General features: G+C 38.3%; 1 protein-coding gene and 2 pseudogenes across 2 annotated transcripts; 1 reads left to right on the top strand and 2 right to left on the bottom strand.

Annotated features, from left to right (window-relative positions):
• Positions 1 to 14,981: 14,981 nt before the first annotated feature.
• On the top strand, positions 14,982 to 70,656 carry CFAP206 (cilia and flagella associated protein 206). Of its 2 annotated transcripts, none has more exons than XM_001089007.4 (13): positions 14,982 to 15,336; positions 17,041 to 17,149; positions 17,794 to 17,877; positions 21,016 to 21,106; positions 23,249 to 23,437; positions 24,235 to 24,393; positions 25,762 to 25,970; positions 33,713 to 33,832; positions 34,985 to 35,183; positions 37,389 to 37,529; positions 41,203 to 41,396; positions 67,197 to 67,340; positions 70,223 to 70,656. In XM_001089007.4, exons 1-13 carry the CDS (start codon positions 15,230 to 15,232, stop codon positions 70,451 to 70,453), a joined length of 1,977 nt encoding a protein of 658 aa, XP_001089007.2. In that variant the 5' UTR covers positions 14,982 to 15,229; the 3' UTR covers positions 70,454 to 70,656. The 2 variants fall into 2 exon arrangements, with proteins under 2 accessions (XP_001089007.2, XP_014992397.2); XM_015136911.2 differs by having other exon boundaries at positions 14,995 to 15,336; positions 17,037 to 17,149.
• Positions 47,711 to 48,760, bottom strand: LOC106998028 (S-adenosylmethionine decarboxylase proenzyme pseudogene; annotated as a pseudogene).
• Positions 51,014 to 51,879, bottom strand: LOC106998029 (hsc70-interacting protein pseudogene; annotated as a pseudogene).
• Positions 70,657 to 72,089: the final 1,433 nt, after the last annotated feature.

Below are 72,089 nucleotides of genomic sequence, written 5' to 3'. Positions count from 1 at the left end.
AACTACTACAAAATTATGCTACAATTTTAGTAATGGCATGGATAACCCGCCAGGAACCTTTTCATTTTACCATTCCTTGATACTTAGACTCCATAGACGTCAGCTTCATTTCATATCAGAAATAAGTAGTAGCACCAGTTAGTCTCTTTCTTTTCATCAAGTGGACCTGTTGAAATTTTATAGCTGGTAATCTCAGTTCCATTCTGGCCAGTTGGACCCGTTGTCCCATACTGTTTCTCCTTATCGATCTGAGGTTTGCTAGAATCCTCTGTTCTGGGGTACTGTTGGAGAAAGTCCACAAATGGAGCAAATCTGGGCCACTGCAGATTTCAATCGTACGTGACTAAATTATGATCAGATCATAAGAATTAGTCTGCAACACTTACATTGATTAAAAAGTTTATAAGTATCAATAAACTATGCTCTCATTTTTGGTATTTCAAGTCATTTTTATTACTAAGTTGCTGACAGGGATAACCTATTTTTTTAAATGCCTAATGCACACATGTATCATTGTCCATCAGAATCAAAGATAGAATGTGTATCTAATATTGAAAAATGGAAAAGTGCTTGCTGCACATGGCATTTTAGATTAGCTACTTTTGCAAAGTGTGGACCCCTGGACCATCTGCACTAGAATAACCTGGAATGCTTGTTAAAATGAAAATTTTTGGCTGGGCATGGTAGCTCATGCCTGTAATCCCAGCACTTTGGGAGGCTGAGGTGGGCAGATCACGCGGTCAGGAGATGAGACCATCCTGGCTAACACGATGAAACCCCGTCTCTACTAAAAATACAAAAAATTAGCCAGGTGTGGTTGCACATGCCTACAGTCCCAGCTACTTGGGAGGCTGATCCCTTGAACCCAGGAGGCGGAGGTTGTAGTGAGCCAAGATCGTGCCACTGCACTCCAGCCTGGCAACAAAGCGAGATTCTGTCTCAAAGAAAAAAAATAAAAAGAAAGAGAAAAGAAAAAAAAGAAAGAGCAAGGGATGTCCTTAACCAGAAATATGATATTTATTTTTTCTTTTTCAGCAAACATCATACTTAAAGGGGTAATGCAAGCATTTATTTTAAGCTAGTGGAACTCATACATACTATTGCTACTATTCAAAATTGAACTGGAAGTTTTAATTAGAACAGTAAGACAGGGAAAAGACATGAAAAGTAAATGTACCGACTGATACTACCTGACTTCAAGGCTTACTAAAAAGCTACAAGACAGTGTGGTATAAGCCAAAGAATAAATAAATAAATCAGTGGAACAGAATAAGGAGTCCAGAAATAGACCCACACAGACATAGTCAATTCTTTTGAAAAAGGTGCAAAGGCAATCCAAAGGAGAAACGATAATATTTTCAATAATAGGGGGTGGCACAGCAGGACATCCAGAAGCAAAGAAAAAAAAAAGAAAAAAAATGTAGACACAAACTCTATACCCTTCACAAAATTAACTCAAATTGATAACAGACCTAAATGTAAAACACAAAATTATAAAACCTATAGGATATAACAGAAAAAAAAAAACAAATGACCTTGAATTTGATGGTGACTTTTTAATAGAATACCAAAAGCATCATCCATAAAATAAAAAAATGGATAGGATGAGCTTCATGAAAATTGGAAACTTCTGCACTGCAAAATACCTCATTAAGAGAATGAAAACACAAGCCACAGACTTGGATAACATTTTTGCAAAATACGTATATGATAAAGGACTGTTACCCAAATCATACAAAGAACCCTTAAAACTGAACAATATGAAACAAACAACCCAACTTTTAAAATGAGCAAAAAATGTCAACAGATATCTCACTAAAGGAGATATATAGATGGCAATTAAGCATATGAAAAAAGGTGTTCAACATCATATGTCATTAGGGAATTGCAAATTAAAATAACAATAAAATACTACTACACACCTATTAGGATGGCCAAAACAATACACTGACAACAACAAATGCTGCCAAGGATGTGGAGAAACTGGAATTCTTTTTCTCTGCTGCCACGTGGGAATGCAGAATGGTACAGCCACTTTGGGAAGCAGTTTGGCAGTTTCTTACAAAACTATACATAGTCTTACCATGTGGTTCAACAATTTTACTCCAGTAAAAAGATCAGTGATTGCCAGGGGTTAGGGGGAAGGGAGGGATGATAGAGCACAGAGGATTTTGATAGCAGTAAAACTATTCTGTATAACACTGCAATGGTGGATACCTGTCATTATACGTTTGTCCCAACCCATAAATTCCACAGCCCCAAGAGTGAATCCTAAACTATGGACTAGGTGATAATGATGGGTTCATCAATTATAACATATGTGCCACTGTGGTGCAGGATGTCGATAGCCAGGGAGGTTATGTGTGTGGGGATAGGGATAGATGGGAACTTTGTACTTTCTACTTAGTTCTGCTGTGAACCTAAAATTGCTCTAAAAATTAAAATTTATTAATTTTTTTAAAAGTGGGGACAAAGTCTTCCCTGGAACCTATCACAAGACATGCCTATGACATGCTTTTGATGTCTACATATCAAGCCAGCTTTTTTCCACTTAATTAACATCTCATATTCATTCAACAATTATTAATAAAATACCTACCATGTGATAGGCATTGTTCTAGGTACTAGGAATAAAGTAGTAAGTGAAGCAGATATTTAAAAACTCAGCTATTTCACATCTGGGAATCTGAATAAATTACATGCAATACAAAAAATTCTTATACTGAAATAATTCCAGTGTTATGTATAATAGTGAAAACTTGAAAATATGCTACATAATAGTGGGAATACTTCAGTAAATCATGACACATGAACTCAATTGCATATTATACAGCTATTAAAAATACAGTCAATAAGAAGATATAAAAATGTCTGCGTTGTAATGTTAAGCGTAAAAGAGTAACAGAAGATATGGTAAGAATGTAGATAAGGTACAATAGAATGAGTCATTACATGAATATGTTAACAATATTAATCCTTTGTTAATGAAACTATTGGTGGGGGATTTGTACTCCCAAATTTTCATAAAGAGCGTGTGTTATTTTTATAATGGAAAGTGTCCCAATAAATTATTTTTAAGCCTAGACACTTAATATTTGAATTGACTAGCCAAATCTTCATGCTTTTAATATCACAGGTATGTATCTAATAATTGCTGAAGCCAGAATTTCCTTCGTGTGCAGTCAGCCACACCTCGCTATACCTGTCAAACCACCTCAATTATCCACTCCAATTGTCATGCCTCTCGTGGGTTAGCTGTAAATGGAACACAACTCTAGCATGAGATTGCGATTTAAAAGAGCATATCCAGTATTTTGTTGATTTGACTGAAAATATTCAAGGTTTTTACCTGTCAGTGAGGCATTTGAATTGGGACATTCTCTTGTTTCTGAAATCTGATAAAATTTTGACCTTAGAATATTTATTGGTAATATTTATTCATTCCCAAAAATAGTTCTTAGCATATCCTATATGTCAGGCATTACTATAGAGCTGGGGCTAGAAAAATGAATAAGATTGGGTTCCTGCCCCCAGCCCAGGCTTATACTGTAGTAAAGGGAAACAGACATCAACACTAGATGACATGGAGTGTTAGGGGCGCTCTGGTAGAAGTCTGCAGAGAGTACAATGGGCGTCCAAATGAGGAAGTGATCACTTGCACAAGAATAGGAGGCCTGGTTGGAAAGGTTTCTCTGAATAGGATGACATTTGATCTGTGTTTTGAAGGGTATAATTGGCAAGGTAAGTAATCCAATTAAAGGAGGTTGCCTCAGCTAAAGCACCATATGCTCAGAGGTGTGGGTCATTTGAAAGTTTGAGTTCAGATGCAGTAGGGGTAAGGTAAGTATCCAACAGAACTTTCTACAATGATGGTAATGTTCTATATCGTCACGGTCCAATACGGTAGCCACTAGCCACATTTGGCTAGTACAATTGAAGAAGTGAATCTTAACTTTCATTTAATTCTAGCTAATTTAAATTTAAATAGCTTCAACAGTTAGTGGCTACCATATTGAACAGTGCAGGTTTAGAGATAAATAGAGGCCAGTTGCAGGAGGGTCTTGCAATGCATTGAGGAGGACTGAATTTTCTTCTGCAGGGCCTTCTGTGGCCTGCAGAAAGGGCTGTACACAGGCAGTACTATTATCAGCTTTACCTGTGGGAGTGCCCCAGCCTGGAAGCAGATAATACAGTTAGGAGATTCCCATAACCTGCCTGAGTGAGAGCATTAGTAATTAAGGTAGGAAATGGATGTGAGGCTTGCTGAGAAGGGCTGGGCAGGCTTGTGACAGGTCTGAGTGTGAGGGGAGAGGGAGTGGGGGAAATGGGATCAGGTTTGAGCCAGCTATTAAATCAATGCCAATTCATCCCATAAAGAATGCAGAGAGTGGGACAGGTTTGGAGAGTGTAAGGAACATGGTTGTGCTGTCACCAAGCACGCATAGAGAAGCAGGTACAGGCCGAGGTAAACAGCCTCGATGATTCAGCGGGATTGGGGTGCAAGTACACAGCCCCATGTCTTATACAATCATAGCCATGTAGACACAACATAGAGAAGCTCCCCACCTGGCTCTCAGCCACTAATGTTTGTGTAGTGTATAAATGTAACACGGACCCTGTGAAGGGGCTGCTGAACAAAGCCATGTCTCATTTACCTGCTGTCTCTTGAGTGTTCTTCCAGTTTCCTGCCCCACATCCACCCACTGTCCTCAGACCTCAGCTGGGGCTGGACCCCAACCCTAAGTATGACAGAGGGAAGATGAGCGTTAGAGATCATGATCCTGAAGTGCCGACGAGAAATTCAGGTGAGTTATTACTATCTTTTTTTCTTTCTTTCTTTCTTTTTCTTTTTTTGAGATGGAGTCTCCCGCTCTGTCTCCCAGGCTGGAGTGCAGTGGCGTGATCTTGGCTCACCCCAACCTCCGTCTCCCAGGTTCAAGTGATTCTCCTTCTTCAGCTTCCTGAGTAGCTGGGATTACAGGCACACACCATCACACCTGGCTAATTTTTGTATTTTTAGTAGAGATGGGGTTTCTGTATGTTGGCCAGGGTGATCTCGAACTCCTAGCCTCAGGTGATCCACCCACCTAGGCTTCCCAAAGTGCTGGGATTATAGGCATGATCCACTGCACCAGACCACTTATCACTATCTTTCTACTTGCATTGTGCCAAGAGGAAACAGAGTTTTGCCCTCCTCAACTGAGAGACAATTGAATTAAAATAATCTGATGGCATCTCTGGCATTTATTCAGCCATAAGAAAACAGCTGCTAAAAGTGGAATGCAGCTTTTTTAGAATTTCAGCAAAGGTGGAAGGAGATCCAAAAAATTCCTTCTTAGCTGGGTGCGGTGGCTCACGCCTGTAATGTCAGTGCTTTGGGAGGGCGAGGTGGCAGATCACTTGAGGCCAGGAGTTTGAGACCAGCCTGGGCAATATGGTGAAGTCCTGTCTCTACTGATAATACAAATATTAGCCGGGCATGGTGGCCTGTGTCTGTAATCCCAGCTACTTGGGAGGCTGAGACACGAGAATCGCTGGAACCTGGGAGGTGGAGGTTGCAGTGAGATTGTACCACTCCACTCCAGCCTGGGCAACAGAGTGAGACTCTCTCAAAAAAAAAAAAATTAAAAAAAATTAAAAATAAATAAATAAATAAATAAATAATAAAAAATAAATTCCTCCTCACAAAATTGAGGACTTATGGACTATAGAGAAAGGCAGTTTTCTTGATGATTGAGAAACTAGTATGATTTTAATAAGGTTTTAGACGGTCCCAAATTAAAATTTGTCCTTGGGATTCATGCCGTAATGCTCCCCATAGTGAGAGGGAATCAAAAAGATGAAATTCAAACTGGAGCCCAGTCACCACCCCCCATACCCACCTCCACTACCTGCTCTCCCAAGAAGCCTGCAAGCCTAGAGGTGAGCTCAGTGGCCACCTTCTGAAGCCCAGGGCACCACTGGAAGCTGCCTAGTTTGAGGCACAGAGGGAAGAGGAAGAGACTGAGAACAACACCCCTCTTCCTGAGGAATGCATATAAGGGTGCTTGGGGGCAGATTGGGGATACTAAGGCAGGAGAGCCAAAGCTGGAGTCAAAGGAAGCTCTTCTTCTGAAACCTGTAATTTCAATGTCTTTTCCTTTCCCTTCAAAATTATAATTTCCCTCTGAAATCATTCTAACCTTTTAGTAAACACATTTAAAGATGTTTAAAGTTTCTCCCCCCGACCCCTTTTTTAACCCACTCACTTCTGTACTCACCTCTTTAACACTAATGGTCAACTGTGACTATTACATCCCAGGCTCTCTTCTTAGGTGTGGGGAACCCAACAAGGTATGTTCCCTGTTTTCAAAGAGCTATGGTCTAGTGGGAGAGACAGACAAGAAAATAGACTTCCATAGAGTATTGAGAGCTTTGTCAGGTGTAAGTAGTGGGGGAATGGAGAAATGGGGAGTTACTGCTTAATAAGTATGAAGTTTCTTTTTGGGGTGGTGAAAATGTTTTAGAACTAGTTAGAGGTAAAAATTTAGGACCCTAAACCCAATATTGCAGGTCAGAGACAGTTTCATAGGAGAGATGGCTTCTGAAGACATGGAGGAATTAATCAGATGAAGAGGAAAGGGGACATTCAGAGATAGATGGAGTAACCTCTAGGCAAAGGTCTGGAGGCCAGATAAAACTGGAAGTTAATTCAACACGGCCAGAGAATGGCAACAGTGTGGTCTGCTGGGAGAGGAGAGGCAGTTGTGAGAGCTGAGGTTGACATAAAGGGCTTTGTATACCATGCCAAGGAGTCTGGACTTACCCAGAGACCACTGAGAAACCTTTACGAGGTGTCGAGCAGGGAATGACATGATCAGATTTCTATTTCAGATTTCTATATCAGATTTCTATTGAAAGATGAGTATAGGCAAATAATTGGGGGAGTACAACACTGGAGGCAGGGAGCTCAATTAGTTGTTTATTGCAGTCATCTAAGCAAGAAAAGACAGTTGCTTTAATGAATGTGGAAGAAGTGGGAATGGAGAAAGCAAGTTGGTTCAAGAGAAGTTAATAAAGACTTAGTCCTATTAGTTAAGGATTGGTAGATGGTGGGTAAGCAAAAGACAGGGAGATATTCACCTTTAAGAAAAGCTACACAGTGACATTTTCCACATATACAAAATAGATCAGTAGCACATTATCAGAGTTGCTCATGGTGGGCTGCCAATGCATTGCTGATATGCTGTCCTTCACTCTCTAGAGTTGAGAATCATTGCCACACATGCTACAGTAGCGAAGATGTTGATGCTTTCAATCCTGTTTTCCTAATTAGAACCATGTGGTATGCATATGAAGTTGCACCTGGTTTATAATTCTAAGAAAGAAGAACCACTATTGCCCCCACTTTTTATAGAAGCTTGATGATTATAGTAGAAATCACTGATTCTTTTTTTTTCATTTTTGTGCTCTTATAATTTTGATTTCTTTTGTAATTTATAAAAAATCCCTATGCTTGTTTATCTTCCTTAAATGCCTCAATTACCCTCCCTGATTTAGGTTGTGAAAATCTGATGCTAAGGTCCCTTATTTCTCCACTGACTGATTCATGCAATGGATAAAGAGACGGAAAATGAAGAATTAAGGCTTTCTTTCATCATTCATCTTACCTTTACAGATTCTTGGCCAGGTGCTGTGGCTCGGCCTATAATCCCCAGCATTTTGGGAGGCCAAGGTGGGAGGATCATTTGAGCTGACGAGTTGGAGATCAGCCTGAGCAATGTAGCAAGACTTTGCCTCTACAAAAAAATTTAAAAATTCACCAGGTGTGGTGGTGCATACCTGTAGTCCCAGCTACTCAGGAGGCTGAGGCAGGCGGATCCTTTCAGCCCAGGAGTTCAAGGCTGCAGTGAGCTATGATTCACACCACTGCACTCTAGCCTAGGCAACAAAGAAAGAATCTGTCTCTTAAAAAAGAGAAGAAAAAAGAAAAAGATTCTTGATAATTACAAAGAAAAGTAGATTTTTAAGGGTCAGACAGGACCCTTCAACTCAGGAAGCTATGCTATGTTTGTATCAGGAAACGAAACTATCTTCTTTTTTTTCTGCCTTTTTGTATCTGTGCCCATGTAAGTAACATCTGAAAAAGAATCTGCATGGAGAAGATGGTTAAGGAATAATCTTGGGATCCTCCTGACTAAAAGGATATGGGAAAGTACATGAAAATAGCTCATGCTTATCCTAAGAGAAACGGAAATAAGGGTGACTTGCATTGTCTTGCTTGTTCCAAAATTTCTTTCTCATTATTGACCTGAAAACTCAACTTCCCTCTCCATTATCAAGCCTTTTTGTGGAGAAGGAAAGATAAACTGGAAAAGGAGATTGTCAGCTAATTCTAGGACTCAGACTTTCACAGTTTCAAAATCAATGCACTACATATAATATATAGGTTGTGTTTTTTTTACAATAGGAGAACTGTTGTGAAGCATATGGATAATAATGGAGAAGGACAAGGAAAACAAAGTGAATAACAGTATTTTTTTAACTTTTCAGGATTTTTTTAGAAATACAGCTCTATTTTAATGCTTAACATCCACAAAGCACAACTAAAAGTAGAGAAGTTCTACATTATTGAGCCTTTATTTTTTATGATAAAACATATACATCGACAAGTCAATGTAACACATATGTATTATATATGTGTATGTATATATACATATGTGTATGTATATATACATATGTGTGTGTATATGTGCATATGTGTGTATATATGCATATGTGTGTATATATGTATATATGCATGTGTGTATATATGTATATATGTATATGTATATATGCATGTGTATGTGTATATACATGCGTGTATATGTATATATGCATATGTATATGTATATATACATGTGTGTATATGCATATGTATATGTATATATACATGTGTGTATATGCATATGTATATGTATATATACATGTGTGTATATGCATATGTATATGTATATATACATGTGTGTATATGCATATGTATATGTATATATACATGTGTGTATATGCATATGTATGTGTATATATACATGTGTGTATATGCATATGTATATGTATATATACATGTGTGTATATGTATATATGCCTATGTGTATATGTATATATGCCTATGTGTATATGTATATATGCATGTGTGTATATGTATATATGCATATGTGTGTATATGTATATATGCATATGTGTGTATGTATATATACATATGTGTGTATGTGTATATATGTATATCTATACAGTTGAAAAAAATTATAAAGTGAATACCCATATAACTACTGTCTAGATGCAAGTTAAAAACTAGAAATTTTTTCTTTTTTTTCCCACCCTGTCTTACAGTGCTGAAAAAATTAGAAATTTTAAACCAAGAGTACACTGCCACTTGCATGAACTTCAGGGAATCTGTGAATTATCTGAAATTATATATAAAATTAGAGGCTTTATGAATTTTTTGGGAAAAAGAGTCTAGAACTTTTCAGAAGCTTAAAAGAGTTCCCCTCATTTTAAGTACTTATTAGAGCAATAAGACTTAAGACGGCTCCGTGACTTAGTAGCTTTGCAGTCTTAGACTAGCCTCTTGCTCGCTGAATATTGATTTCTATATCTGTAAAATGAAATAATGATGTTGACTCTCATGAGGCTGTTTTAAGGAACAGATGAGTTTATCTATCTGTGAAATAGCTTTGTAAGCTCCAAAGTACTCTTTCAAATGTTAATTATCTATCTTTGTTAGCAATTGAAAAATTTAGCGTAGGTCTTTTCAATATCTAAAGAACTTCTGGCTGGGCCCAGTGGCTCATGCCTGTAATCCCAGCACTTTGGGAGGCCAAGGTGGGTGGATCACTTGAGGTTAGGAGTTCAAGACCAGCCTGGCCAACATGGTGAAACCCTGTCTCCACTAAAAATACAAAAATTAGCTGGGCGTGGTGGCACATGCCTGTAGTCCCAGCTACTCGGGAGGCTGAGGCAAGAGAATCACTTGAACCTACGAGGCGGAGGTTGCAGTGAGCTGAGATTGTGCCACTGCACGCTAACCTGGGTGACAGAGTGAGACTCCATCTCAAAACAAACAAAAAAACAAAAAACAACTGGTAAATTGCTTTTGTTGCTCTACATTGGTTTAAATGTATGGTCTAGCATGATAATGCTAGTCTGGCAACACACTAGTTCCTGGCCAAGCCAACCATTTATTCTTCAAGATCATGCTTGCTCCTGAGCTGCTGAATAATTTCCAAAGAAAATCACTTAACATGGCAAAATGCTTTCACTTTAAATTCAAGATCCTGACACTCAGATACACATTCATTACTTCTCAGTAATTACTGAAAGTTACTGAAATTTTCTAGTAAGCCCACTCTTCTACCCTCCTAGATGAGTATTTCCTATTAGGCTCTCTCCAAGGTTACCCAACGTTCCACTTCTGACCATGATGGAATAACAAGGACTGGACTTAACTTCCTGCCACAAACAACTAGAAAACTGGGCAAAATATATAAAACAACTGTTTGCTATTATTGCCCCCAAATTTCTGCCTGGAGACAGTTTCCAGATCCTGGGCATAGAAAGGTAAACCCAGTGTCTAGGAACTTTATTGAGTTGAGGAGACAGAGATCAGAGTTCACAGATGTGGAAATTGAAGGGCAGAGTTTTGGAAAGGATGAAGCTATACAAAAAATAAATAAATAAAATTTAAAAACTGGTAAGTCTGAGATTTTGCTAAGTACTTGGTTGTCCATACAGCCAAGCTGTCAATCCATACAGCCAAGCACAGAATGACCAGGGAGTATAAGCTAAATAATTCTTAGAGCTCACAGAGGATGAGAAGACATTTGAGCTCTGACCAGCCAGAGTGAAAAGTTCTCAGTGAAAAACAAGGAATCCATTGAAGACCTCTGAGCAGTTATTAATTAGTAGTAGGGCCAAATTATTCCTGGAATGAAGACTACTCTAGATCTACCCTAATAAAGCTTAAAAACAGTCCTCAAATGAATCAAACTCATCCACAAATAACTGGCTGAAAAAAAGGCACAACCTTCCTAAAGGGGGACAATAAAATTCAGACACTCAACAAGGATGCAATTCACAATGTCCAGTATTCAATAAAAAAATGATTATTTGTTGTTGTTGTTGTTGCTGCTTGTTTTTGAGACGGAGTCTTGGTTTGTCGCCCAGGCTGGAGTGCAGTGGCGCAATCTCGGCTCACTGCCTCCCAGGTTCAAGCAATTCTCCTGCCTCAGCCTCCTGAGCAGCTGGGATTACAGGCACCCGCCACCATGCCCAGCTAATTTTTTGTATTTTTAGTAGAGACAGCATTTTACTATGTTGGCCAGGCTGGTCTCAAACTCCTGACCTCAGGCGATCCACCTGCCTCAGCCTCCCAAAGTGCTGGGATTACAGGCCTCAGCCACCGCGTCCGACTCAATAAAAAATTATTAAACATGCTAAGAAGCTCAGTTCATCTGAGCTTAAAACTTCTTAAAGTCTTAGGAAAAGGAAAAATATGTAACTCTCTCTTTAAAAGTTGAATAGTTTGTGACATACTAAAATCACTTAATCAGAAGAAATTAATTCTACAATGTTCTTAAAGGCAATCTTTCAGCTTTTAGATAAAAAACATTTGATAAAATGGGGTTCACTTCTTCTAGAAAGACTTCTATCACAATTGTACTTTAAGACTGTTTTATGTAGATTTGTAATCTGGTGTTCTGAAACAACATAAAGCTTGGTTTCTCTTTTAACAAAACTGAGACAAGTTCTCATGCCTTCTTTTTCTCAAGGTAAATATATCCAATTCTATCTTATTCTGACAACATTTTTCTTATCATTCTCTGGATGCACTCTGGTTCTTCCATGTTTTTTAATTAAATGCCGTTGCTGCCATGTTAAAACTAGGAATAATTAGTTCTACAAAGACTAGAAGTCCAATAAACCATGGGAGTATAAAATACATTGTCATAGTTGATGTTGTCAATAATAACCATGATAAAGGTCACAAAATACTAGTATGTAAAGTTTATGAATCCTTTTATCTATGTCAGATGCTGTGCTAAGTGCTTCATGAGGGCTATCTCATTTTACTCTCACAACTCTGTGAGATAGATGCCATTGTTTTCTCTGTTTCATAAATGAGAAATTTAGATCACCGAAAGGTTTATAAATGAACTCTTTCCACAATTATACTGTATAATAAGCCACTCCAAAACTCAGTGGTTTAAAACAATACTCATTCATTATCACACATCTACAGGTTGACTGGAGTTTGGCGGGTCTAGGCCTGGGCCCCAGTTGGGCATCTCTGCATCTTACTAAAAGATCGGTTCAGGCAATTCTGTGCCATATGCATGTCATTCTGGGACCAAAGAGCTTGCTAGGGTATGTACTTCTCATGGCAATGACACAGGCACAAGAGAGAAAGCAGAAATATGGGGTCTCTTAAGGCCTTGGATCTGATTTGGCACACTGTTACTTCACCACAACCCATTGGTCAAAGCAAGTCACACAGCTAAATTCAAAATCAAGGATTGGGGAAGTATACCCCACCAAAGTCCATGGCAAGGGTGTGGATGCTAAGAGGCATGAAGGATTAGGTAGAATAATTCAATGTAGCACAAAACGCTCAATAATACTTCCAAAGTCATACCCATTGTGGCAGTCAGGGATTCAGTTTGGCTGAATGTAGCAGAAAACCCAAATAACAGTAGCTTAATAAAATAGGGGTTTATCTTCTCTCATGCAAAGTCTGGAGATAGCCAGTCAAGAAGCTGATAGGGCTGTTCCATGACATTACCAGGAACTCAGGTTCCTTTTTCGTTTCTGTTCCACCATCCTTAAGATGTGACCCTCATGTTTATGTTCACAACAAGGCTGCTGGAGCTTCAGCCCCATATTCTCATTTCAAGTAGAAAGAAAAGGAAAGGCAACAGACATAAAATGGAAGTACACCTCATCCAGAGATTATACTTATATCTCATTGGCCAGACCATGTCACAGGCCACGCTCACTGAGAAAGAGGTTGAGAGATTTTTTTTTTTTTTTTTAAGAGAACACTGTCATTCCCAACACAGGGTTAAATTAGTAATAAAAAGAGAAGAAAACATTGACATTAAGTAGGAATTAACAGTATCAAACATAGGGAGTATTTGTGCCAGAATTTGCCCATTAGTTTAAAACTATACTTAAGATGATATGATTCTTACCATCTTAAAAAATATTTAATATTCTGGCCGGGCGCGGTGGCTCAAGCCTGTAATCCCAGCACTTTGGGAGGCCGAGACGGGCGAATCACGAGGTCAGGAGATCGAGACCATCCTGGTTAATACGGTGAAACCCCGTCTCTACTGAAAAGTACAAAAAACTAGCCGGGCGAGGTGGCGGCGCCTGTAGTCCCAGCTACTTGGGAGGCTGAGGCAGGAGAATGGCGTGAACCCGGGAGGCGGAGCTTGCAGTGAGCTGAGATCTGGCCACTGCACTCCGGCCTGGGCGACAGAGCGAGACTCCGTCTCAAAAAAATAAAAAAAAAAAAAAACAAAAAAAAAACAAAAAAAAATATTTAATATTCTAATATATAATATATGCTCATGGAAGACATTTTGGTAGCTATCTTAAAGTACAAAGAAGACAAATCAGCCATAAGCCATTACAAAGATACAACCACTGTTAAAATTTTGCTATCTCACCTTCCTTTGGTTGCTTTACCTTGTATACTTACAGTATATTTGTATATGTAAATTGGGCTCATTCTCTACAAATAGCCAGTCTCATCTCCCTAGTATTTTAAAATTTTGTTTTATAGATCATAAGACAATATATACTCATTATGGAAAAATCTAGAAAAAACAGAAAAGTATAAAGAAATAAAAATACTTTACCTATAATTCCATCCTTAGATCTAATTCCTTGCTGTGATTTTGAAAAAATGACTTATACACTTTTTGTGCATTATATGTACGTCAATATAGTTTAAGTCATATTATATATAAATTTTGCATTTGGCTTTTAAAAAGTATAAGACAAACACAAGGTTTTTATTAACATAATTTTAAATACCTGCCCGACGTTTTACTTAAATATCGTGTTTAGATTTCCAAGGTTGTGGTATTATAAATCATGTTACTCTGAACATCTATTTTTACACAAGCTTCATCCACATTCCGGGAACATTTTCTAGAAGGTGGAAATAAAATTGTGTTATATTATGATGTGTATTCTTGAGTTTTTGTGTTTATTCATTTCCTAGTAATCAGGGAATGTCCTTAAGCAAAGCATATTCTGCATGTTTGTTTGCAGTTTGAGAAAAGTTACTGTTTAAAAATAAAACCTTGTTGTTTGATGCTCTCCTTCTAATGCGTATTTAATCCTTTTTCACACTTTCAGGTCTGAAGGTGGGCCTAACGACATTATCGTTAAGGGATAAAACTTCATTATTTTGACTCGGACACTAATGTGTTCTTATCATGTGCTTCTTGAATGAGTTTTCTCTTCGGGCATTTTGGAGCGTTCTGTTGCAGACTTCCTTTGAACAACGGGACATGAAATAAAACCTCGATACTTTTTACTTTTGTTTTTTAAATCTAGATACTTTTACAAGAACTCTATTTGGCCGGGCGCGGTGGCTCAAGCCTGTAATCCCAGCACTTTGGGAGGCCGAGACGGGCGGATCACGAGGTCAGGAGATCGAGACCATCCTGGCTAACACGGTGAAACCCCATCTCTACCAAAAAATACAAAAAACTAGCCGGGCGAAGTGGCGGGCGCCTGTGGTCCCAGCTACTCGGGAGGCTGAGGCAGGAGAATGGCGTAAACCCGGGAGGCGGAGCTTGCAGTGAGCTGAGATCCGGCCACTGCACTCCAGCCTGGGCGACAGAGCCAGACTCAGTCTCAAAAAAAAAAAAAAAAAAAAAAAAAAAAAAAAAAAAAAAAAAGAACTCTATTTGTCCAGGATACAGCCCTTCCGTTTTCCCAGCCTCTCCAACTGGCTCCTCCCTCTCCCCGACCCCGCTTTCAAAGCCGCCCCATCGTTCCCACGCTAGCGAGTTAATGTCCTTATTTACGAGAACTTGTGTTTCACAGTCTTAACCACGGAGGTTAAGATGTCTCTGCCTGGAATTTCTTTGTTTTTAAAGTTTTTCCAGCCCATCTTTCGCGGAAAAGACCCTCAAAGTGGGACCCAGCCCCGCCCCCACCTGGCCCCACCCCATCTGGTCCGGAGCCTTCCATCTCCATGGTTACGCGGCGGTTGCTGCGAGAGCCCAACTGCCCCGACGGTCGCGGTGAGGGCCCCAGGACAGAAGCAGACAGACACGGCTCCTGCTGTCGATTCCGATCCAGGTCAGCCTACTCGGGGCTCCGCGCCCTTGACCCGGAGGTGTGTCCCGCCAGGCGGCGAGCGTGGGGCAGCTGGCGGAGCCCGGGCGGCTGGAGGACCGCGTCCTGCCTAGTCGAGACTTAGCTCTCAGTCTCGATCCTTTAGGCTGCGCCGCCGCTGAGCTGGAACAGCGGTCCATTCCCGCCGGAGGCGCCCAGGGCTGCAGGGCGACCCTCTAGCCACTGCGCGGGCGCCTGAGGCCTTCCGCCTCTGTTCCACTCCACTGGCTACCCTAGAAGCCTGACCTCGGGAGACTTAGTAATTGGTGGGTGGATGCGGGGAAGGTGCTGAGCCGCGTCCCTAGCGACCCGGCACCGTTGCGCATGCGCACACAGACCCGGAGCAGGATAGACTCTCCCACAGACTGACACTCGCGCATGCGCTGCTTGCGATCCTGGAGTACTGATTCAAAGCTGTTTTAAGCGATTCCCTTATGCCGCAAACTGTTGTAACCACACAACATATAGGACTAATTTAGTCCTCACGCCTCTGGAAAGAAGTGAAACAAGTGCCCAAGATCTCACAGCTAGACAGTGGTCGGGTCACGATGGAATCCAAGCAATCTGGTTTCACTGGACAAAATGCCTCGTGCTTCCGTACCCATCCATCGGAAAGCTAATAATGCTGAGGAGTTGGCTTTATCTACCTGATATTGCCTTTGTTATACTCTACATGCCAAGTTCCATTGTGCTCAGTTACTAATATTCAGGAAAATCAGAAAACTTGGTCAAAACCTGCCACTTTTTCCTTAGAGTAAATGGAATTAATAACCAGGAGTTCATTTTTTTCCATGATGCATAACTCTTACGTTTTGGTTTTTGCTTTTGTGTTTTTTATCGAGAGTCTGAACTCCATTTTAGATGTGCGGAAAAGATTATTTTAATGATCTGAGCAAGAATTGTTTTCCAAGATTCTAGTACCATTACGAAAGATTATTTAGTGAATGTGGTTGAATAAGCATTTCCTCTTTCAAGCTGTACTCTTGGGTTTCTCATTAATTTTACCTTCTTCCCCTACAAATGCTGCTTACCTTTTTTTTTTTTTTTTTTTTTTTTTTTTTGAGACGCAGTTTCGCTCTTGTTGCCCAGGCTGGAGTGCAATGGCGTGATCTCGGCTCACCGCAACCTCCGCCTCCCGGGTTCAAGCGATTCTCCTGCCTCAGCCTCCGGAGTAGCTGGGACTACAGGCGCCCGCCACCACGCCCGGCTAATTTTGTATTTTTAGTAGAGACGGGGTTTCTCCGTGTTGGTCAGGCTGGTCTCGAACTCCCGACCTCAGCTGATCCGCCTGCCTCGGCCTCCCAAAATGCTGGGATTACAGGCGTGAGCCATACGCGCCCAGCCTGCTTAGCCTTTTTTTTTTTTTTTTTTTTTAATTAAGAATATCATGATAGGAATATATGTTTAGTGACCATAATTTAAATAATTGAAAATGTTAATTATCAGATGTTTCAATTATTTGAAATCCCAATCATTGTCTGTCTTCAATAAAGTCCTTCATTTTTAAAAATAATGAAAAACAGGAGAGGCCTAGATACTAATAAAAATACTAATAAGCTAATAGATGATATTATGACTCTTTACAAATACAGTATTGGAGAAATCGGAAGAGAAAAAAATTTGCATAAACTCACGTTTTTAAAAAAAATTGTTGTTTTATTTAGCCAGAATGCCTCCAACTCAGGCCGAAAGTGTTATAAGGAGTATTATACGAGAAATAGGACAAGAATGTGCAGCCCATGGAGAGATTGTTTCTGAAACTCTGATTGCTTTTATGGTAAGAAGAAATCTTTTTGTGATTACTACTTTATTAAGAGCTTTTTTAAGATGTGATGTCCATTTTCCCCTTTAAATTCTGTGAAGCTTTCATAGATGTTTTTCAGCTTAAACATAATGAGATCATCGGACAAGTTAGTGAAAACATTTTAAAAACGTTTATAGAGCATGTGAGTTGTAGATTTATAGAGACTGATTTAGAAGACCTTGATGAGTTTGGAAAACATAAATAATGTTCTCCTGTGTGGAAATTTTTTGGTGTGTATTTTTGTTTGCCGTTGTTAAAAATTACTCATTGCTATGGTTTCTCTGTTCTTGCTTTTGGTTAAGATAACAATACACAATAAAAATACAATAAAATATACCATAGTTTCCCAACTGAAAACCTAGCCATTGCTTTCAACTTATTTCCCCATATAACTTTTCTAGCACCCCATTCAAATTTGATGTTTGTTGCTCCTTTTCTTCAGCCTCTAACAAGGGTACTGATGAGTTCAGTAGTAAGAAAAATAGTTGAAAAACCAACCCCACTGTAATCAGGAGGTAGTTGTTTAAAAAATGGAAACACATTAAACTAATAATATGAAATAAAATTGCTTAATGGATTCTTTCCTACTTAATGGGCTTGTTCCTACTTTTTTCCAGGTGAAAGCTGTTGTCCTGGATCCAAGTAATGGCTTTAACATGGATAGAACCCTCATGAAAAGTGATGTGCAGAATCTTGTTAAGGTGATTACCCAACAGTCCTCAAATTTGCAATTACTTATTCTCAGTTGTAAACACAGTATTTGTGTTAGTCATTATTGCCTTCAGCTAAATGAAACAAAAGCCCACAAAATAGTACTACACATGAGGTATTTTTCTCATAACACAAAGTGTGGAGAGACATAGACCCTTCTTCCTGGCTTCCTGGGGCATGCCATCCTTGCAATATGGTCATCTGATGGTCAAAAGATAGCTACCCTACCTCTAGGTAGAAAGAAGGGGGGAAGGCAAAGGGCAAAATACGTGTGCCAGTTAGGTCTATCACCTTCTCTCCGGAAAATAATAATTTTCCCAGAATCCCTTCCATCTACTTACATTTATTGACCAGAATGATACTGTAAGTGACCTAGGGACATTCACTTCTTTTTTATTTTTTAGATGAATAAATCCCTGCCCCAACCCAAATTGAGGCTCTGTTAGTAAGGAAGGAAGGGCAGGGAAATTGGGCAGGTAGCAGCATCTGTTACAATATTTTAGTGAAACCTTGTTATTAATCTCTTACATTGCAAATATTAACTGGTTTGTCATGCACTGTGAAGTTAAATAGAACTAAATTAATTTGCATTTCTCTAATGCTGAGTGATGTTGAGCATTTTTTTCATGCTTGTTGGCCATTTGTATGTCTTCTTTTGAAAAATGTCTATTCATGGCCTTTGCCCACTTTATAATGGGGTTATTTGTTGTTGTCGAGTTGTTTGAGTTCCTCGTAGATCCTGAATATTAGTCCTTTGTCAGATGCATAGTTTGTACATATTTTCTCCCATTCTGCAGGTTTTCTTTTCACTCTGTTGATTATTCATTTTGATGTGTAGAAGCTTTTTAGTTTATTTAAATCCAATTTGTCTATTTCTGTTGCATTTGCTTTTAAGTAATGAATTCTTTGCATAGGCCAATGTCCAGCCCTAGGTTTTTTTCTGGTATTTTTATAGTTTCAGGTCTTACATTTAAGTCTTTAATCAATCTTGAGTTGTTAATTTTTGTATATGGTGAGACATTGGGATCGGTTTCATTCTTCTACATATGGTAATCCAATTTTCCCAGCACCATTTATTGAATAGGATGTCATTTCTCCAGTGTATGTTTCTGTTGACTTTGTCAAAGATCACCTGACTGCAGATATGTGGCTTTATGTCTGGATTTTCTACTCTGACAATGAGATACAATCTTATACCAGTTAGAATGTCTTTAAAAAGTCAAAACGTAACAGATAATTGGGGAGGATGCAGAGAAAAGATGGTATAAAACTTGTTCTTAGCAATAAGGGAAGTGATTATGACAGTCAGAAATGTTATTGGAAAGCTGTGGAAGAGAATCAAGGAAGGGCAGAAAATAAGTTGTTCTCCTTGTCAGGACCCAGGAAGACTTCTCCATTCCCCTCAAGCTCCAACTCAACTACGTTGGAAAGAATCAAGCCAATATACTTTTAATATGACAGGTACATAAACTAACAACGTATAATTCAAGTGACAATATTTTTCTCAACTAAAAATCATGTGGATGAGCTATTTTTTTAAAGTGTGCATTTTAAAACAGTACTTCTCTATGTGGAAGGATCCAGGTGCACAGGCTTCTGCAAAGACACAGTGTCCAGTCCTCAGTCTTGCATTCTCCCCTCCCTCCTCCCAGGAAAGCAGGGCTGGTGCTCAGGGAGACAGGTTGAGAGTGAGCTGCCAAGTGCCTGCCAGCTGCAGTATATTCAGCCTACAGGGTGAGCAGTGAAGGAAGTGGGGGAGGGAGGTGATGAGTAGAGATGAGAGAAGGAAAGAAAAACTGAGGTTGATATTCAATCTAAAGAGGCAAGGCAGAGAAGGGAAATGAGCCATCCATGTGGGGGCTCATGGGAGAAAACAGACCAGGAGAAGAAATAGCAAGGGTAGAACTAGAGAAATTTTGTGAAGAGAGGGGTGGTAGTTACAGCAGCTTTTAAATTTAAATTTAATTTAATTTAATTTAATTTATTGAGATGGAGTCTCACTCTGTCTCCCAAGCTGGAGTGCAGTGGCACGATCTCGCCTCATTGCCATGTCCACCTCCCAGGTTCTCAGGCAATTCTCCTGTCTCAGCCTCCCGAGTAGCTGGGACTACAGGTGTGCGCCACCACGCCCAGCTAATTTTTGTATTTTTAGTAGAGACGGGGTTTCATCATGTTAACCAGGCTGGTCTCCAACTCCCGACCTCAGGTGATCTGCCCACCTCAGCCTCCCAAAGTGCTGGGATTACAGGTGTGAGCCACCGTGCTGGCTGCAGCAGCTTTTTATAAAATAAACTTAGCAGTGTTGTTCAAGGCACAAATAAATAGTAACGAGGAAATCTAGAAGAGTTTTAGACTGGAATATAAGCTTTGTGGAACATTTACCCACATTTAGACTGCCCAAACTAACCAAAACATCAGGTTTCTTGCCTTCAACTAGACTACTAGCCACCTGGGCATGATAATTATTGGTTAACTCAAGGGAAATGACTTATTGCTTAACAAATGTTATTGGTAGTAAAGATATGGAATCAACCTAAGTGTCCATCAACAGATGATTGGATAAAGAAAATGTATATACACATACACACAATGGAATACTATGAGCCATAAAAAATGATGAAATCATGTCTTGTGGCAACATGGATGGAACTGGAGGCTACTATCTTAAGTGAAATAACTTAGAAACAGAAAGTAAAATACCACATGTCCTCACTTACAAGTGGGAGCTAAATAATACGTACACAGGGACATAGAGAGTGAAGCAGTAGACATTGGAGACTTGGGAGGGTGAGAGGGGAGTGAGGGATGAGAAATCACTTAATGGGTACAATGTCCACTATTCAGGTGTTAGCTACCCTAAAAGCCCAGGCTTCACCACTACACACAATATATCCATGTAACAAAATGACACTTGTACCCCCTAAATCTATAAAAATAAAAAAAGTTATTGGTTAAATAAACTATAAAGCCTGAAGTCTTCAAGGAGAAAAAATAATAATAAAAGGGGTTATTGGTGAATAAATATCAGGAACCACTGCTTTTCCCTTTATTTTTGAAAATAACTTTAGGAAATACTTACTTGTCTCAGAAACTATAACTAGAAGTATTCATGGGCTATTCTTTTCTAGCTTTGTATGACTCGGCTATTGGATACTAAAAATCCATCCCTGGACACTATTAAGATGCAAGTCTACTTTGATATGAATTATACAAATCGAGGTAACATATACTACCTATTTTTATACTTAAATTTCATATTGTATTTCAGCTAAGAAGGGCTTCATTTGGCTGACAATGAATTTAATTGTTTAATCAATTTAACAATTTAATTTTTGGCAATCTTTTGAAATGTTTTTCAACTTTGAGGACTATAACAATGTTAGAAACGCTAAATGAAAAAAAAACCGTTGGCCTTTGTGAGGGTTAAAAGCGAATTCCAATTATTATGCTCATAATTATTGTTTCCAAGTCTGTTGTCGTTTAACCTTTATGGCACTAATACATAATAATTAGGAATTCAAACAACCAGCCCATTGAAGTTAAAAGTTTTTAATTTGTAAATTTCCCTGTTCCTGGTTTATGTTACTTTTTCATAATAATTACCTAAATTATATAACTATTCAAAAATGAAATGAATGATGGGGAGTTTAGAAAGCTTTTCAATATGTAACTTTTTTTTCTTTTCAGACAGAGTCTTGCTCTGTCACCCAGGCGGGAGTGTAGTGGCACGATCCACAGATCACTACAACCTCTGACTCCCGGGTTGAAGCAATTCTCCCACCTCAGCCTCCCGAGTAGCTGGGACTATAGGCGTGTGCCACCTTGCCCAGCTAATTTTTGTATTCTTAGTAGAGACGGGATTTTGCCATGCTGCCCAGGCTGGTGTTGAACTCCAGGCCTAAGCCTGGATTTCTGTCCGCACCTTGGACTCCCAAAGTGCTGGGATTATGAGTGTGAGCCACCACGCCCGGCTCATTATGTAAATAATTTAATGCATACATCAAACACAAGTTGGAAACAAAAGAAAAAGGAAAATGTAATTCTCTATGGACCGCCTCTGCCCCTGCTGTATAAAACAAATCTATTTCTCTATGGACTACCTCTACCTCTACTATATAGTACAATCATTATTAACAATTTGATGATTTTTCTCTTTATTAGTTTCAGTTATGCTACCTATGTAAAAGTATGTATCTTGTATTTTTGCTTAATAGGGAAATTTTAAAGCAATAAAATAGTCATAGAATTGATAAAATTTAACCTATACATTTTTACATTTGTTATTTAAACATATTTTTAATTTGCAAAGTTCTCAGTTGGTTTTGTGGCAAGAGTATAGGTATAAACTGTGTGTGGTGGATATGTTAATTATTGCCCTTGTAATAGTAATATGGGTTGTCTTACAGAGTCATTGCAAGAACTGTACTTGCAACAACTCAGTGAACAGAGTCCTGTCAAAGTTAAGCCTATCCCTCAGCATATCACAGGACGAATGAGGAGGGATACAGTTCTCGATGCAACATCGTATTATCAATAATGCTTTTCAGAGGAAATTTATCTAGAACTGAAATAAAAATACACGTAACCGAAAGGAACATATATACTACATATATATTTCTGCTACTATATATGCTTATGTATAGTATACGACATGTGCTTACATATAGCATAAATATATAATATGTATATATTTATATTTTCATATAGTATTATATATATGTTGTAGAAATGGCCTTCTTTATTTTCTGCTTAATTGGGAGGTTTTAGCCTTTTCTGAAATTTACTGTTTAGTTTGGCTGTTTTGTTTTTGTTTTTTTTTTTTTTTGAGACGGAGTCTCGCTCTGTCGCCCAGGCTGGAGTGCAGTGGCCGGATCTCAGCTCACTGCAAGCTCCGCCTCCCGGGTTCACGCCATTCTCCTGCCTCAGCCTCCAGAGTAGGTGGGACTACAGGCGCCCGCCACCTCGCCCGGCTAGTTTTTTGTATTTTTTAGTAGAGACGGGGTTTCACCGTGTTAGCCAGGATGGTCTCGATCTCCTGACCTTGTGATCCGCCCGTCTCGGCCTCCCAAAGTGCTGGGATTACAGGCTTGAGCCACCGCGCCCGGCCTAGTTTGGCTGTTTAAAGTCTTAGGTGTTTTGACAAAGTATTCCATTTAAGTCACTGTCATAAATCTTTCCTACTGGATTTTTGTCTTGAGGCTACTTGCTGGCCACTGTTTTTTATTTCATTACTACAGCTTAAGAAATTGCTTGTTTTCCTGAAGTAGAATTGCCATATCCAATCCCAGTTTTTCTCTAGTTCTTATGTAAGAAGAATTCTAAAAATCAAATATATAGAACATTGTTATTTGGCAATTTTAGTGGAATTTCTCGAAGAACATCACCGGGTCCTAGAGTCTAGATTAGGCTCTGTTACCAGAGAAATTACAGATAACAGAGCATGTGCTAAAGAAGAATTGGAAAGCCTGTACCGGAAGATTATCAGCTATGTGTTACTCCGCTCTGGCCTTGGATCCCCTACAGACATCAAGACTGTCAGAGAGGTAACAGGTAAAAAGTATAACCAATTTCCATTTCATAAGTAAAATATATGATCATTGTATTTTATAAAATATGTTAAATTAGAAGTGTTAAAAATTGAAGTTTCCTTTGTATCTGAAAAAAAAAACATCAGCACGAATGAGTTAAAATGTACCCAGTCTCCTTTTACACTGTGTGTCCGTTCTGAAACTCAAGTAGCACCTCTAGAAAGTGAAATATTGCTAATTTTCCTAGAGCTGCACATATCTAGGGACCTATTACACCTCATTAGAGAGACATTGATAATAGGATTGAGGGTACCAGGCTGATTGAGTAAATGGAAAAGCTGGAAAGGGATATTTCATATTGATGAAAAGAACTGAGTCTGTCATTTAAAATGGATGATGGAAAGGGGCACTATTTTATCCTTAGGAAATCTTTGCCCTCTTTCATCCTTTAAAATGAGGAACAGGAAAAATGTCTAGCTCTCCTATGGCCTTCCTGCATAATTATTTTAAAGCATCCATTTTTTGGCTCAGATTCCTAATTAGAAAGCTCGTTTTCATGCCCATTGCCAAAAAGTTACTGCTGGATGCGCTTAATTATTAAAAATGGACATGAGGCAATGGCATAACTTTCAGTAATCCAGCTTTGATGTGTGCTACATTTTATTATGTATTCTGTAACCAGGTATCAGTAATTTAAAGAATCATGTAAGTAACTCAGACTCTTAACTTGCTACTAAAGAAAAAACCTTATTTAACTTCTGATATCTTTATTCTATCATTTTGTTTTCCTTTTTTTTTTTTTTTTCTGGTTTATTTTAGCTGCTCTACAGAGCATTTTTCCTCAGGCTGAGCTTGGGACGTTTCTAACTCTGTCTAAGAAGGACAAAGAACGCCAGCTGAAAGAACTCACCATGATTGTTACTGGAATTCGTTTATTTAACAGAGACTGTGGAAAAGGCGGAGAAGGCATTGATGATTGTAGGTATATCATTAGGTTAATGCTAAAGGTTATGTATGTTTAAAATTTAAGTTGCACAGTGAGGAAAATAATAAACAACACACCAGTGGCATTCTTAAATTTAAGATTTGCATTTTTTACTGTTTCCTGAAGAATAACTACTGTTTATAATGTATAGTGATTTTTACTTTTGCTGGGGCAAGACTTTACATTTTATGTACCATGAAGCTAGTAGGAGAAAGTGAATCAGTGAAAGCGACGAAGGGCCCTGCTCAAAGCTAACCTCCCTGTTCAGCGGGGCTTTGTGTTCATTACTGCAAGTCAGTAACCAAAAGGGAGTACAATTTAGTTATTTAAAAAATAAAAATCTTCCTGAAAACAGTTCCTGGTGCAGTTAATGGAATGAAAGATCCACAAAGAGATATTTAAAATCTCTAAATTCGGGGGCATCTGCTTTGTGGTTATATACTTAATGCATTCTTTATAAGTTTGAAAGTACTTATGAAATATTTAATGAAGTATCTACCAGTAGAAGTAACTTCCTTATGAAATTTGGTACTCCTGTATGTCCACCGATAAGGTGTTAGTGTCTTTCACCAAATCACTAATCTAGAATAAAAGGGTAATTTTTTTCTAGTTTAAAACCTGTTCTAAAAAGTCAAATTTCCATTTTCATAAATGACCCTCCCTTGCTAGACTATTCTGTCATTTTTCACCATCCAGATGAGTTTCTTAACAAACATTCCTTTTTTTTTTAAATAACTAGAAGATATACAACAGGAAGGGTCAGTGGCTCTTCTGGAAGCACATGGTTAACAACACATAATAGCAAACTCTGCCTATTCTCTAAACTCTTCTATATTTAGTGGCAAAAGCTGACCTACTATAACTGGGTTATTCTGATAATATCTTTTGTTTGAACTTGTTTGTTTTAGGTTTTTTTTTTTTTTTGAGATGGAGTTTCGCTCTTGTGTTCCAGATTGGAGTGCAATGGCGCGATCTCGGCTCACTGCAAATTCCCCCTCCCGGGTTCAAGTGATTCTCCTGTGCTGAGATTACAGGCGCGCGGCACCACACCCGGTTAATTTTTGTATTTTTAGTAGACACGGGGTTTCACCATGTTGGCCAGGATGGTCTCAATCTCTTGACCTCATGATCCGCCCGCCTCAGCCTCCCAAGGTGCTGGGATTACAGGCGTGAGCCACCGCCCCCAGCCTAGATTCTTTTCTTTATGTGGTGGGACCCATGAAACACATGCCTCATTATTACTAATTTGATTGGGGAAAAAACCCTAACTTAATGCTTAAAATGTGACTACTTTCTAGGCTTCTTCTCCTTAATTGTTTTTAGTCTCCTTTATGACTGCCTTTTTATACTCTTACAAACAGTGCCAGCTGTTCTCCATGTAGCAATCCCAGCCACCATGCAGCATATTGATTACCAGCTTGAGACTGCCCGGAGCCAGGTATACCGCTACACAGCCATCCTTGAGAAGGCAGCCAACGACCCACACATGAGAGCTGAACTTCAGCCATATATGTTAAAAGAAGCGCTCTATAATATACGACAATATGAGGTCTTCCTTCAGATCATTTTGGTGAGTTAAGTTCATAAGATATAGGTATCTTTTTCCGTATAACGCAATCTCTTTATATAAGGCCACATCAGGTAGAACCAGGTCACTAATTAAGGAGACAACCTCAATAACTGCTCGGTTTATATTGCTTTGGTAGGGTTAGGAATCAAAATAGAAATAGAAGAGTTGGGTTTTGATTTTAATGAAAATCTTTTGGTAGAAATTGAATTTGTATTTTTTCATTGGTACTTGATAATATGATTGTTAGCATACTGTAGTTAAACAATGGTGTGTAAGTAAGTAATACTATGTTTATTTTAGTTCAGAGCAAGTAGCTAACATTGTTTGGCAGGTGGTTGCCTTTCAAATAATGTTTGTGTAATTATTCGTTCTCACTGTAACTGGTAGAAAGGATTTTTTTTAAAGGTTTTTTGTAGGCCAGGCACAGTGGCTCATGTCTGCAATCTTGGCACTTTGGGAGGCAAAGGTGGGCAGATCGCTTGAGCCCAAGAGTTCAAAACCAGCCCGGCCAACATGGCAAAACGCTGTCTCTACAAAAAGTACGAAAATTAGCCGGGCACCGTGACATGTGCCTGTATTCTCAGCTGCTGAAGAGGCTGAGGTGGGAGGATCACTTGAGCCGGGGGGGCAGAGGTTGCAGTGAGGCCAAGATCACACCACTGCACTCTGGCATGGGTGACAGAGGGAGACCCTGACCCTGACTCAAAAAAACTTAAAAAAAAAAAAAGAGTGGGGTCTTGCTATGTTGCCCAGGCTAGTCTCGAACATCTGGCCTCAAGCAATCCTCCTGCCTCGGCTTCCCAAAGTGCTGGGGTAACAGGCATAAGCCACCACACCTAGCCAGATAAGATTTTTATATCTGGTGTTTCTAGATCTAATGAACAAGCCACACAGTATCCCTAGAGAGTTGGAAAATATGGTAAAGTGGTGGTTATAACCTTTTTAAAAAGTAGCAGTGCCCTTTCTGTCAGATAGAAACTTACTCAGAATCTTACAAATATAAAACAGGTATCTACATAAAGGGATTGGAGGACCTTTTCACTAAGGGATATCCCCATGACACTCTAGGGTTGTAAGGAAGACTGTTAATTACTGCATGATGCCAAGTTATGTTCCCACTCATCACCATTTACTTTTACACAACCTCTGTTTTCCAGTAACTATGAGATTCTCGGTTAATGGAACTGTCTTTTGTATGAGTGAATGCTAATTTCTTGAGGGGTAGAATAGGATGTATTCTGACCACCTCTTCTTTTTAACTTGTATTTTAATGACTTGGTACTACTATTGGATGCACTTGGTCTGTCCTCTCTCCTTACCTAGCTGTCCGGATGACATGACTTCATTCAGACTAGGGGTTGTCCTCACAACTAGCCTATCTAATTGTCTTCAGAAGGAGGATCCTAGCTGGGAGGCTGAGGTTAGAGAACTGCTTGAGGCCAGGAATTCAAGACCAGCCTGGGCAACATTACGAGACCCTGTCTCTACAAAAAATAAAATTAGCCAAGCGTAGTACTAATGGTACTAATTTATAATCCCAGCTACTCAGGAGGCTGAAGTAGGAAAATTGCTTGAGCCTAGGAGTTTGAGGATACAGTAAGCTTTGGCTATGCCACTGTGCTCCAGCTTGGGTAGCCAAGGAAGACCCCATCTCTAAAAAGAATAAATATATAAATAATAATAAAAACCAAGTCACTCTCTTGGGGTAGATATTTCCCTTTACATTACCTTGTGGCTATCAGCCTTATGTTAACTAGTCAGCTACTAAAGGGATTTTGTAATCAATTTATTTTGAAGTGCATGTGAGTCCACGGGAGTAGAACTTCGCATTCACATTTGTCACCTGCATTCAAAGGCGATACTATAAGAAAGAACCTTGGGAAACTGTCACACAACTGTAAGGATGTTGCAGAAGATGTCATTCATTATATAGAATCTTCTCATAGCTTTCAATCATGAATCCACCAACTGTCTTAAATTCTCATTGGCGTTCTACTTCTCACAGCTAGAGAGGGACAGTGAGTAAAGTGTAGAAGTGATGAGTGTGGGCTTTGCAACCAGACTACATGCATTCTAATCATGACTTTGCCAATTACTAAATCTGTGTCCCTAAGGAAGCTGCTTAACTTCCCTGTGCCTTGGTTTCCATATATGTAAAATGGGGTTATTCATAGTCTTCACCATGTAAATAAGGCAGCATAGCGCCTGGTGCAAAGGCTCAATAAAGTGATGATGGTGTTGTTTATGATTATCATCATCATCGTTAGGGTGTTAGCTGAACAGCTGTAATTTCATTTGTCTAGTGGAACAGCTGAAGAGCTTTTATTTTTCCATACAGTATCTCATTTCCAAGCTCCTTGCTGCTCATGTTGGTGAAAAAGTTAATTTTCTTATCCAAGCGCTCTTTATGGCCATTTTGTGCTGACTTTAGTCAGGATCAGGATGAGTTTTCTTAACTTTCTGATTCTTTGCTCAAAGAGTCTTTTTTGTTTTGTTTTTAAACTATTCAATCCTTCCCTATCAGTCTTAGTGACAATTAAGGTTGATTATTATGAAATGGATATTGGTTTAATCAGTATTATCTCTAGATTATAAACTGCATCAATTTAAAATTAGCCAAGATTTTTCCTATATTAAAATCTATGAATATTCTTTTTAAAGTCACATTATTTGAACAGATACTACTTAAAAATTTTAAAGTAGCAATATTGATTTTTAAAAATTCTCTCCTCAAAGTTTCAGTTTATGTGAACATTTAAAAAATCCAATATGGGCCGAGTGCGGTGGCTCATGCCTGTAATCCCAGCACTTTGGGAGGCTGAGGCAGGCGGATCATCTGAGGTCAGAAGTTCGAGACCAGCCTGGCCAACATGGTGAAACCCCATATCTACTAAAAATAAAAAAATTAGCTGGGCATGTTTGTGGGTGCCTGTAATCCCAGCTACTCAGGAGGCTGAGGCAGGAGAATCGCTTGAACCCAGGAGACAGAGGTTGCAGTGAGCCAAGATTGTGCCACTGCATTCCAGTCTGGGTGACAGAGTGAGACTCTGTCTCAAAAAAAAAAAAAAAAAAAAAAAAAAAAATATATATATATATATATATATATATATATATAGCCTGTGTAAGATAGTGAATTATTTTGTTTTGATCAGGCCTTTATCTGCTGCAGTGAACACACGGAAATATTCTAGAAAAGAAAAGGAAGTGATGATCATAGTTTTGCTGACTCTTAACTGAGAGAATAAAATTCCATCCTCTATGGGCTTTTAAAGGGCAAGGCAGACACCAAAGAGAGAAAGCTGCATGATATTGTGCAAGTAAGAGTTGCATTTGACAGCACATTTGTTAAAACCTGTAAGTCAAGATTTTTGTAGAGTTCTTTCCCCGCAAGCTATTTTTGCAGGGCCCATCCACAGACACACAACACAGGGCTTCTTGATTGTCCTTGATAAAGCAAGTAAAAAAATCAGGTGGAATTTGTGCTTGTTTTATTATATTTTATTTCTGTTGTAATAAGAACATTAAACATCAGAAATTCCATTCTAATTTCTGCTTCTATAAGTTTGACTAGACTTGTTGAAAATTGTCCGTGGAAGAAAGTATGAGGAACATATAAAAACTGTTTAAAAGGTAGGGGGAAGTGGAAGAAGACAAAGAAACATGCTGGGATCACATGCTTTTGCCAAACATTTGAATGTTATGATGTTTTTTTTTAAGTGATAGCATTTTTAGAGGACTAATATTATAATTAAAAACTCTAGATGGGCTGGGTGTGGTGGCTCGCAGGAGGCCGAGGCGGGTGGATCACCTGAGGTCGGGAGTTCGAGACCAGCCTGGCTAACATGGTGAAACCCCATTTCTACTAAAAATACAAAAAATTAGCCAGGCATGGTGGTGGGAACCTGTAATCCTAGCTACTCGGGAGGCTGAGGCAGGAGAATCGCTTGAATCGGGGAGGCAGAGGTTGCAGTAAGCCAGATCGCACCATTGCACTCCAGGTTGGACAACAAGAGTGAAACTCCATCTCAAAAAAAAAAGGTCCGGGTGCAGTGGCTCACGCCTGTAATCCCAGCACTTTGGGAGGCTGAGGCGGGTTGATCACGAGGTCAGGAGTTCAAGAGCAGCCCGGTCAAGATGGTGAAACCCCATCTCTACTAAAAATACAAAAAATTAGCCAGGTGCGGTGGCAGGCGCCTGTAATCCCAGCTACTTGGGAGCCTGAGGCAGGAGAATCGCTTGAACTCGGAGAGCGAAGGCTGCAGTGAGCCGAGATTGTGCCACTGCACTTCAGCCTGGGCGAGAGAGTGAGACTCTGTCTCAAAAACAAAAAACAAAACAAAACAAAAAAAACAAACCTCTGGATGATTGTGAATAAATTCTTTTTAGTAAAATGTAAATTATTTCTAGGATATTATTAGAAAAAAGCAAGAAGCTCTGTGTGCCTACTCTGAATGAATCCTGCAAATACAGCTTGGGGGAGGGGTCTACAGTATTTTTTTTTTCTTTTTGAGGCACCCAGGCTGGAGTGCAATGGCGCGATCTCCGCTCACTGCAAGCTCCGCCTCCCGGGTTCACGCCATTCTCCTGCCTCAGCCTCCAGAGTAGCTGGGATTACAGGCGCCTGCCACCACGCCTGGCTAATTTTTTGTATTTTTAGTAGAGATGGGGTTTCACCGTGTTAGCCAGGAAGGTCTCTTATCTCTTGACCTCGTGCCCCCCTTGGCCTCCCAAAGTTCTGGGATTACAGGCGTGAGCCACCGCCCCCCGCCCAGCCGTAGAATCTTTTCAATTGTAGGTTTTAATAAGTATAGCATGTCAAATGCCACTTTTACTTTGGAGAACGTATGCAAATGCATTCCTGTTTCTTGTTGCTGTTGCACAAATCTTAAAAGACTTTAAAGACTGCATTTTCATATTGATTCCTAAAACAAAACTTAACAAGCAAGGGGAAAAAAACTCTATGAGGGTAGACAAGAGACCTATTCAATGTGTATGGAAGAATAAAGCAGGAGGAGGAGTAATGCTTAAACAGCAGTATGGGTAAAATTAAAACAGGATACATATTACATTTATGAATAAAAATTTGTTAGTTGTAATACAATGATAATAGCTGATGTTACTCATGAAGTAATTATTTTTGTCATTTAAAAGAGTCTAGAAAGCATTTAATTAGGTTACATATAGATGTCTAAGAATGCAAATGTACTTTTTTCTCTTCAAATAGATGTCATTCTTTTATGTTATACTGATAAACCCACACCACAACCATTTCTGGTGACATCTGGGGCAACACGGTATAATGGTTAAGAGCTGGGCTGTGGGCTCAGATGGTTTGGGATCCACCATGATGCTACCCCTTATTAGCTGCATCTACCTAGACAATTTACTTACCTTACTATTCTTTGATTTTCTCACTTGTATTTATCCTTTTTCGTATTTGTAAGTATTTAATGTGGTGCTTAGCACATAGTAAGAATAAATATAATTCTTTCTTTCTTTTTTTTTGGGGGGGGGGACGCAGTCTCGCTCTGTTGCCCAGGCTGGAGTACAGTGGCTCAATCTTGGCTCACTGCAACTTCTGCCTCCTAAGTTCAAGCTCTTCTCCCGCCTCAGCCTCCCGAGTAGCTGGGACTATAGGCACGTGCCACTACGCCCAGCTAATTTTTTGTATTTTTGGTAGAGATGGGGTTTCACCGTGTTAGCCAGGATGGTCTCGATCTCCTGACCTCATAATACACCCGCCTCAGCCTCCCAAAGTGCTGGGATTACAGGCGTGAGCCACCATGCCCGGCCAAATATAATTATTTCAAATTCAGCATTTAGCAACTTATTTTCAGACCATGATTGTTGTATCAAATATATTGTTTTTCTTTCAATGTGGTAACTTTTAAGATTTTCTGCAGTCTTCAATGTGATTTTTTTCATTTAACTTTTCATACTTTATTCCTTGTGTCAATAGATTAAGAAAGTAAACGTTTCCCAAGTGTTGATTTATAATGTTTGTGTCACACAAAAAGTTCAGTTTCACAAAGAGTAACATTCAGTGATCTATTTGAATGTAATTTTAATCCTTATTTTAAACTAAGGGCTTTACAATAAGCTAAATACACACAAACCTGTATATCCTGAACTGCAAAAGCAGTTTCCATAGCCATATATATTTTAATCAAGTACCCATTTCCACAATGAACAAGTACTTACAAATATGTTAATATAATACTATCTCAAATGCTTATCCTGTCATCAACTTTTAAAACTATTCTTGCTACTGAAAGCATTTATTCTGAGAAGATTTAATCTGATGTGGGAACATGAGTTCTCCTAAAACTTAACAGACAGTATTTTATAAGCCTCAGAAGGTTTTAAATAAAAAATGCCTTCCAACAAGCATTCACATGAAACTTTTAGTTTCTTGAAAAATAATCACTCTTGTTATATGAAGAAAAGAATATTAAGACAAATTATCGTTTAAGACAGATAAAAATTCTTACAAAGAACCGTATTTTTCTATATCATATCCTTAGAAGGATCACAAGCCAGTTCACTACCTTTAATAAGCTTTCAGTTTACTGTTGTCTAAAAACTTAAGGATATATGAAGCATTTCTTAGTTATCATAAAGTCAAAGATGTCTTTTAGATCTTGCATAATAAATAGCTACAGTATAGCTTACAATGGCACAAATATAGCTAACATATAAATACTACTTCATCCTTTAGATAGTCAAAAGTCAGAAAGAAATAAATGGTTTACAAGGTACTTTAACTTATTATGTGTGATCATTGAAACCCAACAAGTATTTCAAGTATGCTTATTATATAAAGACAGGTGATTAAAGGCTCAAAGATCACCCTAAAATTGAAGGCATGAAAATAAAAGCTAAAAACTTTGTGTTTTTCCATCTTTCATTTACATGGCTTGATATCTATCAGGACCTTACTATAGAAAATATACAGTTAATGTATGTACTTCCCCCAGATGATAATGAAGTTTCAGAAAGTACAAAAGGTGTCAAGATCCATAGTTTGCTTCATCAAATGGTTTTCAGTTCATTTCAGGTCTGCATTCATAGTAATCAAGTCTTTAACCCTAGCAAACTTCCTTGGGTCCCTTCAAATCGAGAAAACAATATTGTAAACTTGTACTCAACCTTGTCTTCCAATTCACAGTGCCTTGTGAGTCATTTCAATGATGAACTCTATGACAGGGTCTTCAAGAATATCCCCTGACTCAGTACAAGGATTCTGGTCATCCCCTAAACCATATGTCATACATCACGGGTGAGATCTCTCTAGCTTGCCAATCTGCAGTGCCCTGCTGGCTCACTCCTAACAGGTTTTTCTCAATGTGATTTTATTAAATCTTGTTATCAACATAATTTTCAGAGGAACCCCTAATTAGTTTTATCATTGAGGAATAGGAAAATAACAGCTATACAAAAACGGATACTTGAGGATCCATTTCTCAAGAATGCAATTATACTTAAATCTAAGAATACCTGGATACATTTAAGAAAAATTATATCCATTGTATTTCAAAAGATTCATCCAACTCACAAATATCTTGGAAGCCCCATACATATGCTGATACTGTTCTAGGTGTTGAGGATCTCACGGAGAAGAGACTTCCTGCTGTCATTCAGCCTACTTTCAGAAGATGTGGGGAGCAGGTATGGTCTGAGACACATATGATTTTTATGCTAGAATTATAAAAATATTAATGCAAATTATATTGTTTTCACAGTCAGATATAATTACTGGTGCTCAAGAAGTGGAAATGATGACAAAACAGTTAGGAGCCCATCTGGAACAACTAAAAATGACCATAAAATCAAAGACAGCAGTCCCAACATCACAAGTCTTTGTAAGTATTTGTCATAAACTTTGACCTTAAGGTGAATTTCCTTTTGAGCCCTATAATATTGGATCACAAGTCATTATAATTATAATTATATTTAATTTCTAAAAATATAATGTTTTATATAAGTTGATCCTGTTCTTTATGGTTACTTTGCCATAATAGTAAATTATAAGTTGGATGAGAGAATTCCCCTACATAAGCAACTGCTACTAAAGGAACTGCAACTGTATAGTATGATAACCATATCAGTATTGGCTGTGACAACAGAAATAATCATAGTACTGTGGTTGAAAATGTATTCATAGTAGCTGGTCAGAAATTGCCTCCAGTACAGACATGATGTAACTCGTGACCTTTCTGAAAAGACAGATAATAATCACTTTGTTTACCAGGCCTGCACTTAAATATTGATTTTCTGATTATCTGCACCATTTTATGGACAAACCTGGCAAACCTTATCTGGATAAGGAGGTATAAAATGTATGTGCAGTATTTTATTTATTTATTTATTTATTTATTTATTTATTTATTTATTTATTTGAGACAGAGTCTCGCTTTGTCGCCCAGGCTGGAGTGCAGTGGCATGATCTTGGCTCACTGCAAGCTCCGCCTCCCGGGTTCACGCCATTCTCCTGCCTCAGCCTCCCAAGTAGCTGGGGTTACAGGTGCCCACCACCATGCCCGGCTAATTTTTGTATTTTTAGTAGAGACGGGGTTTTGCCATGTTGGCCAGGCTGGTTTGAACGCCTGACCTCAGGTGATCTGCCCACCTTGGCCTCCCAAAATGCTGGGATTACAGGCGTGAGCTACTGTGCGTGGCCCTCTTTTTTTTTCTTAAGACATTTTTCCCTTGGTTTTTTGAGATGAAGAGTCCATAAATCTTTCTTAGGTGATCACATATGTTTGGCTTTTTAAAGTAAACTAACTTTATAATAATCATACTAAAATAAAATGCTTTGAAATAAAATGCAAATTTATTTTCTCATAATTTATGAGTTAAATTTCTATCTAAAGTCTACTGTCTAAGTTCGTAAGACTTTTGCTTAGGGAGAATTAACTTCTTTACAAATGACAATTGTATTTATCTTAAAGAGTACAGTGATTTATAATTTTATTACACAGTTGCATTTTGAATTTTTTTTTTCTCTGCCTCAGCCTATCTTCATTGCACTTTCTACTCTGTGGACCAGCTTGCAAGATGAAACTATTGTGGTTGGTGTACTCAGTAATTTATTCACTCACATTCAGCCGTTCCTGGGTGCTCACGAACTTTACTTTCCTGAGAGAGCAATGCAACGTCATCTTAATGGAGCGACTGTGAAAACTGATGTGTGTAGAATGAAAGAGCACATGGGTAATGAAAATCATCCATTATTTCCTCTTCTTTTTAAAATTACCTCTAGAATAAAGTCACTCTTTTGTTCTAAAAATTTCATACCTTTCTGATAAAGCATTAAACATTTTTCTTGATTATAAAGTACTAATGAGGGCCGGGTGTGGTGGCTCATGCCTGTAATCCCAGCACTTTGGGGGGCTGAGGCGGGTGGATCACCTGAGGCCAGGAGTTCGAAACCAACCTGGCCAACATGGCAAAACTCCATCTCTATTAAAAATACAAAAATTAGCCGGGCATGGTGGCGGGCGCTTGTAATCCCAGCTACCCGGGAGGCTGAGGCACAAGAATCGCTTGAACCCAGTGGGGCAGAGGTTGCAGTGAGCCAAGATTGTGCCATTGCACTCCAGCCTGGGTAACAGAGTGAGGCTCCATCTCAGGAAAAAAAAAAAAAAAAAAAGCACTCATGTTCATGAGAGGAAGTGTGGAAAACAGAAAAAATGTAAACTGAATAACTTACTATCCAGCAATAACCATTCCTAGTGTTATCGTTCATGTTTTGGTTAACAATCATTTTTTGTGCAGATGTGTTTCTATTGCAGTCCTAGTAATTTTATTATTGATTTGTTGGAGAAAAGAATATTAATCCTTGCTATTTTGTTGCAAATAAAGCTCCATTTCTTTAGAATGTTATTTGTTACATATCTACCTCAGATTCAAGTTGAGAATTTACAAACCAATAAATGTTATCCCTGTAAAATTAATTGAGCTTATTTAGGTCCTTTAGAAGATGCATTGATTCTTACAGAAAAACAATCTTTATCAATAAACTTTTAACCATTTTAGACCCTTCTATCTTAGCTAAAGACAAGTTAACATTTATGAGGAATGCCAAAAAAGAGCCTGGGACTTGAGATGCTGATGTTGCATAAAAAGAGAGTTTTTTCAGAAAATAAAATTAATAATTTACGAATTTTCTTTTCAAATTCTACTTTTTAAAGATGAAAAATAAAAATATAGCAGTGATTTCTTAAACTATTAGAATGCATAAAAACTGAAAACTAAATCAGAAACTAAAAAATATCCTTTCAGTTCAAGTTTTTTATTACTCATTTCATTTCATTAAAGCAGCATATCTAAGCAAATATTAAATGAAATTGAAAAGTTAAAGTAGCTTCAACAGTGGATATTAAGCTAACCATATTGGCAAGACTGTTTACCTGCAGCTTCTTAGATTTAGATGTGTCATTTTCTACCATACGTCAGAACTTTTTATTCACTACAACACTATTAAATTACTGCTCCAGTGAATTGGTCAAGCCAGTGTTCTAAAAGAATTTCATTTACACCTTCCACATACTGTCATTGTTAGAGGCTTTCAGGCATATCAGGAAAAAAGAGAGAGGATTTATTTTCTATAAATTATGCATTTACTTTTAGTGGTAGCCACAAGATCATTTGTGGTGCCTGCTTTTTGGGTTTAGAACCAGGCATAGAAGTGTACATGGGATTGTGAAAGCTAAGAAACTTCGGAACAATGTTTTATAAATACGTGGTATTATTTGTGTAAAAATTTATTCAGTTTGCTTATCAAATGTAAATAGGTAAGCTAACCAACAGTAGGAAGAATTTTTAAAACTACAAAGAACAAAAATTACACACCTTGTTATCAAAATCAGTTAACATTTTCTTGACTGTCTTTGCTCAGAACCTTCTCTGTTGTTTCAAGAAGCAACAGTCCTAGTTTATAAGCATCATATTAAACATATGTTGCCACCTAGCATGTTATTAAGAACAACGCTATATTGAATGAGGTCAGTGTATCTCTGGGTCACATAGCAGCCAGTCTATTCTGCTCAACTCCTTGGGTTATTTACTCTGCAGCAGCAGGAAGCACCACACACTTTCGGAAGTGCCCCAGTCAGCTTTTTTCTCAGCAGCAGAGCATGCTTGTCAGAAATGGCCTCTCCTTTCTGTTCTTCATTCTGGAGCAAAGTCCTACCTCCAGGTTTGCCCCAGAAACTTTACATGTCACTGAGGTCATTTGTACTTCTTTGCTTCAATAGACTTCCTCATAAATCTGGTTTTGTGAATATCAAGTTTTTGCCCATCGGGAAAAGTACAAAGCAATAAAAAGGTAATGTTTAGAATGAGCTCCTGCTGATTTATTTTGGAAATTTAACCTTCTCACTGAATTAAAACTTTTCTTGTTCTCCTTCATTTCAGAAGATAGAGTAAATGTGGCAGATTTCAGAAAACTAGAATGGCTTTTCCCAGAAACAACAGCAAATTTTGATAAACTATTAATTCAATATCGGGGATTTTGTGCTTACACGTTTGCTGCAACAGATGGTCTTCTCCTTCCAGGTATATCATTGGAAATGAGACTGCTCTCCTTTCCCCAATTTTTTCTTTATATGGAGTTCTGTCATTGTCACTTGAATATTCACTTTAAAAACTTTATGGACTCTAATGGTCAACTAACGAAGGATCTACAAAGATGATCCAGACAAAGTCTTCATTTTGGAGGTGCTCTGGTAGACTGACATAAGTAAGAAATTATAAGTGATTAGTAATAGAAAGTGTATATGTGTTATGAAATATGGATGCTGTAGTACCATTGAAAGGGGATGACTCATACGGCCAATGAAGAATTCTAGAAATGTTACACGACATTGACTGGATGCAGTGGCTCATGCCTGTAATCCCAGCACTTTGGGAGGCCAAGGCGGGTGGATCACTTGAGGTCAGGGGTTGGAGACCAGCCTGGCCAACATGGTGAAACCCTGTCTTTACTAAAAATGCAAAAATTAGCCAGGCATGGTGGTACATGCCTGTAGTCCCAGCTACTCGGGAGGCTGAGGCAGGAGAGTCACTTGAACTCGGGAGGCAGAGATTGCAGTGAGCAGAGATCACTCCACTGCACTTCAGCTGGGCAACAAAGTGAGACTTCCTTTCAAAAACAAAACAAAACAAAAGAAATGTTACACAACATTACTAAAAATACATCATCTTCCAAAGTAATCACTGAAAGAGCAACACTTATTTGACTGACATGTTTGTTTAAAAATATTCTTTGTTACTTTACAGTTATATTTCACTGGCATAGATCAGGATTTCTCTGTTAGACCCCATAAGGAAATGGCTAATATCAAGTAAAATTTCTCTATGATGTATATATTATTAGAGCTTCTCCAAAATAAAGAATAAATCAGAGATAGAGATGAAATAAATTACTATCCAAAAAGTGCTGTGTGAATTGTGAATAAGAAAAAGCCTGCCAGGGCTAGAATGAAAACTGTGACAAGATTGTGTCTTAATTTACTTTACACCATTAACCTTATTTTTCTTCTTTCTCCTTTTTTTTTTCTTTATTTCTTTTGTTACATTTCAAAATTGGGTATTTTTTCGTTAAAAATAACTATTGGGATTGTGTGTATACAGGCTAGAGAGAGCACACAATTGGCTCATTTAAAAAATGTTATTACATTTTTGATAATGGGAATAACAAAATATTTACTGTGGGAAATTGAGAGTAATATTCTGAGGCCCAATGAGGGTCACTGGTACTGGGGAGAAAACAATCAAGAGCCTTGCAGAGGTAAAATGCAATGGAATGTAGATAGTTTCCTTTTCTTTCTCCTCCCTCCCTCTCTCCCTCCCCCACCTCCCTCCTCCTCTCCATTCCTTCCTTCCTTCCCTGTTTCACACAAATAAGAAAGGAAAGGAGAAACATGGATGTGGCATGATGGCAGAGGAAGCATGATGTGGTTGGAAAAGCTATGGGCTAGGGTTCAGAAGAGCCTGGTCTGTGTCCTTAGTGAACTAGGTAACATTTATGAAATCTCACACCTTCTGTGAACTTCAGTTTCCCCTCAGGAAAATGAAAAGGATCAACCAGGAGGTCTGTATGGTCCCTTCCAGGGTCTCCCAGCTATAAGTCTAAGAAGAAAGAGGGCAAAGTAGAGAAGTAGAAGAGCTTGTGGGGCCATGAGTTTCAGATTCCTCTCTGAATAAGTGAATTCTGACTATTTCTGCTTGCTACATTATTTCTACTTCATTATTTTCTGGGCAGCAGCAACCTGCATTACCTCAGATGAATTCTGTAGAACTTCCCTTCTTCCATTCAGGAGTGGAGACCACATGACTTAAATCCCAGGGTAACACTGGTGCTTAGCAGTCAGGGTCCTTTTCTGATGACTTCATTGCCTACCACACCTTCTCTCGTTTGCTCCATTCCAGTGGCTCTGGCTTTCTTGCTGCTATTGAACAGTCGAAGCCCACTTTCACCTCAGAGCCTTTGCACTCTACTTGGAAAGCTCTGCCTTCCAGGTTGCTACTTGCCTTGCTGCCTCATTTTATTCAGTCTTCCCTAATCACTCAATTTAAAATATCACTTGCACACTTCTTCCTTTTACTATGTGTTTAACCTCCTTTATTACTTTTTTCATGTAGCACTTGTCACTCTGTGGCCTATGATATATTTGTGATTTTTTGAGAGCAGGGAATCTGTTATCTTCTACAGGCTTGGCACCAGGAACATGGTCAATAACTATTTGCTGGATAAATGAAAGAATAAATGAATAAGACAGTTACTCTTTCTAATACAACTTCCACAAACTATGTGGATATTTAATTATCTATAGTTTATGTAGTATCTTTTTACAGTGAAAAATATTTGCTAATATGCAAATTTGCATTTTGGAAAAGATGTCCCATGTTTGTAGTTCTTACTGGGTTATTTTAAACATAGACCTTGCAGTAGTTAGTTGAAGTAGCTTTGAAAAATCTGCCAGATGAGTAAGTGGCTTTTCATAAAAGATTTTTAAAATTATTATATCTGAATAGTGGAAAGTATTTTTACATAAAATACAGTTTAAAATCGTACTTTAACATAAAAATATAATTAGTATGGATTTCACGTATCATTTAAAAATGTATAAATTAAAATGCTAATTATAACATCTTAGCAAAAAAAGCATAAGTGATATGTTAAAAATGGAGTGGAAGGGGCTGAGCGTGGTGGCTCATGCCTGTAATCTCAGCACTTTGGGAGGCTGAGGCAGGTGGATCACCTGAGGTCAGGAGTTCAAGACCAGCCTGACCAATTTGTTGAAACCCCATCTCTATTAAAAATACAAAAATTAGCCGGGTATGGTGGTGCACACCTGTAATCCCAGCTACTCAAGAAGCTGAGACAGGAGAATTGCTTGAACCCGGGAGGCAGAGGTTGCAGTGAGCTGAGATCATGCCACTGGACTCTGGCCTGGGTGACAGAGCAAGACTTTGTTTCAAAAAAAAAAAAAAAAAAAGTGGAAGGGCCAGGAGTGGTGGCTCATGTCAGTAATCCCAGCACTTTGGTAGGCCAAGGGGAGCAGATCGCTTGAGTCTAGGAGTTTGAGACCAGCCTGGGTGACGTGGTGAAACCCCATCTCTCCAAAAACGGGTTAGCTAGGTGGGGTGGCAAATGTCTGTAGTCCCAGCTACCTGGGAGGGTAAGGCAGGAGGATCCCTCGAGCCTGGGATGTTGATGCTGTAGTGAGCTAAGATTGTGCCACTGCACTCCAGCCAGGATGATAAGAGTGGGACACAGTGTAAAAAAAAAAAAAAAAAAAAAAAAAAAGGAGTGGAGGAATGGCTGTATGGTATATTACAAACACAGAGTAACAATATTTCTTTTCTTTTTTCTTTTTCTTGAGACAGAGTCTCGCTCTGTCACTCAGGCTGGAGTGCAATGGCATGATCTCAGCTCACTGCAACCTCCGCCTCTCAGGTTCAAGCTATTCTCCTGCCTCAGCCTCCTGAGTAGCTGGGATTACAGGCGCACACCACCACGCCCATCTAATTTTTGTATTTTTAGTAGAGATGGGGTTTCACCTTGTTGGTCAGGCTGGTCTTGAACTCCTGACCTCAGGTCGTCTGCCTGCTTTGGCCTCCCAAAGTGCTGGAATTACAGGTGTGAGCCACCGTGCCTGGCCAGAATAACAATATTTCATAAGTGATCAAGACATTTCATGTTTAATTCTTTTTTTATTTTCAGGAAATCCAGCAATTGGAATTTTAAAATATAAAGAAAAATATTACACATTCAATAGTAAAGATGCTGCATATTCATTTGCAGAAAATCCTGAACATTATATTGATATAGTTAGAGAAAAGGCCAAAAAAAATACAGAGTTAATTCAGCTATTGGAACTTCATCAACAGTTTGAAACACTGATTCCATATTCTCAGGTAAGCAGGGTCAATATTTTATGAATTTATGACATTTAAAAATATAGTTAATTAAAAAGTTGTATTTTATTGTAGAATGTTTCCCAAGTCCAGGCAGAGAGAGAGAGAGTCAGCTGAGGGTCTTTACAGGTTGTCTGAAGATGAAAACTAATGGAATAAATAAAGAATAATGAAAACAGGATATGGAGTCAAATTGATGAATTAGGAAATGGGGAAATCTGAATGCAAAGGACTTCATTGACTTGTAAATAATTGAAGCTGCAGTATATTTCTGTATCTAACATTGGAGGCGCTCAACACAGATAACATGGATAGTAACTTATACTCAGAGCTGCAAAACAATTTAACAGGTTTAAACTGTAGTAGTCTGAAAGGCCACAAAATGGATCTCGCGGTGGGTTTCTTGTATGTCTGTGTCTATTGATTAATTCATTCATCTTATTTAGTAAGCCACTTATTGTGTGTTGGTAATTATTCTTGGCATAAGGGATTTCATTAAACAAAACAGATAAAAATCTCTACCAGTTTGGAACTCACATTTGAATGCTATATATTCTCACATTCTTCCTCTTTGTCTCTCATTTTCATTGTTCATCTCTTTTTATGTTCTTTTTAGAGACAAGGTCTCACTCTGTCACCCAGGATGGAGAGCAGTGGCACAATCATAGCTCACTGTAGCCTTCAACTCCTGGGTTCAAGGGATCCTCTTGCCTCAGTCTCCCAAGAAGTGGGACTACAGGCAAGTGCCACCATGCCTGGCTAATTTTTTTAAAAAACTTTTTTTGTAGAGATAGGGTCTTGCCATGTTGCCCAGGCTGGTCTCAAACTTGTGGCTTCAAGTTATCCTCCTGCCTTGGCAACCCAAAGTATTGGGATTATAGGCATGAGCCACCATGCCCAGCCTGTTGTTCATCTCTTAAGTGGTCTTTCTGTCTCTCCTCTCTCTTGTTGAGTTCCTCTCTTTTAAACTCACTAAAATGAAAACATTTTGAAACACATGGTTTAAAATGTCTATTGTTTGCTTTTTTTTTTTTTGACCAAGTCTTGCTCTGTTGCCCAGGCTGGAGTGCAGTGGCGTGATCTTGGCTCACTGCAACTTCCACCTCCCAGATTCAAGCAATTCTCCTGTCTTAACCTTCCGAGTATCTGGGACTACAGGCGGACGGCACCACGCCTGGCTAATTTTTTGTATTTTTAGTAGAGATGGAGTTTCACCATGTTGGCCAGGCTGGTCTCGAACTCCTGATCTCAGGTGATCCACCCACCTTGGCCTCCCAAAAAGTGCTGGGATTACAGGTGTGAGCCACCACGCCCGGACTCGTTTGCTATTTTTTGTCAACATTTTAACTATGAAGCAGGTGGGCTTTGTGCCACTGACCTGGCCAGCAGAGATCCAAGCAGTAATTTGGGAGAGGACTGTTGGGCTGGTGACAGTGGAGCACAGAGGATGGTCTGAACACTTGGGCAGGAAGATCAGAAACAAGCTAAGGACTTTGAGGCGGGTGGGGGGAAGTATGGCAGTCAGGACCATGGACAGCTCAGTTGGTGCTGTTATTCTGACATCGTGATGTGCTGTGTTCTGACATTGGGTTATTCTGACATTGTGATGACATCGTTGATGTAGCACTCCAGCTCCCCTTTCCAATGAAGCTATTCTGCAGAGCCTTCTAAGTTCCTCCTGTTGTGATGAGAAATTGGTCTTGTCTACAGTGTCTTTCTGTATGTGAGCCAAATAGTAGGTAGGCCTACAATTTTTATTTCCACTAAAAGGTTAGTTACTCTGAAAATGTACCAATTTAACTTCATTATAAGGCTTGTCAGTTACCCATAATCCTGCGAGGACTTGTTAATACCTCAGTTTGTAATATTTGCCAATTTGATGAATTTAAAATGGTACTTATTATTGTTTCTTTTTTTTTTTTTTTCCTGAGATGGACTCTTGCTCTGTTGCCCAGGCTGGAGTGCAGTGGTGCGATATCAGCTCACTGCAAGCTCTGCCTCCCTGGTTCAAGCAATTCTCTGCCTCAGCCTCCTGAGTAGTTGGGATTACAGGCGTCCACCACCACGCCTGGCTAATTTTTGTATTTTTAGCAGAGACGGGGTTTCACCATCTTGGCCCGGCTAGTCTTGAACTCCTGACCTCATGATCCACCCACCTCGGCCTCCCAAAGTGCTGGGATTACAGGCATGAACCACCGCGCTCGGCCCTTATTACTATTTTATTGTGCATTTTTCTAATAGTGAAGTTTAGCATTTCTTCTTATTTATCTGTTCAGGTTTCCCCTTCTGTGCATTGCCTATTTATAACTTTTGCCAGTTTTTTTTTTTTTCCATTCGCTCTTTCTGTTTTTAAGTTGTTGATTGGCAGTTCCTTTCTATTCTAAATATTAATCTTTTCTAAGTTATAGAAGTTGCAAATGTCTTTCCCAGCCTGACACCTCTCTGTTAACTTTGTAAGTCAAATCCTTCATTGAAGACACATCTTTAATTTTAATGTAGTCATATCTAATAATTTTTTCCTTTAAAGATTGTACTTTTTTAAAATCTTATTTTAGAAATTCTTCTCTGTCCTAAGATTATTCTTTTACATTTTATTTTTATTTTATTTTTATTTTTTTGAGACAGAGGCTCACTCTGTAGCCCAGGCTGGAGTGCAGTGGCATGAACATAGCTCACTACAGCGTTGACCTTCTGGGTTCAAGCAATCCTCTTGCCTTGGGCTTTTGTGTAGCTGAGACCACAGGCATGCACCACCATGCCTGGATAATTTTTTTTTTTTTTTTTTTTTTTTTAGTTTTTCTAGAGACGGTGCCTCACTTTGTTGCTCAGGCTGGTCTTGAACTCCTAGGCTCAAGCAATCCTCTTGCCTCAGCCTCCCAAAGTGCTGGGATTACACGCGTGAGCCACCACATCCAGCCCATTTTCTTCTTTTTAAATTGTTAATCTAAATAACAGATACTCTCTAAAAGAAAATGATATTTGTTCAGGACAAGGCACTGCAATGGGAATACACTTACCATAGTAAACTATGTGTGTATTCAGAGAGGTAAAGAAAGACAAAGTCTCTTAAGGGAAAAGTTAGGAGGATTACATAATTGTTGAAGATAATTATCCTGGCCAGGCGTGGTGGCTTACGCCTGTAATCCCAGCACTTTGGGAGGCTGAGGTGGGTGGATTATAAGGTCAGGAGTTCGAGACCATCCTGGTCAACATGGTGAAACCCCGTCTCTACTAAAAATATGAAAATTAGCTGGGCGTCGTGGCGCGTGCCTGTGTTCCCAGCTACTTGGGAGACTGAGGCAGGAGAATTGCTTGAACCAGAGAGTCGGAGGTTGCAGCGAGCCGAGATCGCACCACTCCACTCCAGCCTGGCAACAGAGCGAGACTCTGTCTCACAAAAAAAAAATAATAATTATCCTTGGCTTGGTTGGACAGGCAGTTGCTGGGCAGATGTCATCACAGAAATATTTTTTCTGTGTAAGGTTGTGGTGACCTTTGTGCTGGATTGTGTTTTTTGGAGAGTCTTTTTGATAATTTTAAAAAGGGATTTGCCATGGGAGCCCTTCCTTCCTGGCCGTCCCTGGCTCTGTTTGTCAGAGTTTTTAACACAAGTGACACCATTTTGATTCTGACAACTTTCACACAATTTATTTTTTACATTGAGATCTTTAGTCTATTTGGAGATAATAAAGGATTCTAATGTTATTTTTCTTCATGTAGTAAGCCAGTTTTCCTAATACGATTTACTAAATAATGTAAGTGTATTTCCCACAAAATATGATGCACCTCTATTGCATTAACAACTTTCATATGAAATAGGTTTATTTCTAGGCTTTCTATTCCATTGCATTGGTCTATTTATCTCTATCCTAATGCCACACTGCTTTAATTACTGTTGCTTTGTAACATATTTTATTATCTGATAAGGAAGCTCTCTTCTTTGCCTTTTAGTTTTCAAAATTTTCCATGTAAGTTTCTTAATGAATTTGCTAAGTTTCCCCAAAAAATCTTACTGGAATTTTAACTGGAATTGCATTAAACTAATGAAATAATTTGTGGGGGAATTTATATATTTATTGTACTGAATTGTCCCCTCAATAAAAATACCATTTTCATAGTGTTTTTTTCCTATAGTAGTTTCATTAATTATGCCTTCATAAAACTTGATGGATTTAGTTATATTTTATTCTCTACTTATTTCTAAAATAGTAGTTGAATTTTTGCCATTCATGTATGTATTCCTAAATAATATATATATGTGAAACGACTTCATTTTGCCCAATTTTCTGTTAGTTGATTTCTCTTTATTTTAGTGATTTGCAGGAAGTGTTTTTTTCAAAATTATATTTTGGATATGAATTCTTTGTTAAATATATGTTTTGAAGATATGTTTTCTCAGTTTGTGGCTTATGTTTTCATTCTTTTTGTGGTATCTCTTGATGAACAAGTCTTCCATTTTAATGTGTAATGTGTCATTTTTTCTTCATGTCTTGTTTAAGAAGTTCTTATGTATTCTGAGATCACAAAAATATTCTTACCTTTTTTTTTAAAAAAGAAATGTATTTTGTCTATTATGTAGAGCCTTTAGTTCACTTGGATTTTATTTTTGTTTGTGGTGGGAGGTAAAGAACCAATTTTATTTTTTTCCCATTTGTAGTGAAATTGTCGTAGACCATTTGTTTAATAGTCTCTCCTTTCCTCACTCATCTACAGTGTCTTATCAATAACCACAGGCTTATTTTTGCACTCTCTATTATGTTCAGTTACTCAATATTTTAAAAATTCCTGTATTGATGTCTTCAATAGCTTTGTAAGTCTTGATATCCGGTAGAGTAAATTTTCACATTCTTTCTTCTCTGAAAAGTCTTGTCTGTACTAGACTTTTTACTTTTATAAATTTGAGAAGTACATAATGAAATTCCGTTAAAAACCCTTGAAGGAATTCTGATTGAAATTGCCTTGTATATGTAGGTTAGTAAGAGAAGAATGGACATTTTTACAACATTGAGTCTCCCTGTCCAAAGCATCAATGTAGTTTTGTAATATTTCCTATCAAAGAATTGCACATTTTTTGGTTAGATTTATTTGTAGGGACTTCATATTTTTTGTTGCTATTTTAAATGCTGTTGATGCTTAGGATTGAATTTTAGTTCATTATTGCTTATATTATGGAAATACAGTTTATTTCTGCATATTGATTTTATATTCAGCAACCTTAATAAACTCCCTTACTAATTCTAATAATTGATATTTGACAGTCTATTGATATTTAGAGTCTGTTAGTTGTTTTTTTTTTTTAATGTGGGCCATCACAATATATGCAAATGATAATTCTTTCCCCTAGACTTTGTATTTTTTTAACGCTATATTGCTTTATTACAGGAGGTGAGTGTTGTTGTGGGGAGTGGGGGGCATCCTGGTGAGGAAATAAATCAGAGGACTGCAAATGCAGGGAGCGATAATGTTAAAATCGTAATATGCAAAATGAATAATTGCAATCATTTTCTTAAGACTCAACTCATAGATGGAAAATTTTAATTGCTATTGCAGAAAGCATCTGTATGAAGTAGAAAGTGGTTTTGATAACATAAGTAGAGAGAAAATAGAGGTAAATTGGATGTAAAATTCTGGCAGCAATGTAATGTCCCCAGTGGTAAGGCTGAGGCCAGCGCCTAATGAGGATGACAGTTCTGTGGGGAATTTTGGGTGGTACTTGGAGAAATATTACACTATGCGTAAACCAAGCTGAACTGCTTTCACAAGTGTTACAAAGTTTCATATAGTAAAAGGTTTGTTTGTTTTTTCTACAAGCACTCCATTTTCACAGCAAGAGTGTACTGAATACTTAAACAAGGAAGAGCGTATACATGGAAGATATAGTATGTAGCTCTTTGATATAGTAATGCATAAAATTCAAAATGATTAAACTATAGCACATGTGGGGCTTTTTTTTTTTTCTTTTTTTTTGAGACAGAGTCTTGCTCTGTCGCCCAGGCTGGAGTGCAGTGGCACGATCTCGGCTCACTGCAAGCTCCGCCTCCCGGGTTCACACCATTCTCCTGCCTCAGCCTCCAGAGAAGCTGGGACTACAGGCGCCCGCCACCATGCCCAGCTAATTTATTTGTATTTTTAGTAGAGACAGGGTTTCACCGTGTTAGCTAGGATGGTCTCGATCTCCTGACCTCGTGATCAACCCGCCTGGGCCTCCCAAAGTGCTGGGATTACAGGCGTGAGCCACCGTGCCCGGCCCATGTGGGGCTTTTTACAATGACAAGGTGGTGGTTACAGAAAGCATGGCCCTAGGGTATCAGTCTCTAGAAAGCAACCACCACCCTTCTATGGGTGTTTTCATTTTGCATTTTTTCTTCATTTTTCTTAATCAGCTCTGCTGTTGGCTGCTTCTTAGCAAAACCGCTAAGAACAAAATTGTAATCATTGAACATAGTACTCTGGCAATCAGGACATTTAAAACCTTCCATATTCTAGGGGCAAAGAAAGTAGTGTGTGACATTTAAAACTATGATTTACAAGCAAGGTAGCACAAATTTTCCTGCATGAAAGACTTCCACAACTTTCCCAGCCAGGTCATCATAAAAGGTCTGACTTAAGGTTGTTTTGAAGCTAACATAAAAAAGTTATGTTTCTGGAGTGATATGAATAGTCTGGTAAATTCCATCCGATTTCATTCCATTGATTGAATACCCACAAGGATTTAACAGTGTGGCAGAACCTAGTATTAGGTCACTATTTCCACTCTCATGAGTGACATCCTTTGTAGTGATGCCATCTTTCATGTAGGACTGATTCATAACTGCTTGGTCAAGCTCACTATCAAAATTTCCAGGGTTTAATCTGTTTGCTTGCCAGATTCTCTGGGAAATCCAGAGTATGTACAAGTACCAACAGTCAGAATTCACACATTCCATACAATATGCTATTCCACTTGGGAAAATTATATTAAGAAACTGTTTCTTCCTGGAAATTCTGGTGTGGGCACACTTGGTGAGAAGGCTTCATGAAATTTCAGGCAAATAAGAGAAGCTTTTCATTGAGCCAAATCCGCTGTAATCCCTAGCAGGCTTCAACAGGGGAACCAGTGCTTTCAGCAAAAGTTGGTCCCATATGTCTTCCAAATAAAACGTCTCTTGGAGATAAACGTGCTACTGTCACTGAGTACATAAGCTTCCTGATTGTCAGTTTTTGTCACACTTATGATGGAACATTGCAGATCCTTCCAAAATATGTCACCCTCAGATCTTGGAGTGGTGAAAAGATTTCCAGATTTTTGGTTTGCATGGGGTTGCTGCCAGGAGAACCTCCAGCAGCTTCTAGGTCCCATTGAAAAACCGTGCAACTTCCGTCATCGTGAGACTAGAGAACAATCAACAACCACAGTAAATCAACTAAATGAAATACTTTTTTATTCTGCTGCTGCTGCTGCAAATTGTTCAGGATGTGTTACATTCCGCTTCCTTTTTTGCTATAATTTTATATTGATATTTTTTAAGGATTAAAAACTCTTCATGGCTTTTTCTTTCTTTCTTTTTTTGGTAAGTAAAAGTTGGACTTCAGACTGAAAATAGAGGCAGATACAATTCAGTCTCCTGTAGTCTGTTGTTTCACCATTAGAGAGTACAGTGAGCACTAGCTAATGTTGCAGTCTGTACTGTGGAGGACTGTAGATGTCATTATACTCTACTTTTGTCTTATCTTACTACATTGACAAGCAACTCTAGTATAGTATTAAATAGAGGTAGCGAAATTGGGTAGCTTTGTCTTCTTATCCCCCCAAATAATTTTCTGATATTTCATAATTGCAGTGCTCATTGTAGCTTTTTGTGGATTTCGTTTTCTTAAGGATTTCCTCTCTAATCTCATTTGCTGAGAATTTTTTATATGAATAATTATTGAATTGTATCAAATACTGTTTCTGCATCTTTTGAGATGAGCGATTGGCCTTCATCCTTTAATCTGCTAATGTGGTGAATTATATTATTTCTAAAATTAAGCCAACTTTGCATTCCTGGGATCAATCCAACTTGGTATGGTTTATTTATTTAAAAAATACATTCTTGAATTCAGCTTTTTAATTTTTCTTTGGCAGTTTTACATTTATATTCCTCAGTGCAATTAACCTATGCATTTCCTTTCTTTTACTGTCCATTGTTTTGATGTGAAAGTTATACATGTCTTATAAATGAGTATGAATGTTTTACATTTTCTTTTCTCTGAAATAATTTATGTATAATTGGAATTATCTGGTAATGTATGCTGATAAAGTTCTCTGGGCTTCTTTGGTTGGAAACATTATAACTATGCTAAATTAAACTATAAGTTTAACTACTTCTGTGATTACAGGAATTTTTTCCAGGTAGTTTATTTCTTTTGTATCAGATTGAATAAGTTGTATTTTTCTAGGAATTTATTCAAATCATCTAAGTTTTTAAACTTATTCTCATGAAGATTTCACAATATCCTTTTATTATTTGCTTAATCTCTAAATTATCTTATGGTCTCTTTTAAACTCCAGATATTGTTTGTTTCAGCCTTCTCTTTTTATTTTGATCAATCTTGCCAGAGCACTAGTTTCTCAGTCTTTTTAAAGAATCAGCATTTGACTTTATTGACCCTATTTCATGACTGCTTTCATTTTATATTTTCTTCTCTGATCTTTATTATTTTCCTTTATCTAGTTCATTTATTTTATTCTATTTGTTTTTTAGCTTTTAAAGATAGATGCTTAGCTCATTAGTTTTTAGCCTTTCTTTTTAACTTAATGCATTTCCTTTTTACTATACTATGAGAGTTGTATGTCACTTAAGTTTTTAAAAAATAATTACAACCTTTATTTTAGATTCAGGGGGCACATGTGCATGTTTGTTACATGGGTTTATTATAAGCATGAAGCCGAGGTTTGGGGTATGATTGATCTTGTCACCCAGGTAGTGAGCATAGCTCCCAACAGTTTTTCCGCCCTTGCCCCCCTCTCTCCCTCCCCACTCTAGTAGCCCCCAGTATCTATTGTTGCCATCTTGATGTCCATGAGTGTCCAGTGTTTAGCTCCCACTTTTGAGTGAGAACATATGGTATTTGGTTTTCTGTTCCTGCATTAATTTGCTCAGGATAATGGCCTCCAGCTACATCCATGTTTCTGCAGCATACTTTTAAACATAGTTATTTTCATCATAGTTCGGTTCTGAATATTTTCTAATTCTCTTTAGCATTTCTTCTTTAGACTACAGGCTGTTTATGTTTGTTAGTTTACTCACAAAGAGTTTCCATTTTACATTGCAAAGCTATTATTAATATCTAATTTTTAAAAAGAAACCAAGAGACTTTTAAAATTTGTTTTAAATATTTTTAAGGTTTAAAAAGTGTTTAACGTTTGTAATTCCTAGTAGGAAAACATTATCTGAATGCATACCCTAATGGCAAACCACTGTAAAATGCTTCAGCTGCATTTGGGGTAGAGGGGTAGGGATTATCCTCAAAGCACCCCAGCTCTCTTGATGAGAAAGTCAGAGGTAGAGTGGTTTGTATATTGCAACATCCATTAGATGGTCCAGGTTGCGCTTCCTTCACCAAGGGCTTTTTTTTTTTTTTTTATCAGACGGGTATTATGCCTGACCTCCAAATTTGGCTGACAATTTACTAATGAGATTTGTAACCTTTCCATCGTACCGGTATTTTGACATACTTGCTGGGTTCTAGGCCACATCCTAGAAGGCCACCATAACTTCTGGACCCGCATGGCTGCAATAACCTCTGGATCACTAAGAATGTCATTGAGTCCAGGCATTCCTGCCATTCCAGGCATTCCTCCGTGAATATTACCAGGGCTTTCCACAGGAAAGCCAGCTGGGAAAGAGAGCCTACTGAGTTCCTGATCCCTCTGGGCTCTCTCATGCTCTTTTTGAGCCTTTTAAACTATTTTTTCTTTGATCTCTCACTCTTTATGATTTTGCTCATACTTTCTCTGATGTTCTGCAATTTTCTAGGCCCTAGGTTGAACTTTCAGCATTGTGCCAGCATCTTCATAATCCAATTTACAGACAAGGGGCAACATCACGGGCCGCTTCTCCCCAGTGGCCCAGAAGTCTGTGTGCGAAAACCACTTGTAAGGCTTGCCACTTGTAAGGCTGGGCTGAATCAGGATTTATTTCTATGGCTCTGTTACAGTATCAGATGGCAGCATTTGGCCTCTGTAATTTGTTGAAGACACTGGCTCTCATTAGCATACAGAATGGTCAAGAGTTTCAGCTTGAAGGCATCTGTGAATAAGTCAATGACTTTTTGTGGTTCACCATCATTTAGGGCTTCAATGGCAGCCACTTTCTTATCATTTGCCTGATCCATCATCTGTTATCTCTGCATTTTCATCTCCCTTTTTTTTTTGTTTTTAAAATTTATTATTACTTTTAAAATTTTAAGTTCCAGGATACATGTGCAGGACATGCAGGTTTATTACAGAGGTAAATGAGTGCTGTGGTGGTTTGCTGCCCCTGTCAACCCATCACCTAGGTATTAAGCCCAGCATGCATTAGCTATTTTTCCTGATGCTCTCCCTCTCCCTGCCCCTCCAACAAGCCCCGCTGTGTGTTGTTCCCCCTCTGTGTCCATGTTTTCTCATTGTTCAGCTCCCACTTATAAGTGAGAACACGCAGTGTTTGGTTTTCTGTTCCTGCGTTAGTTTGTTGAGGATAATGTCTTCCAGCTCCATCCATGTCCCTGCAAAAGTCATGATCTCATTCCTTTTTATAGCTGCATATTATTCCATGGTGTATATGTACCACATTTTCTTTATGCAGTCAACCATTGATGGGCACTTAGGTTGATTCCATGTCTTTGCTATTGTGAATAGTGCTGCAGTGAACATACACATGCATGTGTCTTTATAATAGAATAATTTATATTCCTTTGGGTATATACTGAGTAATGGGAGTGCTGGGTCAAAAGGTATTTCTGGTTCTTAAGTCTTTGAGGAATCACCACACTGTCTTCCACAATGGTTAAACTAATTTACACGCCCACTAACAGTGTAAAAGCATTGCTATTTCTCCACAGCCTCACCACCATCTGTTGTTTCTTCACTTTTTAATAATTGCCATTCTGACAGGCATGAGATGGTATCTCATTGTGGTTTTGATTTGCATTTCTTTAATGATCAATGATGTTGAGCTTTTTTTCATATGTTTGTTGGTTGCATGAATGTTTTCTTTTGATAAGTGTCTGTTCATGTCCTTTGCCCACTTTTTAATGGGGTTGTTTTTTTCTTGCAAATTTAAGTTCCTTATAGATTCTGGATATCAGACCTTTATCAGATGGATAGATTGTAAAACTTTTCTCCCATTCTGTGGCCTGTCTGTTCACTCTGATGATAGTTTCTTTTGCTGTGCAGAAGCTCTTTAGTTTAGTTAGATCCCATTCATCAGTTTTTGCTTCTGTTGCTGTTGCTTTTGACATTTTTGTCATTTAATCTTTGCCCGTGTCTATGTCCTGAATGGTATTGCCTAGATTTTCCTTTAGGGTTTTTATAGTTTTATAGTTTTGGGTTTTACATTTAAGTTTTTAATTCATCTTGAGTTAATTTTTGTATAAGGTGTAAGGAAGGGGTCTAGTTTCAATTTTCTGCATATGGCTAGCCAGTTCTTCCAGCACCATTTATTAAATAGGGCATCCTTTCCCCATTGGTTGTCAAAGATCACATGGTTGTAGATGTGCAGTTTTATTACTGAGTTCTCTCTTCTGTTCCATCAGTCTATGTGTCTGTTTTTGTACCAGTACTATGCTGTTTTGGTTGCTGCAGGTTGCAGTATAGTTTGAAGTTGGGTAGCATGATGCCTCCAGCTCTGTTCTTTTTGCTTAGGATTGTCTTGACTATATGGGCTCTTTTTTGGCTCCATATGAATTCTAAAGTAGTTTTTTCTAATATGTGAAGTATGTCAATGGTAGTTTAATGGGAATACCATTGAATGTATAAGTTACTTTGAGCAATATGGCCATTTTCACAATATTGATTCTTCCTATTCATGAGAATGGAATGTTTTTCCATTCGTTTGTGTCTTCTCTGATTTCCTTGAGCAGTGGTTTATAGTTCTCCTTGAAGAGGTCCTTCACTTCCCTTGCTAGCTGTATTTCTAGGTATTTTATTCTCTTTGTGGCAATTGTGAATGGAAGTTCATATCATGATTTGGCTTTCTGCTAGTCTATTGTTGGTCTATAGGAATGCTTGTGATTTTTGCAAATTGATTTTGTATCCTGAGACTTTGCTGAAGTTGCTTATCACCTTAAGACGCTTTTGGGCTAAGACAGTCGGGTTTTCTAGATAGAGGATCATGTCTTCTGGAAACAGACAGTTTTACTTCCTCTTTTCCTATCTGAATATCCTTTATTTTTTTCTCTTGCCTGACAGAACTTCCAATACTATGTTGAATAGGAGTGGTGAGAGAGGGCATCCTTGTCTTGTGCCGGTTTTCAAGGGGAATGCTCCCAGCTTTTGCCCATACAGTATATTGGCTGTGGGTTTGTCATAAATGACACTTATTATTTTGAGGTATGTTCTATCAATACCTAGTTTATTGAGAGTTTTTAACATGAAGAGATGTTGAATTCTACGGAATGCCTTTTCTGTGTCTGTTGAGATAATCATGTGGTTTTTGTCTTTTGTTCTGTTTATGTGATGAATTACATTTATTGATTTACGTACATTGAACCAGCCTTGAATCCCGGGGATGAAGCCAACCTGATCATGGTGGATAAGCTTTTTGATGAGCTGCTGGATTCAGTTTGCATCAGGATTGCATTGAGGATTTTTGCATCAATGTTAATCAGGGATATTGGCCTGTAGTTTTTGTTGTTGTTGTTGTTGTTGTATCTCTGCCAGGTTTTGGTATCAGGATGATACTAGCCTCAAAAAATGAGTTAGGGAGGAGTCCTTCCTTTTCTGTTGTTTGGAAGAATATCAAAAGAAATGGTACCAGTTTCTCCTTGTACCTCTGGTAGAATTCAGCTGGAAATCTGTCTGGTCCTGGGCTTTTTTTGGTTGGTAGGCTATTTATTACTGCCTCTATTTCAGAACTCGTTATTAGTCTATTCAGGGATCCAACTTCTTCCTGATTCAGTCTTGGGAGGGTGTATGTGTCTAGGAATTTATCCATTTCTTCTAGATTTTCTATTATACTTTAAGTTCTGGGATACATGTGCAGAACGTGCAGGTTTGTTAAATAGGTATACACATGCCATGGTGGTTTGTTGCACCTATCAACCTGTTATCTAAATTAGGTGTTTCTCCTAATGCTATCCCTCCCCTAGTCCCCCAACCCCTGACAGGCCCCAGCATGTGATGTTCCCCTCCCTGTGTCCATATGTTCTCATTGTTCAATGCCCACTTATGAGTGAGAACATGCGATGTTTGGTTTTGTGTGATCATAGCCCACTGCAGCCTCAAACTTCTGTTTCAAGCAATCCTCCTGCCTTGGCCTCCCAATTAGCTGGGACTATAGCCACATGCCACTGGACCTGGTTTTAGAATCTCTTTTTAACTTGAGTTTTCATGTGCCCTTAATTTTTAAAATTTTTTTATTGATACATAATAAATGTATATATTTGTGGGGTACATGTAATATTTTGATACATGTATATAATGTATAATGATCAAATCAGGGTAACTGGCATATCCATCACCTCAAATGTTTACTACTTCTTTGTGTTGGGAACATTCAGAATCCTCTCCTCTAGCTATTTTGAAATATAAAATACATTTTTGTTAACTATAGTTGCCCTACTGTGCCCTAGAATACTAGAACTTATTCCTCCTTTCTAACTGTAATTTTGTCCCTATCCACTGCCCTTCCCAGCCTCTAGTAACCACTATTCTCCTCCCTACTTATATGGGCATGATCTATGGGATCAACCCTTTTAGCTCCTACATGAGTGAAACATGGTATTTGTCTTTCTGTGTCTTGCTTATTTCATTTAACATAATGTCCTCCAGTTCAATCCATGTTGCTGTAAATGACAGGATTTCATTCTTTTTTATGGTTGAATGATATTCTATTGTGTAAATATACCACATTTTCTTTATCTGTTCTCCTGTTGGTGGACACTTAGGTTGTTTCCATATCTTGACTATTGTGAGTAGTGCTGTGATAAACATAGGAGTGCAGATATCTCTTTGAGATACTAATTTCCTTTCCTTTGGATATATGCCCAGTAGCGGGATTACTGGATCATATGGTATTTCTATTTTTAGTTTTTTTGAGGAGCCTTCATACTGTTTTCCATAATGACTTGCATTCCCATCAAACTTGCATTCCCATCAAAAGTGTATGAGTTCCCTTTCTCGGGCCGGGCGCGGTGACTCATGCCTGTAATCCCAGCACTTTGGGAGGCCGAGGTGGGTGGATTACGAGGTCAGGAGATTGAGACCATCCTGGCTAACATGGTGAAACCCTGTCTCTGCTAAAAAATACAAAAAATTAGCCAGGCATGGTGGCAGGCGCCTGTAGTCCCAGCTACTTGGGAAGCTGAGGTAGGAGAATGGCATGAACCCAGGAGGCGGAGCTTGCAGTGAGCGGAGATTGTGCCACTGCACTCCAGCCTGGGAGACAGTGAGACTCTGTCTCACACACACACACACACACACACACACAAAGTTCCCTTTCTCTACATCCTCACCAGCATTTGTTGTTTTTTGTCTTTTTTATAATAGGCATTTTAACTGGGATGAGATGATAGCTGATTATGCATTTCCCTGATTATTAGTGACATTGAGCATTTCTTATATACCTTTGGCCATTTATATGTTTTATTCTAAGAAATGTCTCTTCAGATCATTTGCCCTTTTTAAAATTGGATTATTTGTTGTTTTTGTTTTGTTTTTGCTGAGCTGAGTTCCTTGTAAGTTCTGGATATTAATTCCTGAATGGATAGTTTACAAATGTTTTCTCCCATTCTGTAGGTTGTCTCTTTCCTCTATTGATTGTTTCTTTTGCTGTGCAGAAGCTTTTTAGTTTGATATAATCCCATTTCTCTATTTTTGCTTTGGTTGCCTGGGCTTTTGAGGTCTTATCCAAAAGATCTTTGCCCAGACCAATGCCCTGAAGCATTCTCCTCTTTTCTTCCAGTAATTTCATAATTTTGGTTCTTACATTTAAGTCTTCATTTTGAGTTGATTTTTACATAAGGTGAGAGATAGAGGTCTAGTTTCATTCTTCTGCATATGGATATCCAGTTTTCCAAGCACCATTTATTGAGGAGACTGTCCTTTCTCCAGTGTGTGCTTTTGGCACCTTTGTTGAAAAATCAGTTGGCTGTAAATGTGTGGATTTATTTCTGAGTTCTGTATTCTAGTCTATTGGTCTCTGTGTTTTTATGCCAATACCATGCTCTTTTGGTTACTATAGCTTTGTAGCATATTTTGAAGTCAGGTAGTGTGATATCTCCAGATTTGTTCTCTTTGCTCAGGATTGTTTGGCTAATCTGGGTCTTTTGTGGTTCCACATGAATTTTAGGATTATTTTTCTATTTCTTGAAGAATGTCATTGGTATTATGATAGGGATTGTGTTGAATTTGTGGATTGCTTTGGGTAGTATCATGTGATTTTTTAATGTACCATTTCTTTATAAATGTGTGTATATATTTCCTTTGAATAAAAAATGAAAATGTGTGTGTGTGTGCGTGCGCGCGCGCGCGCGTGTGTGTGTGTGTAATTTTGGAGCTATGATATAGCCACTTACCATAAAAAGTCTCAAAGCTACTTATGGCAAAAAAAAAAGGTATGTTTCACCCTTCAAATTACCACCAGATTGAGAGGCAGAGCAAGATGGCAGAATAGAACCCTCCAGTGATCATCCCCCGACAGGAACATCAAATTGAACAAGTATCTACATAAGAAAGCACCTTCATAAAAGAACTAAAAATCAGGAGAGCAATCGCAGTACCTTTTGTAAACATCATATCAAGGAAAGAGGTACTGAAGAGGGTAGGAAAGACAGTCTTTAATTGCCTATACTACCCTTCCCTCATGCCCCAGTAGCGGCCACGTGACACAGAGAGAGAATCTGTGTTCTTGGTGGAGGGAGAGTAAAGTGATCGTTGGGACTTTACATTGGAATTCAGTGCTGCCCTGTCACAGCATAAAGCAGTACAGGGTAGAATTCAGCCAGTGCCCATGGCGGGAGCATTCAGACTAGCCCTAGCCAGAAGGGAATTGTCCATCTCAGCAGTTGGAACCTGAGTTCTGGCTAGCCCCAGTATCATGGGCTATAGTGTACTAGGGTCCTGATAAACTTGAAAGGCAGTCTAGGCCACACTGACTACAGCTCCTGGGCAAGTCCTGGTGCCATGCTGGGCTCAGAGCCAATGGACTTGGGTGCATGTGACCCAGTGAGACACCAGCTGCAGTAGACAAGGGAGTGCTTGCATTACCCCTTTCCCAACTCTAGACAGTGCTGCTTGGAGTTCTGGGAGGAAAGGGAAGAGTACAGAGGACTTTGTCTTGCAATTTGGATAACAGCTTAGCCACAGTAAAATAAAGCTCCAAGCAGAGTCCTGAAGCCCCCATTCCAGGCCATAGTTTGTGGATGACATTTCTAGACCCACCCTGGGCCAGAAGGTAACCCATTGCCCTGAAGGCAAGGACCCAGTTTTGGCAGAATTCACCACCTGCTGACCAAAGAGCCCTTGGGTTTTGAATAAATATCAATAGTAGCCAGGCAGCACTCACCATGGGCCTTGGGCAAGACCCAGTACATGCTGGCTTCAGTGTGATCCACCACATTCATCGCTGTGGTGGCCACAAGGAGAGACTCTTTCTGTTTGAGGAAAGGAGAGGGATAGTAAAAACAACTTTATCTTGCAACTTGGATACCAGCTCAGTCACAGTATAATAAAGTGCAAAGCAAACTCCTAAAGTTCCTGTTTCTGGGCCTTAGCTCCTGAAGGGCATTTCTAGATCTGTCCTGGGCCAGTAAGAAATCCACTTCCCTGAAAGGGGAGGCCCAGTCCTGGCAGGACCTATCACTTGCTGACTAAAGAGCCCTTGAGCCTTGAATAAACATCAGCAGTCGCCAGAAAATAGTTGCCACAGTACCGAAACCCAGTACTGTGCTGGCTTCAGGTGTGACCCAGCACAGCCCCAGTGGTGGTGTCCAAGGGGGTGCTTGCATCACCTCTCCTCCCACTCCATTTGGCACAACATGGAGAGAGAGATTTTGTTTGCTTGGGAGAAAGTAAGGGAGGAGAAAAAGAGCCTCTGCCTAGTAATCCAGGGAGTTCTCCCAATCTTACCCAAGACCACCAAGGCAGTACCTCTATGGGTCTGCAACAGTCATAGTGTTACTGGGCTTGGGGTGCCCCCTAATATACATATGGCTGCAATGACCAAAGACATAGATCACAACACTCAATTCCCTTTGAATACTTGGAAAGCCTTCTCAAGAAGGACAGGTACAAACAAGCCCAGATTGCTAAGATTAGAATAAATACCTAACTTGTCAATACCCAGACATTGACAAACATCCAGAAGCATCAAGACCATCCAGGAAAACATGACCTCACCAAGCAAACTAAATAAGGCACCAGGGACCATTTCTGGAGTGACAGAGATATGTGGCCTTTCAGACAGAATTCAAAATAGCTGTTTTGAGGAAGCTCAGTGAAATCCAAGATAATGCAGAGAAGGAATTGAGAATCCCATCAGATAAATTTAACAAAGAGATTGAAATAATTAAAAACAGGAAGTTCTGGATCTGAAAAATCTGACAAATCAAAGAATGTATCAAAGTCTCTCAATAAATACTTGACCAAGCAGAAGAAACAATTGGTGAGCTCGAAGACAGGCTATTTGAAAATACATAGTCAGAGGAGTCAAAAGAAGAAAGAATAAAAAATAATACGGCACATTTACAGGATCTAAAAAATAGCCTCAAAAGGACAAATCCAAGAGTTATTGACCAGCAGGGTGCGGTGGCTCAAGCCTGTAATCCCAGCACTTCGGGAGGCCGAGACGGGCGGATCACGAGGTCAGGAGATCGAGACCATCCTGGCTAACACGGTGAAACCCTGCCTCTACTAAAAAATACAAAAAACTAGCTGGGCGAGGTGGCTAGTAGTCCCAGCTACTCGGGAGGCTGAGGCAGGAGAATGGCGTAAACCCGGGAGGCGGAGCTTGCAGTGAGCTGAGATCCAGCCACTGCACTCCAGCCTGGGCGGCAGAGCGAGACTCCGTCTCAAAAAAAAAAAAAAAAAAAAAAGAGTTATTGACCATGAGGAGGTAGAGAAGAGATAGGGGCAGAAAGTTTATTCAAAGAGATATTAACAAATAATTTCCCAAACATAGAGAAAAATATCAAAATTCAAGTATAAGAAGGTTATAAAATGCCAAGCAGATTTAACCCAAATACTACCTCAAGAAATTTAATAATCAGACTCCTAAAGGTCAGGGATAAAGGATCCTAAAAACAGCAAGAGAAAAGAAAGAAATAACATATACAGGAGCTCCAATACATCTGGCAGCAGATTTCTCTGTGGAAACTTTACAGGCCAGGAGAGAATGGCATGACATACTTAAAGTGCTGAAGGAAAAAAACAAAACAAAACAACTTTTATCCTAGAATAGTATATGTCTGGTGAAAATATCCTTCAAACATGAAAGAGAAATAAAGACTTTCCCAGACAAATGAAAGCTGAAGGATTTCATCACCACCAGACCTGTTCTACAAGAAAAGTTAAAGGGAGTTCTTCAATCTGAAAGAAAAGGATGTTAACAAGCAATAACAAATCATCTGAAGGCATAAAACTCATTAATAGTAAGTACACAGACAAATACAAAATGTTATAACGCTGTCATTGTGGGGTGTAAACTATTTATATCTCGAGTAGGAAGACTAAAAGAATAACCTATCAAAAATAATAACTACAACAACTTTTAAAGACATAGATAGTATAATAAGATTTAAATAGAAACAACAAAAAGTTAAGTGGCGGTGGGGGGGGGTGGGGTTTTTATCAGTTTTTTCTTTGCTTGTTTTTGCAATCAGAGTTAAGTTGTCATCAGTTTAAAATAATGGGTTATAAGATGTTACTTGCAAGCCTCTTGGTAACTTTGAATTTTAAAACGTACAATAGATACGCAAAAATGTAAAGTAGGAAATTGAAACATACCACCAAAGAAACCCACTTTCACAAAACAGAAGACAGGAAGGAAGGAAGAAAGAGAAGGCCACAAAACAACCAGAAAACAAATCACAAAATGGCAATAATAAACCCTTATTTATCAATAATAACACTGAATTAAATAGACTAAACGACTCTCCAGTCAAAAGACAGAGTAGCTGAATGGATTTAAAAAAACAAAACCCAATGATCTGTTGCCTACAAGAAGCACACTTCACCTATAAAGACAAACATAGACTGAAAATAAAGGGATGAAAAAAGTTATTCCATGCAAATGAAAACCAAAAAACAGCAGGAGTGGCCATACTTGTATCAGACAAAATAGATTTTAAGACAAAAACTATAAAAAGACACAGGGAAGGTCATTATATGATAAATGTATCAATTCAGCAAGAGGATGTAATAGTTATTAATATATATGCACCCAACACTGGAGTATCCAGACATATGAAACAAATATTAGAGCTAAAGAGAGAAATAGATGCCAATACAATAATAGCTGGAGACTTCAACATCCCACTTCAGCATTGGATATATCTTCCAGACAGAAAACCAGCAAAGAAACAAGACTTAATCTGCACTGTAGACCAAATTGACCAAATACAGAACATTTTGTCCAAAGGCGACAGAATACATATTCTTCTCCTTAGCACAAGGATCAGTCTCAAGGATAAGACAAAATACAAAATAATTTTTGTATTTTTGTAGAGACTGGGTTTTGCAATGTTGGCCAGGCTGGACTCGAACTCCTGACCTCAAGTCATCCACCCACTTCGGCCTCCCAAAGTGCTGGGATTACAGGTGTGAGCCATCACACCCAGACTGGAACTTTGGAAACCATATAAACACATAGAAATTAAGCAAGACACTCCTTAATGACCAATGGATCAGTGAAGGAATTAAGGAAATTAAATTTCTTGAAACAATGAAAGTGGAAACACAAAAGCAGTACTAAGAGAGAAGCTTATAGCAATAACCATCTACATGAAAACAGTAGAAAGATATCAAATAAAAAACCCAAGCATGCATCTTAAAAAACTGGAAAAGCAAGAGCAAACCACACCCAAAATTAGTAGATGAAAAGAAATAATAAAGATCAGAGCAGAAATAAATGAAATTGAAATGAAAAAAATATAAAAGATCAATAAAATGAAAAGGTACTTGTTAAAAAAAGATAAAAGAGACAAATTGTTAGCCAATAGTTACACTTTAGCCAGGCTAGGAAAACATGAGAGAAGACCCAAAGAAAATCAAAGATAAAAAAGGAGACATTACAACTGATATCACAAAAATTCAAAGGACCATTAGAGGCTACTATGAGCAACTACATGCCAATAAATTGGAAAACTGAGAAGAAATAAATTCATAGACACATCAAACCTACCAAGATTGAACCATGAAGAAATACAAAACCTGAATAGATGAATAACAAGTAAGAAGATGAAACCCTTAATAAAAGGTCTCCCAGCAAAGAGAAGCCAAGGACCCAGTGGCTTCACTGCTGAATTCTACCAAACATTTAAAGAAGAATGAATATCAGTCCTTCTCAAACTCTTTCAAAAAGTAGAGGAAGAGGGAATACTTCCAAACTCATTCTACAAGGCAAGTATTATTCTGATACCAAAACCAGGCAAAGACACATCAAAAAAAGAAAACTGCAGGTCAGTATTGCTGATGAACATTGATGTGAAATCCTTAACAAAATACTAACAAACTGAATTCAACAACACATTAAAAAGATCTTTCATTATGACCAAGTGGGATTCATCCCATAGATGCAAGGATAGTTCAACATATGCAAATCAATGTGATACATCATGTCAGCAGAATGAAGACAAAAACCATATGACCATTTTAATTGATGCTGAAAAAGCATTTGATAAAATTCAACATCATTCTATGATTTAAAAACCTCAAAAAAAACTGGGCATAGAAGGAATATACCTCAACACAATAAAAGCCATATACGGCAGACCCACAGGTAGTATACTGAACGGGGAAAAATGAAAGCCTTTCCTCTGAGATCTGGAACAAGACAAATATGTCCACTTTAAACACTGTTATTCAACATAGTACTAGAATTCCTAGCTAGAGCAATCAGACAATGGAAAGAAATGAAGACATCCACCTTGGAAAGGAAGAAGTCAAATTATGCTTGTTTGCAGATGATATGATCTTACATTTGGAAAAACCTTAAGACTCCACCAAAAAACTAATACAACTGATAAACAAATACAGTAAAGTTGCAGAATACAAAATCAACATACAAAAATCAGTAGCATCTCTGTATGCCAACAGCAAAGAATCTGAAAAAAGTCAAGAAAGTAATCCCATTTTCAATAGCCACAAATAAAATTAAATACCTAGGAATAAACTTAACCAAAGAAGTGAAAGATCTCTATGAAGATAACTATGAAACATTGAAGAAAGAAACTGAAGTTGGCTGAACGTGGTGGCTCACGCTTGTAATCCCAGCACTTTGGGAGGCTGAGGTGGGCGGATCATGAGGTCAGGGGATCGAAACCATCCTGGTTAACACAGTGAAATCCCATCTCTACTAAAAATACAAAAAAATTAGCCAGGCATGGTGGCGGGCACCTGTAGTCCCAGCTACTCGGGAGGCTGAGGCAGAAGAATGGTGTGAACTTGGGAGGCGGGGCTTGCAGTGAGCCGAGATGGCGCCACTGCACTCCAGCTTGGGCGACAGAGTGAGACTCCGTCTCAAAAACAAACAAACAAACAAAAAACAGAAAAGAAAGAAAAAAGAAATTGAAGAGGACACAAAGCAACATATTAATTGATTGGAAAAATTAATATTGTTAAAATGTTCATATTACTCAAGCATCTACAGATTCAATGCAATCCCTATCAAAATACCAATGACATAAATAGAAAAAATAACCTTACAACTTATATGGAATCACAAAAGACCCAACTTATATGGAACCACAAAAGACCCTGAATAGCCAAGCCATCCTAAGTAAAAAGAACAAAACTGGAGAAATCACATTACCTAATCTCAAATTATACTACAGAGCTATAGTAAGCAAAATAGCATGGTACTGGCATAAAAACAAGACACAGACCAATGGAACAGAATAGATAACCTAGAAATAAATCCATACATGTACTGTGAACTCATTTTAAATAAAGGTGCCAAGAATATACATTGGAGAAAGGACAGTCTCTTCAACAAATGTTGCTGGGAAAACTGGATATCCATGTGCAGAAGAATGAAACTAGACCCTGTCTCTTGCCATATACAAGAATCAAATCAAAGTGGATTAAAGACTTAAATCTGAGACTTCAAACTATGAAACTATTAATACTACAAGAAAACATTGGGGAAACTCTCCAGGACATTGGACTGGGCAAAGATTTTTTGGGTAATTCCCCACCAGCACAGACAACCAAAGCAAAAATGGACAAATGTGATCACATCAAGTTAAAAAACTTCTGCACAGCGAAGGAAACAACAAAGTGAAGAGACAACTCACAGAATGGGAGAAAATATTTGCAAACTATCCATCTGATAAGGGACTAATAACCAGAATATATAAGGAGCTCAAACAACTCAATTAGGAAGGAATCTAGTAATCCAACTGAAAAATAGGCAAAAGATCTGGATAGACATTTCTCAAAAGAAGATATACAAATGGCAAATAGATATATGAAAAGGTGCTCAACATCACTGATCATCAGGGAAATGCAAATCAAAACCATAATGAGATATCATCCCATCCCAGTTAAAATGGCTTATATCAAAAAGACAGGCAATAACGAATGCTGGTGAGGATATGGAGAAAGGGAACACTAGTACACTGTTGGTGGGAATGTAAATTAGTAAGCCACCATGGAGAACAGTATAGAAGTTCCTAAAAAAACCTAAATATAGAAATACCATATGATCCTGCAATCCCACTGCTAGATGTATATCCAAAAGAAAGGAAATCAGTATATCAAAGAGGTATCTGCACTCCCATATTTATTACAGCACTATCCACAGTAGCCAAGATTTGGAAGCAACCCATGTATCCATCAAAGACAACTGGATAAAGAAAATGTGGTACATATACATAACAGAGTACTATTCAGCTATAAAAAAGAAGGAGATCTGTCATTTGCAAAAACATGGATGGAACTGGAGAACATTATTTTCAGTGAAATAAGCCAGGCACAGAAAGACAAACTTCATATGTTCTCACTCCTTTGTGGGAGCTAAAAACTAAACTGAAATGGAGATAGCAGAATGATGATTACCAGAGGGCTGGGAAAGGTAGTTGTGGGGAGTGAGAAATGGGGATGGTTAATGGGTACAAAAATATAGTTAAATAAATGGATTAAGATATAGTATTTGATAGCACAACATGGTGAGTATAGTCAACGGTAATTTGTTGTACATTTCAGAATAACTGAAAGAGTACAACTGGAATATTCATAACATGAAGACATGATGACTGTTTGAGGTGATGGACACCCCATTTACCTGATGTGATTATTACACATTGTGTGCCTGTATCAAAATATCTCATGTACCTGATAATTATGTACACCTACTATGTACCCATAAAAATTAAAAAATATTACCAAATTTAGTTTGCCAAGTCAGTAGTTCTCAAATTTGTTCAAATTGTAGAGTTCCTGGAGCTGGTAATTCATTTTGATGAGTATTATAATTGTTGCTATCTTAAGTTTAACACATGTAATTTTTTGCTTAATTAGATGTTATACAAAATTCTAATTTAGAACAAATGATTGCAGGAGCCAACTACTTTGAAAAATTATGAGGGGAAAATTTACAATAGAAAATTTTAATAATTTTTCTGCAAATTAGAAAATGCCTTTCATTTTACTCTGAATTCAAAATTCTTCTGTTTTTTGTCTGTAAGATGAAATCCAAATTTGGGGGACTGGTGTTTGGGGCATACATGTCTTTTTATCCTTCTATTTCTACTAATTCCCTCCATGACCTCTCTGGCAGAAAAACTGTGAGATACATACTGGTCTTAAACTTGTTCTATATGGCCTAGTCTTCTATTTGTTAAAAGATAGTTTTCAAAAATGGGTAAAATTGTTGTCATGCAGATATGCAGATATGAAACTGAACATGTGTTAAGAGTAATCTATTCATTAATCAATGAGGGGACCAAGTAGATGTTATAACCAGTTCAAAAGAGAACCCTAAGAACAGACACATTTATAGATCAGGAATATTCAAATGAATGCGTAAATGGAGGCAACACTGATTTTTCCACGTGGGGAAAGGGAGTCAGCTGAACTTCTACAGACAGGATAGACTGCGTGTCTACAGAAATTATTTAGTCTTGCTATCACTCATTTATAACTTACAGAGTTGTGAGATAGCCCAAGGACAGTGAAAGCATAGAATCAGATGACTGAAAAGGTATGTTGTATGTGGATAATGCATAGTTTTCCACTAAAGCATAATTTTTTCCTATACACTTGGTCTTGTTTTTTCCTGTCTTTCTGGATATTTAATTCCCAGCTGACCTTTAATATCTGCAGAAATGAGTTTTCTCCCTGTCTTTTTCACGTAGTCCTTACTGTCTAATTATTTACTTGCCATTTACTTGTATGGTACAGTATTGTTAACTATCTTTTTAGCATTTTTTAAATCTACTTAACTATATCATAAGATAATTTTATAGTCAGAAATTATATCAAATGTTAGACACTCAGTGATTATCTGTTGTTTGGAAAGAATATCTTCTCCCTCCTTTTTACTGTGACCTAAGTTCCTTAAACCTCTACCACTCCCTCCAACAACGTCAACAATGTCATGTTCAGCACTATTATATCTTGTGTAGCCTGGAATTAGTGAATTCTTAATATTGGATTCCCCAGAAGAAAATCAGTATATTCAACTAAAAACAAAGCAAAAACCTTGGTTGACAACCTGCTATGTAGGCATAGCTTGAGTTCAACATATGTCTTAAAGAGGTTTTGATAGTTTAAATAGGTGTGATTTTTACCTAATGTTTAATAGCTATTTTCCATTTCTATCCATTTTCAACAGGTATTTACTTATGTTATCAGTTGTGCAAAGTGGGGAGGGATATTTGACTTGGGAATGAAGGATGTTTTCTGCTTCCAAAATACACGTCCTACAGAAAACCAAACACCGCATGTTCTCATTTATAAGTGGGAGCTAAAAATTGGGTATGCATGGACATAAAGGTGGGACCAGTAGACACTGGAGACTGCAACAGTAGAAAAAGTGGGAGGGGGGCATAGGCTGAAAAATGAACTATTGGGTACTGAGCTCACTGCCTGGGTGATGGGTTCAATCCTACCACAAATCTCAGCATCGTGTGATATACCGTTGTAACAAACCTGCACATGTGCCCCCCTGAATCTAAAATGAAAGTTAAAAATAAATACCCCCTACATACACAAAATCATGAAGCCATAATTCCCAGAAAAACAATTATATTCAGCTCATTAATTATGTGCTTATTTTCTTTATTGGTATTTACAAGTATATTCCATGTCCAAAAATTCTTGTTTTTTAAGTGTTTCGTCAGTTTTAGCTAAATATTTTAGTTATCGGTAAATAATGTTTATTTTTTCCAAGCACTAATTACAAAACTCCACTTCTTTAGATGAGAGATGCTGACAAACATTATATAAAACCAATTACAAAATGTGAAAGTAGCACACAGACGGATACACACATACTGCCACCAACAATTGTGAGATCATATGAGTGGAATGAATGGGAATTAAGAAGAAAAGCTATAAAATTGGTTTGTAACAATATTTTCTAAAATTATATGTTGGGGAATTTTAATCTGTTGTTAAAGAGTTGGTAAATTATTTGTATAAAATAACGAGTTTTATACAGTGTTCTTTGCTAACAAAAATATAATTTATAATTTGCTAGGTTTACATTATAAGATTGTCTTCTAATTTTAAGCATATGTAGAACAATGGTAATTATCTATCTATCTTTATCTATCTATCTATCTATCTATCTATCTATCTATCTATCTATCTATCTATCTATCTATCTGTCATCAGTTTTAAAACTTGGTGCTAGTATTTAAAGCACTCCCAACTTCCTTTAATCACTTAAGGTATACCATTCTTTTTTTGTTTGTTTTTTGGACCTTTTCTATTAAAGCATAGATATTGTCCTCTGAACAACGTATTATCTCCAGACCCTGAGCACTCTCATCCTTCTGATTCTCAGTCACCTTAATTACAATATACCTACCCTTAAAGCCTGTCTTCGAAACTCTCATCCCTGTCCAATTCAGTGAAATTCCCCCCACCAACCCCTCTTTATAGTATCTTGTCATTTTAAACAACGAATATTTATAGTATGGAAAAAATAAAATCTTTTATGTCTGTAGCCCCTTTTTAGTATATTTTATCCATCTCTTTAACTGAAATCAGGTGTGGAAATAAAATGCCTACCCAAATGTGAACAAAGGGAGGCTATTTATTTAGAGCTTGCTATAGCAAGGGAGTTAGACACTGTCACTTGTTGTTTGGTAGACTGAAAGCATGCAGAGGAGTAGGAAAGCTTTATAGTCAGAAAAGGGGGAAGCCTTTAGGTGTTCTCTGATTGTAGGTTGTTAACATGAGAAAACTGGAGGCAGGCTAACTAGAAGCAGGGCATTTTATGTGATTGGTTTGGTGAGCATATCTAGGTTTCTCTGGTTGGTCCTGAGTTGGGGGAGAAGGATCCAAAACATGGAGAAGCTGGCTAAGTCCTCAACATTCTGGGTCAATTGCTACAGCTACAGAGGTTGAGACTGGCTTCCCCAACTGGTCGATACAGAGGCTGCAAGTTAAGGAGTTCTATTGTCACATATGGTCTAGCCTTTGTCCATTTGTATATTCAGTCTCTCACAGGTTTCCCATTGACCACATTATTTCCTTTGCTACTCGCTCTGGTGGCAGCTTTTCAGTTTCCTGGCATGAGGAAGGATCAGTTTCCCTATATATCTTCCAGATCATTGTTCCATTAGTATTCCTTCCTATCAGTTACTCTTCTGTAGTTCAAGAAATGCCCAATCCCCATATTATTTTCTATTATCTACTAAACTCACTTGAGTTCATCAGACTTATTAGGTAACATATATATCCCACTACTTTGTTCTTCATGGGCTAATTGTCTAGCAAGTGATATTGTTACATTAAAAATATTTCAGTACCTCCTTGTAAGTGGTGTAACAGAAATGAAATGAAAATTCTACTAAATTAACATAGGTGATATTTTAGGTTGCTTTTGAGATACAAATAGGCAAAGAGGAGGAGGGAAATGATGGCTGGATAGGATACGAGAGATAGAGGTGGCAACATAGGTATGGACTGGAAATGTTAAGAGAATGGGGTATTCAGGGGTCTGAACTTCACACTGACCGAGCCCTCTCTTCCCATTCCTCAATCTCCACTTAATTCTGACTCTCACCTTGGGCCTTATTATTCCCTAGAACTGTATTATATTGAATGCCAGCTCCCCAAGTGTCACCTACCCAACCTGTGGATAAGACAAAGCTGAGTTTACTGCTTATAGCCATAAGGGAAAACACCACCTCAACAGTGCTTTGGCAGTGTCTCAGAAGAGGAACTGCAAAGTCAGAATTTATTGAGAATTTGAAGTTTGCTAAGGCAGGTCTTCCAATGACTGAGGTGGACTGGGGGTAGGATGGAGGTTTGAATCGGATTGGGTAAGGATCATGAAAAAGCAGTCCAGCATTGGTGGGAATAGCAAGATTTTTTGAGGCAAGGGATGCAGACTCTTAGGACTGAAACTGTGTGCCAATGCTTACTACTGAAGAGTTGACACATCTTTGAGGTAGTACTGAAATGAGCAATCAAGTTATTTGCTTAGGCAAGAGTCTCTTGGAATGGTAAAATTATGCTAATGAAGACAGTGGAATAGTCAAGTCTTATTAATGTGGACAATAACCTGGGTGTTGGGGAGTAGTTTCGGTTCTCAGTCATCTGCAGTATCTCAAACTCTGAAAATGTTTCCTCTAATTCCAGGTGTCTCCTTCTTCACTCACATGCTATAATGCCTTCTAAGGTTTTTCTTGGCCTTTACTATAACCGCAGCAACCTTATTCTTCTTTTTATAAGCTCCTCCTTGCTTCCCAGCCTGAGTAATCTGTTTAACCTCACATTTACTAGTAATCTATAAAGGGAGTAAGCAAAATGTAGAATACTGTAAAATACAAATGGAAAGCATCAGACTCTTTTATGTTAAAAATCTAGGGTGAAGCCCATTTTTAAAAGATAATACTGTATATAAATCTTAAATTTTTGTCAAAAAAAATATAGTGGAAAAATCCAAGTTATAAGAATCTCAAAGTATAATAATGAAGGAATTAGATTATATTAACAAATAACTGGTTGAGTTCACTGTAATTTTGAATCTGTATGTTTTTTGAGGTCAATTTTCAACATTTTACATATTTTTCTACTTCTTGGTAAGGGATATTTAATTTTCTGTTATGTTCTAGATTTTCCAGTGTTTTATAGAAAAAATGCTATGTTATGGAATTAATTTCTTGTGGATTGAAGACAAAAATAGGCAGATATTAACTGGTATCTGATAATATTTCAGGTTATTTGTTCTTTAGAGAAATGTTAATTCCTGTATTCTCTTTCTCTTTAGGCTAATTTGCACCAGAAAGTTACTCACTCAGTACAAACTGATCTCAGTCACTTGAGAAGAGAAAATTGTTCCCAGGTGTACCCTCCAAAGGACACTAGCACCCAGTCCATGAGGGAAGACAGCACTGGGGTGCCCAGGCCTCAGATTTACCTGGCTGGTCTTCGTGGAGGAAAGAGTGAAATCACCGATGAGGTCAAGGTGAATTTAACTAGAGCTGTGGATGAAACCTAATTAGAGACAACGTTTTAAAGTAGATGCTACTCAATATGAACACTAGCAAGTACTTAAAGGTATATTAACATCTATAAAAATTAATTTTGTGGGGTGGCACATTCATTGGTTGTATGTTTATTGGGTTCCCACATTTTATCAAACTGTTTTCTGTAATACAGTTTTCATTCTGTTGAAAAATAAAACTGTCCATTTATCTTTTATTTGTTAGAAAAAGTTTGTCAGCATTAAGATTGAAATTATAACATTTAGATAGAAATATATTACAAGATTATTACTGGAATAGAAGTCTATTTCTAAACCATATTTAGTGTTAAACATTACAAACTTAAAACCTAATCAATATTTTTAGCTTTATTAGCTATTAAATGTTACCATAGATTAAACTGATACGTAACAAAACCTTACTAATTTGGAACAATTGGAGCAAAGGTCCACGTGATGTTTTTTTCTCTTTCTTTCTTTTTTTTTTTTTTTGAGACAGGACCTTGCTCTGTTACCTAGGCTGGAATGCAGTGATATAATCACAGCTCACCACAGCCTCAACTTCCTGAGCTAAAGCAGTCCTACCTCAGCCTCCTGAGTAGCTGGGACCACAGGCGTGTGTTACCACACCTGACTAATTTTCAAAACAATTTTCTGTTGAGACAGAGTTTCACCATATTGCCCTGGCGGGTCTCAAACTCCTGGGCTCAAGCGATCCTTTCACCTCGGCCTCCCAACGTGCTGGGATTATAGGCATGAGCCACCATGCCCACCTCACAGGATGTTTTTCAAAATCTAGAAATTTGACATAAAATCTGTATTTCTGACCCTTCCAAAAAAGAAGAAATCAGAATATCTGCTAATGCTTGGCCAGCATTCCTGCAAGTAGTAGCTTTGCCCATTCACAAGGCAGGTACTTTCAATCCTCCACTGTCTAATCTAGTTCCTGCTGCCTTATGGGCCTCCCACATCACTGCTTTGCCTTATTTGCCTGACTGCGTAGGCAGTTGTGTTTAAAGCTCCCATGAATTACTGATAGCTGTATTTTAGAACTGTGGTTTTATTACTCTCTTACATACTTCTAATACCAATTCATGGATAATAAAGCTTCTAGGAGGGGCTGTTTGACTTGCTTTAGTAGCTAGGAGGTCATTTTTATTTGGCATATTTTTTCTGCTTAGGTGACTTTTTACTAAAGCATTTGTATAATTTGCTTTCTGTGTAGCTTAAATGTTTTTGTTTGTTTGTTTTTGAGATGGAGTCTTGCTCTGTTGCCCAGGCTGGAGTGCAGTGGTGTGATCTCAGCTCATGGCACTCTCTGCCTCCTGGGTTCAAGTAATTCTCCTGCCTCAGCCTCCCAAGTACCTGGCATTACAGGTGTGCACCACCACGCCTGACCAATTTTTGTATTTTTAGTAGAGATGGGGTTTTGCCATGTTGGCCAGGCTTGTCTGGAACTCCTGACCTCAAGTGATCTGCCCACCTTGGCCTCTCAAAGTGCTGGGATGATGGGTGTGAGCCACCGCGCCTGGCTGTTTGAATGTGATTTATACTATGAATATGCTTTGAAATGCATTTTCTGCATGTAAACTTCAAACCAACCTACTTCTAAGTTTTTGTGATTTTCATACCTGTAGTTTACAAATGATGT

This window comes from Macaca mulatta, chromosome 4 (assembly GCF_049350105.2).
Source record: "Macaca mulatta isolate MMU2019108-1 chromosome 4, T2T-MMU8v2.0, whole genome shotgun sequence".
Lineage (NCBI taxonomy): Eukaryota > Metazoa > Chordata > Mammalia > Primates > Cercopithecidae > Macaca > Macaca mulatta.
Note: the sequence above shows the minus strand (reverse complement) of the source record. Positions and strands in the feature narration are given on the sequence as shown.

What these genes read in the sequence shown, in the direction of transcription:
- CFAP206 (XM_015136911.2), top strand. Translation starts at nt 15,099, where the DNA reads ATGTCTCTGCCTGGAATTTCTTTGTTTTTAAAGTTTTTCCAGCCCATC. An exon ending in ATGTGCAGAATCTTGTTAAG is followed by an intron (nt 17,878 to 21,015) that starts GTGATTACCCAA and finishes ATTCTTTTCTAG; the next exon opens with CTTTGTATGACTCGGCTATT. An exon ending in CACTGATTCCATATTCTCAG is followed by an intron (nt 41,397 to 67,196) that starts GTAAGCAGGGTC and finishes CCACTTCTTTAG; the next exon opens with ATGAGAGATGCTGACAAACA.